Genomic DNA, 60,948 nt, shown 5'->3' with positions numbered 1-60,948 from the left:
TATGTCACCAGTGACTTTTCCTTTTTCTTTTAATATATTTTATAAAAAAAGCCTTTTTGCTGAACACAAGGTACGTATGTGCTCACACAGGGTCAAGGACACCTTTTGCAATGAATACTTTGAGTATAAATGAAAAAAAAATCAGTTTGCAGTGCTAAACATTATAAATTGATAAATATGTTTAATCTGCCGCAAAGCAAATTCATTTTAGAGTTTGGTGCACCGCAATGACAAATAAACACACAACAACAAATGCATGACTGTTAACAACTGCTTTGGGGTTTATTTTACAATTGAGAAAGAAATGAAACAAACTAATCGGTGCTAAAAAGTTTTTTTTTTTTACAATATTGTCGATAAAACATTGAAATGTATAGTCATTGTGCATCGCTTATTTATTTTCCACACCATTTTCATGCATCAAATTGGATGCAAGTATAATTAAAATCATTTCTGTAAACCAAGCCAAAGAAGCTAAATTTGTATTTTTCTTTAAAAAAGGACATTTTTGTAGCTCTACAGCATATATCTATATACACCATCTGTTTTTATTTTTTATCATTTTTATATATAAAATGACAATATAAAAGTTAGAGAATGCACACACCTTAAGATACAAAGAATGTTGAGCCGTTTTCAAATGGTAAGATATGTCTTATGGAGTACTGACATTTCACTGGTAATCATTTACATGTAACGGACTTTTCTCTTTACAGTTGAATAAAGCGACACAATTTAGAAAGAGAATGTTGTAACAAACCATACAACTGGAAAATTGCTATAGGGTGATACTTCACAACAAGGAAAAGTTTTTTGAGCAATCTTGCATACTGATGGCCATTCATTTTTCACTGATTGACTCGTAACCAGAAGCAGCATTTCAGTTTTTCCAAATGTTCACATGATCTTTTTCTAATACACTGACAGATTTATGAGCAGGCCATTCATCATCAGAAACATTGCAGTGACAGGAACCAAAAAGGAGAGCGGAAGGAAATGATAATCCTTGATCTTTTTAAAATCAATCAGATTTTGACAAATGCAAGATATTTCAAAACATGTTCTCTTTACAAATTCAAATTTCAACTTTCTAAGGTGCTACTTCAGTCTTTCCGGGTATTCTTTCATTCTTTTGGTGTATACATTTAATTTTCACCTTCTTCATATCAAGTATTATACAGTTTTCTCTTCCACAAAATCTTTCTCACCACTTTTACAATTGAAGCAGTAGTTGTATTTTTGCCATGAAAAGATTAAAATCTTGTGTTTAACCTTGATTCACTAAAATACATGCACAGATCAGACAAATAGCATATAAATATATTACAAAATAAGTGTAAAAAAGCTTGGCAAAACAAAAACAAATCAACATGAAAAGACATGGTCCAGTCAGGCAGTTATCACAACAACAAAAAATTATAAGATCGATATCTTTCTGGCGGCTCAGTTCGGCCCAGTGCAGTAACTGTGAACAAAGTCATTTTAGTGCAATGAAATTCTAGTCAGTTCCACAGCTGTCAGTCTCTACTGCTCTCAGCACAAGACCCCGCTTAAACCTTCTCCATCTTGTCTAGCTTCTCCAAAGCAGTGACAAACACCAGGTGGTCCTCTGGAGACTTGCCATGGGTCTTGCTGAGATGCAGTTTGACTGCGTGTTTGCTGACGAATGTCCGATTGCAAAGTCTGCACTGGTACACAGAGCCTGTGTCGTCCTCTGCCGTGGTCAAGGCTGACAGGGGCCTGCCGAATGTCATTTTGTCTGTGATCACCTTTGAGGCAGCCTGCTGCTCCCGAAGGTGCTCTGTTGACAGTTTGGACAGGTCCTTCAAGCTGAAGCCCAGGTGAGACTCCAGGTGGTTGATGTAGGAGGAGGGAGTCCTGAACTGGGAGGCACAGTCACCACAGAGGAACACAGGCTGGCATGAGTCCATGTTCTTGAGAAACTTGGTGCCCCCAGTCCGTCTCAGCTGGTACTTGACGTTAGCCAGCCAGTGGGATATGGTGGTCATGGAGAGGCCTGTGAACTTACAGATATGGACCCTTTCCTGGGGGCCTAGGTCAGTCATGGCGAAGCGGCCCTCTGAGGTCTCCCTCAGGCTGGACACAAACTGTGCCTGGAGGATGAGGAGGTGCTGGGGATTCCAGTTGGATTGCCTCCCTTTCCTCTTCTGCACTGGGGAGAGGTCCTCTAGGGCATCCTCAAAAGCACTACCGTCTGCATCTGACTTCTCTGAGATGGACGAAGGGGTTGAAGATTTGGGCGTCAGTCTCCCAGTAAGGTTCTTTACCATGTCGGAAATGTCCATCAGAGCATTCTCTCTCAATGGAGAGGAGACTGAGTCAGGGAGGGAAATTAGGGGTTTGTTACCATTTACACTAATGTTGGACAAGAGCCCGCTGCTGCTATTGTTATTGTTATTGTTGCTGTTAATGGTGGCCTTACTTTTACTGAGGTCAATGGGCTGGTCACTGCTCTCATACAGCGGATAGTGGTTTATGGGCTCAGTGGGTTTGCCCTGAGGAGTTGGTTTGAATGCTGGCTTATCCATCATGCTGTTGCTGATTTTGTAAAGCATAGATAGTGGGTCTGCAGCTGGGCTTACTGGTTTGGAGGCCTTACCCAGGTGTGTGTTCATGATTGACTGGAGTGCACTGAGAGGGTTGATGAACGGACTTTCCGGTGAGTGATCAGTGATGATGCCAAGACTGTTGCCATTAGTTACTGGGGATTGGCATGCCTCAGAGCCGTTCTTTGAATGGTTGTTGTGGCTGTTGACAAGGCTCTCTTTGGGCTCCTTCTTGCAGATGAGCTCTGAGTCTACACTGCCTGGGCTGCTACTTCTCATACCCGATGTTTTACCTACAGAAAGGTCATTTGGAGATGTTAATTGTTCTCTCTGCTCTCTGAGTGCAGGAGAGGGGGATTTTACTAACGATGGGGGCCGGCATCGTTCAATGCTCACCATCTTCTCCTCCTTTTCCTTTTTCACATTGGAAGCTTTCCCTGTCACCTTTTCCACAAGCTCCTCCATGGCACTGACATTGCTCCTGAGGGGGGTAGGGGAGGAAGGGCTCCGAGGCGAGTGGATGACTGAGTTTGGGTCAGTCACAAGGCCTCGTAACCCACTGTTAAACATTGGCTGCATCTGGATACTCTGTACCATTGGGGGTAGAATGCTACCAGAGTTCTTCATGGCACCGTGCAGCTGGTATGCTGCATGAATGCTAGGGTAGCCCCCCCATGTGGGCGTGCCTGTCTGGGCCTTGCTGATGGCACTGGATACTGTGTTCTCAAGGGATTTAAGAATATCTAAACCCCCTTTTGGCGCCTCCTCCAGATCTTCTTCTCTAAGGTATTTATAAGACGTGCCGTCATTTTCAGATTTCTCACCCGAGTCATCTCTCTCCTCCTTGATTTTTCTCTCCATTGGCTCAACACCTTCAGACCTTTCATCCTCGCCTCCTTCTCTCTTTTCCTCTGAGCATGTAGAGAGGGCAGGGGACACTGGCTGGGACTTTACACCACTGGGAACAGGGAGTCTGGTGGTGGTCGGTGGCAGTGGAATCGACTGAATCTTCTCTTCTACCACTGGATCGAAAACCAGCTGTTTGCCTTTCTTGGATGCAGAGTTTGTAACCTTCAAAAAGTGACCAGTAACCATCATGTGGGCAGTCAGCTGTTGGAGTGTATCATGAGAGCTTCCGCACTCCATGCATTTGAGGATCTGGGCTTTACGAGCTTCGAACTGCCATGTGTAGCTGGCACCATTCTGGTAACCGTAGCGGTTGTTTGGTGTAACGTAGGGGTTAGCTGCGGATTTCGTGTCTTTGCCGACATCCCCAAGGGATACACTACCACCACCAACACTAATAGCATGGATAGAGTCTGGCGAGCATGGGGACACTATGGCATCATGGATAGCTCGTTTTTTAGCTGAAGACATCAGCTTTGTGGCCAAGGCTGGCACTGGTTCTTTGAGAGGCACTTTCTGGTAATGCTTGGTCTTGATCATATGAACACTGAGATCTTGAAGAGACTCAAACGAGTGGCCACAGTACATGCACTTCAGGACCTTTTGGGCATCTTCTTTTCCCTCCATCTCCATCAGGGATCGCTTACGTGGTTTGGACCAGCGCTTTCCCTGATCCTCCTCTTTGTCCTTGTTGTCATCTCGATAGTGGCCCGTCTCATTCATGTGGACTGTTAAACCCACCAGTGTGTCATAGGCAGCGCTGCAGTCTTTGCAGCGGAACTTGCTTGCACCAGTGAAAACAGAACCATACAGCTTGTTGTTTTGCCGGTAGAGCTGCACTGTGCTGAAGAGGCTGGGCTCTGGCAATAGGTGGTAGGGGTTCTGCTGAAAAGTTTTGGCAAGCGCTGCCTGGTGCCAATCATAGGCCACACCGCTACCATTGCTTGCCCCACCACCGTTGTTCCCACTAGTTGCACTGTTGCTGCTAACAGAGCTAGATGCTGTGCCATTAGTATTGCCACTTGCGCTGCCTGTGTGGTTGACAGTGGCGTTGGAGCTCCTGCCGTTATGGTGACTGCTAGCCATGTTGACCCCGCTGCTCTTGTTTGTGGTCGTGGTTATGGAGACAGAAGCAGTAGGGGCAGGTTCCGGAGTAGTGATGGCACTATTGACACTGCCGGCTGCAGCGGGCTTAGATTTCATTAAGTCCATTGTGATACTAGACCAAGAGGCATCTGAGATGAGGTTTGCATAGACGGCTTTCATCTGTGCCAGGCTATCCTGGAAAGACAGGCCGTTGTTGGGGCGGAAGGGCAAAGCCGAGCCTTCCCTCTCCTGACCTTCCCTGGAAGAGGTGCTCTTGAAGTCCGTCAGCCGGTCACTGGCGTCGCTGAGTGGGGACCCGTATCCAGCATCAGGGTTAGTGCCATTGCTTAGCGGAGAGTCTCTGTAGCTAGGTGGCTGGCCTCCATCCACGTCTTCCTCTTCCTCGTTGCACAGAAACTCATTGTCCTGGCCATCTAATGAGAGGCCGTCATCCTGCAGGTGCTCTTCTTCATTGTGTTCGCCTGGCTTAAGCTCATCTTCGGGCATGTACGCTGGAGTGAAAACAGAAAAGACAGAAAGAGGAGAGAAAAGAAGAGAGGAAAAAAAAGAGGTCAGTTCAATGAAATAAAAGATTTACAGCACACTAACAGGACCACTGTCAAACTAACACGGGATAAGAGAGGAAATGTAGGTTTTTACTCTCATTCAATGTTAGTGTGTGTATGCATGCATGCATGAATTTGTGTGTATTTCACACACATGTAGCTCTGAAAGCCAGTGGTGAAAAAAGCCTCCAAGGGAAAAATAAATCACTGAGCTTCTGACAGTTGTCCTTTTCCTTCTCAACTCCCTATTCCTCCACACATGCCTCATGTTCCCCAGGAAATGACTGGCTGTTTGGCCTTGTTAGCCAGCTGCATGCTTGCATGTTCAACTCCCCCATTTCTCTTTCTTTCTCTCTTCCCAAAGCTTTATTGCCTTTCACTCAACTAGTCAGTGGAGTTCAGCTCCTCACAATATCACGTTACGCAACAGATCGGAGAGGGAAAGAAACAAAACACTCATTTGGAGATATCCCAGCCTTTTTCTATCTCACTGTGATGAACTGAAGGTCATTTTCATTTGAGCTGATAAGCAGGAACTAGCAAAACAATGGTACTTAGATTCTGAATGCAACAATGATTGCTGAACAAAGTAGTCTGAGGTGTTTTGAAAAATACTACAAATGCTTTACAAAAAGACAGATTAAAAGAGGAAAGGGAACTAAAGAAGGCTGAGATGTAACAGGTTTACCAGCAAAATAGACAAATAAGATAGAAGGCTACACCATGTGTATGTATGTGTGTTTGCATGCTAGCGAAGGCACAGCAAGCATCAGTAAGTAGGAGAGACAGGAGGTGGTTAGGGGGGAGAACAAGTGAATGAAAAGAAGATGTGGGGGAGAAAGAAAAAGTGAGCAGGAGGTGTTGGGTTTGGTGGGCGGGGAGAGGGGATTTGAAGAGAAAAGGGAGAAAGACGAGAGAGAGGGTGAGGGAGGCAGGGAGACAGGAAAGACGGCCCCCTAGCTTCTTCCTTTATCTCCTTCCTGCATGGTGAGATGTGTGTCCTAGATGCCAGTATGAGTCTCTCCTGATGAAACAGATGTGCTGTCAGCTTCAAACGGCACGCTAACCTGTCATATCATAATCTAAGTGGACATAATACCTGATATATATACACTGGCAACATTTACTGCTGCCTGAGAGGAGATGGGTGGAGGAGGTGGGGGAGGTGAGCAGCTGCACCATCGACTGTGACTGCGTGGTGATGTGCGTGAGAGTGCCTATTTTGCGGATGCGTGTTTGCCCGCACGCTCACCTCCCCATTCCTATGTACTGCACTGCTCATACATGTTTGCTCTTACAGTGCGAAAAACCTGAACCCACAGACCATAATATTGCCGATAAGTCTGCTGTGTGCTACTGATATACCCCTTCTCCAAATGAGCAACACACTCCCCTAACACCTGACAGGATTTCAGTGAAATGAGAGCACTACAGGAGAACCTGGCTGCGCTTCAATCCCACTGACAGACGGAGACCGAGACAGTTTTCTAAAACTCCTGAAAATCCCTAACACAGCAGATTAGCATTATGTGCTGTACTCTCTACAACACATCTGCAGAGTGGCTTCTGTTACAGTGCCTTCCCCCCCTCGATAACCCGCTTCCAGAACAGGAGGCTATCAATATATATCAGCCATTTAATATACAAAGCATCCTGCAGAACGGCTATCCATTCTTCACAAGCCCACATGAACAGTGCAAACATACAGTAGGAATTACCTCTGTGATTCAGTCACAACAGCTGCAGCCAAAAAATAGCTAAACCCTGATAGTTGGCAGTGCTTAGTGCACAAACACACATTCGCACACATACACACACAGGGAGACAGCAGGAATGAGAAGCAGCAGATCAGAAATATAAATGCGTGAGTGACAAAACACAGACTGCAGCAGGGAGGGGCTTCGAACAATGAGCAGGTCGCCAGGGAACCCTTTGACGATCCCTGTCAATCAATGCCTGTCCTGCCATGTTGTCATGGAAACAACAAAGAGGGAGATATCAAAAGCACACAGACAAAAGACTGGCAGAGACAGACATCTGTAAAAATCACAGGCACCAAGTGGACGTTTTCGCAAACCATAAATGTAAAACGTTAGTGATGAAACGTGAGTCTGAAATAAATTATCATCTCGTTTGAGATGCCGCATCTATACTGACATGATGCTAAAATCTGAAACACTAGGAAGGGAAAAATATTTGGTTCAATCAGTGCAACTTGAAGATGTGTGATTCTGACTGGCGGCCAGATTAAGCCCCTTCTCCCATCCTGGACGCGCATATGCGGAGCAACACCAGCAGCAAGGGGCGGGATCGGGGAAGGGGCAGGGCTGGCGCGCCGTCCCTGGCGGTTTGGTTTGCCGAGCGGGTGATGGCTGTGAGCAGGGCCATCTGCACGGGCGCCAAAGCGCCTGTCACTTTTGCTCGGGGACGTGCCGCCATCAAGGAGACAGGCGGCAGCGTGGCCAGGATAGCACTGCAGACTCTCTGTCAGAAACAGCAGCGATCAAGCCCGCCACCAGCCACGCCAGATCACCAACAACACACACAGAAATTAGCATCCAACTGTATCACTGATCTCCCAATGCCTACACATATGGTTACAATGCTAACAAATAGGGAACTCAAATATGTTAAGTCGGAGAAGGGTTTTTCTAGGATTCCCTTTGGATGTGTTGAAAAGTGTTTTAAAACATGCATTATGCAAAAATATATTGACATTTACATACACATTTTATGGTGCTATGAAAGGATTTGCTACCAATATATATTTGTTTTTGTTAGAGATTAGAGTTCAAGTGAGTATATTTTCTCATCTGTTTTTTCCTAAATAAATGTCCCTGATGGACTTGCAGTAAGTGCACATGAAGCATCCTTGATTCTGATTTGTACCTTTTTATCTAAAGATTAAAGAATGCTACAGATTACTATTACTCTGTCATTACAGATTTCAATCAGGTTTGTTGAGTACTCGGAGATCCTGCCATGGCTAAATGAGTCCAATTGCACGACCCTTTGATATAATATTTTTCTGATGAAAAGCCTGTGGTGAACGCCCAGCCTCAACACAACACTGGGCCTCACTTTGGGACAACATGATCGACCCTAAGCACATATCATCTCGAAAACATTCTCCCTCACTGACACGAGGCTCGACTTTGCGTATGACTTGATTCTTGTAAACGGTACCAAATGAAACACGACCGTCGGACACGTCAGCCTTTGGCAAGGATCGAAGCAGAAACATATCACTCCATTTCAAAACTTTGCTATCTGTCTCCGCCCTGCCAATTTTTGTTTTGTGTTTTTGCCTTCTCCTTTTGCTTAGCTGAGAGTCTGCTGGTTGTTAAATCAATAAAACTCTCTGTCAGGCTCGCGGAGCCTCACCATTTGGCCGATGTTAAAGCCAAACAAACCAGATAAGAAAGGCAGAGAGGCGATGAAACAAGAGAGAGGGGGAAAAGAAGGGGATGAGACCAGTCAGCTTGCCCCCCAAGACCAGCCCCATTTCTCCAACACCCCTCCTTCTATTTATTTACACACATTTCTTTATTTATTTGATGTGAGTTTGGGAAGAGGGGGCAATCACGGCAGTCATTTGCGGCACTAATGTCCAATCATGGGCCCCTTCACTCATGTGATTTAGGTAGTGTAGGAGTGTGTTCGCAGCAGAGAATGGTGGGGTGTGTGTGCTGGTGGTGCGGGGGGGGCAGAGGCCGTTTAGGCCGGCCCCTAATAGGAAACTGGCAGTCTTATTCCTTCCCCAGATTCTGTTTGTCACCCCGCTCTCCATTACGTGCCTCTCAACCCTGATGGCTTTGGACAGGAGCTGATCAAAAAGCCATCGCTTGACCTACACGCCATGGCAGAACGAGACTCGCGCCCTGCACAGGCAGAGTGGGAGAGAGGGAGATGAGATAGACGAGATGGGGGGGGGGGGGGGGGGGATGAGGGAGGGGTGTATGTCAGCATTATGTGCGGAGAGGAGAAAGAGTGCGGTGGCAGAAGGGAGGGGAGGATAGAGGATGGAGGAGGAGGGAAAAAGAGGGGAAGGAGGGGGGGTGATAGCTCTCGGACCGGGACAAGAGGGCTGTAAATAAAATGACATTATTATTTCCTCTGTCCCGTCATGTAGAAAAGCCAATTATGGTAATGCTGCTGCCGGCGTGTCAGAGGGAATGCTGGGATGTGCTTCCCGTGAAGCGGCTAACATGAGAGCAATGCCCTGATCAGGAACACAGGCCTCAGTTTGACAAGAGATGGAACAGATAGGGAGAAGAGGAGAGGGGGAAATGAAAGAGAAAGAGATACGAGGCAAATAACAAAGCTGCATCTGGGCCTTGTTTTCTTAACAGATATTAAGCCATCTGCAGAAGTTTTTGATAAATATACGATAACAGCTTAAGTGTTATTTTCACTATTTACCTGATATCAACCTGATCCTAATTTCTCCACACTGCCACAGTCAGATATTAAAATAAGTTGCATTAAGTTGTGGAAATCTGTCTTAATTTAGTGAATAATCATCGAAACAAAAGATGAGGTGTGACGTAAATAATCTACTCTAGCCCCGAAATGATTGAGGAGGCCTAACCTATAAAGAAAAAGCGATCAACCTGAAAAGTTCAGGAGTTCATGAATTATACTCCGTCACACATCAAAACTTGACGAGATGAATTATGCAAAGACGAAGGCGGTGAGAGAGCCGGATATTGAGGGTGAAGGCGATCATTTACTTTAGGAGCTAATTCGTTCTCATCTCGTCTAAGGCTTCTCCAGGTATCCCGTTCTTAAAATTCCTCCTACGCTTGATAGGAGGGGGGCTCTCCTTAAAATAATTCCTCAGCTATTACTTTCTCCCTTCACTTCCCTCCATCACCCCCCCCCCACCACCACCACTCTTTTTCTTTTTCTCCCACCCTCCTCTTCCTCTCTCCAGCCCTTGCTCATGTGCCCACATGAGCCCCTCCCAAGCGGAATAATGGGAGCATATGGCCTAGGCAGCACCTACAGGGCCTTAAATAACTGCTGCAGCATTCCAGCTCACTGTACCAATTTATCTCTCACCCCCTTCCCCTCCCCCACCCACCATTTTCAAAACATTTTCTAGCCTGAGTTGAGCTCGGCAGACAGCGGCGGATGGGACATGTTGTTCTTGAGACACATAGCTACATAATGGACTGACGTGGAGAAGTGGTGTGAATGTGAATAAGTGCTGTGCAAACAGGATTAGTGGTGAATTTCAAGTCAACCAGCAGCTTTCCCGGTGATCGTTTGCGCTTGTGGCTCCATGCAAACACTTCAAGTCATGGTGAGTTACAGTTGGCCAGTAGCATTATGTAAAGTCAAAGCACTGGAGAGTAGTTTGTTAGTGTGTTTTGCTTTGCTAGCAGGATGGCCTTACATTCTGTGATCCATATTGCGACAACTACGGAAAGAGATGGGACAAAATCTTCCCAAACTTTAATAGACTGTGCTGAAGGCCTGTCAGGATAGCAACCTTTTTTTGGACAGTATTGTCTTTGAAATATTTGCTTGAAATCTATATTATTGTCATTTAAGGCCATTTCATCAATCATCAGTCAATCAATCAAAATAACTTATTAATCCCGGGGGCAAATTAGGTTCTGTAACAATTGAACCATATTAGAATACAACACATGTTTATAGAAACATAAGTTGAAGAAAAAAAGGGGAAATAAAAGACCTTGTAGCCACAGGGACACCGCACCTTAGGATATAGAGGATATTTGTATTTTCGCATCGTGGGTGTTAAAATGTTGATGTCGTTCTAATGTAAAAAGGCATGCATGTCAACAAAATGGGCAATATCCTGGTAAGCAATAACACTCAAGATCATTTCCATATAATGTACTATAAGTCCATGCCATAAAAATCATGAAAATCCCCAAATATCATACAATAGGTCTAAAAATGTAATTATTATAACAGGTCTACTGTCACCAAAGTGGTTCAAATTCTATGTATTTTTTTGCAAATGCTGTTTTATGTCCTTTTTTGGGAAACATATTGATCATCTTCTTGCTTCAGTGCAAGGCCCTTTAAATAAAAGAATCAGATGTAGCCCAAAATGTGCACAGTATGGATTGATGTGCATCAACATCGTTCTCGGGTGAGGGGTCAGGCAGGTAACCGGTGCTCAGCTACAGTAGTTCAGGTCACTCTCTCATGTACAAATGTCAATGTCCCAAAGACATCCTTACATCTGACCTCTATCTGATTCTATGGATTGATGGGAGGCCTATGTGGAAGTATTTGAGCATGTGATTGTGTACAGGTTTGGTTTGTGGTTGTCTGTGTAGGTGGGGGGGTAAGTGAAAGAGAGTGTGAAAGGTGCTGCTGCTTTATTTATAGACCAAGCGCTATTTATACCATACTCAAAGATCAGTTCGGAGGAGCAGCTAGTGGGCCACAGCCAAGATCACTCTCCATTACTGTGCATGCAAAAAAAAGAAGTCACACACACACACACACACACACACACACACACACACACACACACACACACACACACACACACACACACACACACACACACACACACACACACACACACACACACACACACACACACACACACACACACACACACTTTACTGAAGCTGGGGCTGCAAGTGAAATCGTATCTGATTTTTACACATGCATGCAGTAACAACACTGGGAGACATTTACTGTATATCCAGCCGTGTGGTAGTTGTTGAAAGAGTGGGTGAGGATGGGGGGAGGTCCACGCTGACTGAGTGTTCTTCATGGAGTACAGCAGGGTTTAACATGCTGGGGGATCAATACGGTGAACCAGCGCCAATCGATTGCAATTCATCTGGCTTTTCTTATGTTTTTTTTTTCAAATTTCATTCTCACCCACTCACACCGCGTACTGGGCCTCTCCTGCGAGGCAATACATAAATAAACATACACACATATGCATACACCCAACCACGCACACACACACCTGAGTGGCTGGAACGATTGCACCCTGTGTGCAAACGCGGGGTTCAATAAACCTGTATGGAATTTATTTATTTATTTTTATTGAGCATATCATCCCATCGTGGTCTTCTCTCTGCATAACAAGGCCTGTATAATTAAACCATAAATTTCAGCGCGCTCCTTTAATTACCACAGACAATGTCAGGAGGCAGCAGAGTAAACAAATGGCTTTGAAGTGAGCAAGAAGAAGAAAAAATGCTTCGACACAGCAGTGGAGAAGCTGTTCATTTTGGTTGGGGATGTTGCACTTGAAAAGGATGAAATGTTCAAAAGAGTGTACGTGCTTGGGGAGTACAGTGTGTTTTTTTTTCCAAGAATGCTTTAGAGGGATGCAGCAGTGTGAATGGAGGAGAGCAAAGTGTATCGCTGCGAGCATGACGATGTGCCGATGTGTATATTTGGATTGCGACGACTAATAAAGTTAGGAAGTGTTTGCATTTGTTTTTCCTGAAGATACAGAATATCATTTATTGGAAGTTTGTGTCCCTCTTGACCATGTCTGGAGACATCTGTGTGTCCTATACAGTATATATGTTTGTGTGTGTACTTTAGGTCAATGTCACCACACAGACCTGCTTCCCAGCAGCTTAGCTAATTACACAAGAGCCCCGAAGGCCACTTAGAACAGGTTAGCTAATTAACAAACAGGCTGATTGCAGATTAATTGAGAGGTGTTCCTAATCTTCACCCCTAAACGCAATGACAAACGCTAACTGGTGCTAATTAGCCGGTATGGAGAGCCGAGAGTGGAGGTTGTATTTACAGTTACCGTCGCTCATATAGACGTGTGGCTTATATCCAGCTGCCTTTTTGTTTACGGATGTGCCAAGCCAATAAAACTTCTGTGAAACTACTTGGATGCAAACACGGGAAAGAGACTCTTTCATTGGCCGCCTTTTTAAGCTGTTCGCAATCCAAAACGGTGTAATTTTTAATTGGTTTGTGAATAAGCTCTTTGGTTTTATTCCATTTTTGTATTATTATCATCAAGTTTGGCAGAAAACAGAAGTGAATAAGGGTGTTTATTGGTGGTAATTTGATCTATTTAGGCTATGGTATTAGTTTACTTTTGCATTACTTGTGTCAATATAAAAACTATAATGTTTTCTTGTACATTGTAATTCACAAGACAATCCTCCCTAGCATGTGATGATAATGTTCTGCACTTTCTTTAGAACCTCCCTCACATATGTTCCCTTAATGGAGTGTTAAGACTATAATGTTTGCAGTTGACCTTTCTGTGTGTGTGTGTGTGTGTGTGTGTGTGTGTGTGTGTGTGTGTGTGTGTGTGTGTGTGTGTGTGTGTGTGTGTGTGTGTGTGTGTGTGTGTGTGTGTGTGTGTGTGTGTGTGTGTGTGTGTGAGTAGGATTTGTCAAGTCTGCTCAGACATGAATGGCGTGCGTAGATCATGAAACCAGAGAAGGCTTCAACACAATGGGTCATGATGGATTACAAACGGCAAAATGAGGACAAGTAGGCCCCTCAGCGGGGATCTGAACCTGCACCCATCTGTTTGACCATCACCTGCCAATAGAAAATACACCCCCCCACTCCTTTCTCCACACCCTCAGACTTGCAATTTTCACAGCCACTAAAAGTACTCCCCAAGGCCCGACTTCTCCCAACTTCCATCTGCACGGATGCATTTATCATACCGCTTCTCCTGTCTATCACACACACCTGTGCCTTTTAAGCTACCCACCCCCTCAAACACACACACTCTCAAATTCCACCTGGCCTTTTGCAACCTCTGACCCCCCCCCTCACCCCCCTTCCCTCCTATAATCCTTCCCTCCATCCTTCTCTGCCTTCTGTCTCGCACGCCACCTGCGCTTTTTAAATCCCCACATCAGGATGGACCACTTTACCTGAACACACACTGCCAGTGAATACACACATGCATCACCTAAATCCCAGGGAACACACACACAAACACACACAAGTATGTACACACACATGCACTGTCCCTGACAACATGACAACAGCCAGCAGCAGCTGCTTCCATCGCCTAGCAACGGCCAGCCTGATAGATGACCCAACGATGGATAATTACCGTAAATCACCGCGGCTCACACGCTAAAGGAGAGTAGGGAGTGAAAGGGATCAGAAATGGATGGCTGAGGCTGGTCATGTGTGTGCTGATTCACCTTGATGAGCTCAAACGCATCTGCTTTTAAAAAGGCACAAAAAAACAATGAAAGAAAAGCACAATGCACAATTCATACACTCCGGTACACAACATAAACCTGTGCAAATGCATGAACATCTGCATATGTACACAAATGCGCTTGTGCAGTTTGTCGTGTCCTCATACTGGCAGCTATGGGGCTGTAATGTGAAACTGCAGGCCCCACCTCCCTACAGAGGCACTTGTCCGTCACAGATTCACCTCTTTTCTACAAAGCCAATCAAAGGCCAAGCAGGGCAGAAGGGCGGGTCTAAATGCTTCTTGTGTGTAAGGAAAAAATAATTTAGCCAGAATGTTATTGATTTTTTTTGGTCAGTGATCTAAACCTGAAAATGCCCCTCAATTACTTTTTTAAAAAACTTTTATTCTATGATGAAAGTCTTTCAGAAAACATTGAGCGCTTGTCCGATTGACACACAGTCCGTATTATGTATTCTACATTAAGCAAACATGACAAACTACCTCCAGAAGTTTTACATAATTGCACTCCGGACGAAGTTTACTCCCAAATTATCATCAGATCTTCGATATGCACACACAGCTGCTCCATTTACTTCCCCTTCATTTTCTGCTCTCCCAGACATGCAATCTGTCCCTCTCCTTCCCTTCTTTCTCTCCTACCTCCCTCCCTCCTTCCCTTCCTCCCTCCCTGTGCGAGTCCTGGCTGCTGCAGACATTTGATCTGGCTGCCTTGTGATAGATTGACAGGTAATGAGGAGGTTGAAGGGGTGTTGGAGACAGGAGCAGGTGTTCAGCACAGTCTTTTTGGCCAGCGCTAAGCTGCCATGTCCTTCACTGCTGCACTCCGCTTCCTCCCTCTCTCTCTCACTCATTCTTTCCCTCCTTCTCTCCCTTCCTTCCTTCTTTCCACCATCCCCCCTCTTCTCTTTCCTGAGAGAAGAGGACTATGCAATCCATCAAGCGGTGACACGGTCGGACATGGACTGTCTTTATATGGGGAAAAACGCACAGGCTGTGGAAATAAATAGAGGAACGAACATCGGGTCCCATGCTGGTAGCAGCAAACTAGGCCTCGGACTGATCAGTCAAACTGAGTCGAGGAGAGACTGATTTGGAGCATCCTTTTGGAGAAGAAACAATATGGGTGTTTAAGAAGCTGATACTAGCACTGACGTGAGTCCCACAACTCTTCAAGTTTTAGTTTTGATTTATTCCACTGCTTGGTTGAATACTCGATTCTGATTGGTCAAGATAGATATTTTACAGGTTGTTAATACTGGCTAATGCACTGCTGCTGAGGATAACAGGAATATTGGAACTATCATGGCACAGAAAGTAAGCTTTGGATTCATGATGGCCAAACTGTCCCCATTAAACAAAAGAAAAATAAAGAGGGACACCAGAGTGCTGGACGCAAGATGAATGAACATATGATGAAAGACAGGAAGTAAACACATTAAAAAGGAACACGGTATGGGCTCTGGCAGCGTTTAAAAAAACCGTAAGTGAAAAGAAAATACAAACAGACTTGGACAGTTAAATAAAACGCCAATCAGTGATTCCGCCAATTTAAGTTGCATTGTTTTCGCAGGTCAAGCAGTTGGTACACCGTGTAACAGACTAGTAAAGGAAGCAATACAATCACTTTTTAGTCAATGAAATATTTTTTATCTATATTGTGAATCAAGTCGCTGGTTTATTTAGTATGTGGACGGTAATATATCTCTTATATGCATCCCCCAAAATGTTAAGCTAGAAAACTTTCTGCAGCAACATTTCAACCACTTCCAAAGCCAAACTAATAACATTCCTTTAGATCCAGCAGCTCAGCAAGGTAGGGAATGCTGGTTTCATTGCAGGATTTACACACTTTAGTTGGTGAGTACATCCTCCCACACCACACTGAGGTGCATTTTCTGGTCAGCTGCCTGAAACAAAAACATTACTAACAGAGTCTTATTCACCCGCTGCAGTCAGGGAGAAGTGGTAACTACCGCACATACCGATACTAGGAAACACAGTATGTATCGGTCTGATGCTATCTGAGTCACTCTACACTCTGACCTGCTTCAATCCTGCTGACAGAGCGTAGCACCGCTGTGCATCATACCTCACAAACGAATGAGGAAAGAGCAGAGAGGAGGAGGAACAGTGGGAAGAAGAAGCAGAATTTGGAGGATGAGGAGAAGTAAGGAAGAGTCAAAAATGCTGCGAGTTGATATAACTGTTTTTAGAATATGCAGTAAAAGTTACTCGCTTGGGTTCAAGGTGAGGTCGAATTGGGGCTTTGCTTCATTTATGTGTCGTTTTGGTTGCCATGAAAATGTCAAGCACAGCTAAAATTGTCGACAGAAACCCCAATTAAATCTGAGTGCTTTATTGTCAGGAATTCTTTGCAGGACACACATTTGTTGTGAAGTTGAACTAATCTTTAAAGCAACAGTTCGCCACAATATCAAACATACAAAATGTAGGGTTAGGGTTTTCTCAAGTTTTATTCATCACAATCGTTGTTGATGTGAGTTTTTTCTACTAAACTACACCCACCAACAAGTGAGCTAGAGCCATTGCTCCATCATTAGAGGAACACTTTCTGTGCTAGAAAGAAAATAGTTCCTACATGCAGCTGCTCAAAACAAGATCTGCGGATTACCTTTAGTTGCAGGTCCTAAATTCTGAAAAGACACACTGCTGCTGATATTTACAAATGTGAAGCACACATCTTGTTCAATTCATTTTAGAAAAGGAAACACCTCTACTGACAATATCCCCAACAATCATCGACTCACACCAAATTAATCTACATTTAAATAAAGCCAAACAGGTAAGAGTATCCTTTGACAACACGAACAAACAAAATTACTACAGCTGGCCACAGGTGGCTTAGTGGTATATAAAACTGATTCCCAGCGCACTGGGAAACCTTATTCTTGAATTTCTGTGGGACGTATGGCACATAAGGCCTGAGGTGGTAACCAACGGCTCTCCTGAAGCCTTAAATGCAATGAAGGCGGGGCTTGCACTGTCGTTATAGCAGACAGTGGGGGGAAAACAAGGCTTGAGCCTGTAAATCCACCCCTCCAGTTTATTACCCAACATTAAAGGACATGTCACCCTCCTAAATCAGAGGGCCGAGGGGAGACAGCGGGGCTAAAACAGGGAGCATCTGCATGTTCCCTGAAACATTCCTGAGAGGTGAGCAAACTGCTCGGCCACCTACTGCCATCAAAATCCAATTTAAAACAATTTGTTGATGACTATTCATTATGGATGCCATGGCAGACCTTTCTGTGTCAAAATGAGGATTCCAAAACAATGAGAATCTCATGTGTGCGGTTATATCGGTTTTGTTCTTATCAGAATCTACTCCAAACGGACTCCGGCACATGGTCAGACGCCTGACAAGCTTTCCTTACTATTTACAGCTGGAAAAACAGCTTCACCTGGACAGTCATACAGACAGTTTAATTATTTCAACTAAAGCCAGATAAGAGTGTGTAGAATTAAAGAGGAAGCCACAGAGCTTAAAATTAGCCTTTCCCAATTGTCACCCTACTCAAAGAGAACCTGTTTTCTGGAAATAAAAAAAAAAACGTCATTGACGTGCAATCACATTCAAACACACTCGCCTGTCAGTTTATAACTCTCCTACTCACACACACCGCAACACACTCACGCTCGCACACACGGACCAAAACGGTGTCCAACACACAAACAGACACCCACACATGCACACTTTTTAAGCCCTCGCCTGGCATCAGCTGTCACACAACCTGTCTCTGAGAACTAAGCGGAGACAGACGCTGTCAACTTAGAGTGCCTCAAATGCCCACATCCAGCCAGGCAGAGGAGAAATCAAGCCTGTCTCCCAGTATAATTTGCGCTAATCCTTCATGGGAGATAGTAAAGTCTATGGCATATCTGCCTAATAGCATCAGTCAGCGGCAGGTTCTAATCGCATATTTAGACCCATTTCCATCACGGGCTCACGACAAAAGCACCAGCACAAAGTGTGATTACCTTCTTATTTTTTTCACATTTCTGCATGACTTGACTCCTGATAATGGCGGTGGTGATGGTTGGTGGGGGTTTATAAAACACGAGAAAAAACTTTGAGGTTCTTTTTTAGTGGAGGAAGAAGAAAGTCATTTCAGGCAAAGACAGGTAAGAAGAAAAAAAACAGGGAGTAAAGTGAGTGTATTGGGAGGGAAAAAGTGGAGGTAAAGAGAGTGAAAACCATTCAGTCAGCACACACTCACTTCGCATTCACATTTACAAATCCTCACACACACACACCCTTACACACTCTGCTTTTCAAAGCGTTTACAACCTGTGGTGTTTGTCCTGCTCTGCTGGCTGCTTTACCACGTGCATTTGAATGCCGACTGGAGTGCATCCCTCTCTTTCAGACAGCGCCATAAAAGAAGACACACACAATGAGGGCTCTTTTCAGCCGAGTGGGGCTGCCTGGGGGTAGGGAAGCACCTCGGAAAAACCGCTACGGCACTTCAACTCTCAGGGCATACAATGAGGTGCTGGGCCTTGATGAATAATAACACAAGATTATTCATAAAGATGACAAACAGAACAGAAACAAGCCATACAACGTGCATGGGGATGAAAAGTCCTTTGGTTGTTTCTCCACAGAGTGTGTGTTGTCTGAGTGTGCGTCGGAGAGTGACCTGGCGAAAGCAGGGAGACAAAAAGAAGGGGAGGGGTGGCGCAAAGGATCCTAATGAAGCCGTAAATCAGAGTCCGATGAGAACAGGCTCTGAAGCAGGATCACATCACTGGAGATCAATGCAGACAGCTCCCCACACACACACACACACACACACACACACACACACACACACACACACACACACACACACACACACACACACACACACACACACACACACACACACACACACACACACACACACACACACACACACACACACACACACACACACACACACACACACACACACACACACACACACACAGTGATGGGAATAAAGGCGAGAATGCAGTCCCAAGTGACGCCGACTTATGAAGCTAAAAGCAAACACATGAGCATACATGCATTCATTCTACACAAAGTGACACACACTCTCATCTACAATCTATTAAAGCCCCCCCCCCCAATCAGAACCCACCCATGGGCTCAGGAGTCCCACCTCCTTGTTCAATCCCACTCGTCTGAATAATATCGGCCGTGATGAATTGCGCCATAACTCTGATATCCACAATCAATCTCTGCTTTAAAGACACATCCATCTTCTGTAATGCTGACGGTTGATAGGGAGGGTGGGGGTGTGGAGGTGGCGGGGTGTTCGCCTGACCTCCTGGCGGGAGGGGAGAGAGAGGGGCTCAAGGGTGCCGAGGGAAGGCAGAGGAAGGGGTTGTACTGAGTGATGTCTGTCAGCTCACATCTGGCTGCAAAAATAAATGAGGCTTATGAAGACAAATTAAAAGAGGGCCGTCCTCCAGGTACCCCCCCCCACCCAGACACACAGAGAGGCTAGAGAAGGTAGGTGAAAAGACAAAGAGAGAGATGAAGAAGCCGAATAGGAGCGGTAAGAAAAAAAAGCCTGCTTCTCAAAGCTACACTCGGTCTTGATCTCCTTAGAAACACTGTTGAATGCACATTGAGAGAGTCGAGTTGTCCGTATGTGCCAACACGTGCTTCAGAACTGAATAAGATTGTTTTCTTCTGCTAAACCGTGCTGCGCGTTGCAATCAATGAAAAGCTTTCAGTGCTCAAGAGTGTTTTCTCCACAAGAAAAAAAATGAAAACAAAGATATCAAAATGGCCACTGTGGGAGAGAAACTCTCCTCCCTGAACTCCTACCTATGGCTGTGTGTACGGGGGGGGCGGGGGTGGGGGGGAGAAACTATTTACTGGGCTGGGGAAGAGGGGGAAATAGTGAACTATCCATGACCTGTAAGAAGGGTCACCCCTCAGTGACACAGCCACTGAATATTCCTCTTAATGATGTACCATGTCTTTTAACCCCCGCAGACAAAGCAACTCAACATTATATTGTCAGGGGGGCCCCCCCACAACACTTTTTTTTTTACCTCATTCCCTCTCACTGTCCACTTGCTTCTTAGTACTGCCATGAGTTATATTTGTAATTATTAAAAAGAGAGTTTCACTCAGTGTTTCTTAGCCGGGTTGAATGCCAGAAGTAGAAATGCAATCTTTTGAATATAGTATCAGAAATCAAAGGTGAGTGAGAGGGCACAGGTTTAAAAGAAGAAACATGCTTTGTTAATATGTTAAGCATTGGAAATTTCTAGAATGCCTTGAGGAAGAAAAAAAAAACATCTAGAAGATAGTCCTAACCTATGGAAAAAGAACACCTTATAGGAAATTAAGTTCTGGCTACTAAATGGTATTATTGATCTGGAATTATAGGATTTATTTAGATATATTAAACACAAGTAGGTTTTGTTTTAATTGGGTTTACAATAATGATCCCGACCTTAGTGAAGTGCCGTTTCAGTTCTGATGAATTCAAGCTGACCTCTTCCAATTTGGTACACACAATGCAATACAGCCTTCTTAACTGCGGTCTTGAGGCAGATACAGTGTTTTTAAATTCTAATCTTGCCGTGGTGGAGAAAGGGAAGGGCACCAAGGTGAGATAGTTTATTGATTCTGCAAGTGCCTGGTATGGTGTTAACCCTAGCCGGTGCCGATGATGGGGGTGCACAAGGGCTGGGGATGAAAGGTGAGCCAATGATGGATGAGAGGAAGCTGGGAATGGAGTGCGTGCGGTGAGGTAAGACATTAACACACAAAAAAAGTTGTAAGCAGGCATGCTATGAGTGGACTGACACAGCTTGCAATTGTAACTGACACGTCGGTAACAACAGGCGTTTCTATGTACAAGCTGCTGCCGCGATGTAATGCGTTCTTAAACAGGCCTCAAGCGTTAGGCGCTGTGACCCCGCAGACCTCCGACTGGGGCCCGAGCAGACGGCAGAGCTGTAATCTCTCTGTCAAACATCTCTTCAGTAGCAGGTATGGAGAGAGCTGTGTGTGTGTATTTAAATGTTTCCAGGCCAAAATGAGATAAAATGAACAAAAAGGACAGCAAAGTAAGTAAAGATTGATATACGCAGCTATGCTCCAATAAGGCTACAATAACAACAATCAGATCAGTGTTTAGCGCAATCAGCAGCAAGACAAACAACCACACACACACACACACACACACACACACACACACACACACACACACACACACACACACACACACACACACACACACACACACACACACACACACACACACACACACACACACACACACACACACACACACACACACACACACACACACGGGCTGTGTATGAGTACAAGGAAGACAGAAAACATTACAAAGCCCTTTTTTTGGCACCAGGCAAAGTGAACAGGGAGGGTGGAGGTGGTCAGAGAGGGTGAAGAGGAGAGAAAACGAGGAGGAGAGTGAACGGCGGGGGCGGGCTAAGGGAGTAGAGATGAGGGGAGGGAGGGAGGGAGGGAGGGAGGGAGGGAGGGAGGGTTGAGCGTTGGAATGAACTCTCTCAGGCTTTGTGGTGCACGTTTCCCAAGGCCCCCGCCTGGCCCCTTTGATAAATGACACATGTCATTCTGTCAGCTTGTGACACTGCAGCTGGGAGGCCCTGTGATGTATGGCTCTGCTGAAAAAGGAAATCAACTTTTTTCCCTTCTCTCTCCCCCGGTTTCTGTCTCCCTCTCTCTTCCCCTTCTCTCTCCCTCCCTCCTCTGCCTCGGCCCAGGCTGAGAGCATGGCCTTTTTATATGAGGATTTAGGTTTCCTCTGGTCCAGTAAGCCCCCCTCCTCCTCCTTACAGCGACAGACAGGCATGCATGCAGCCAGGTTTTGGCTGGTTTGTTCTCCCGTACACACACGTACACACACACACACACACACACACACACACACACACACACACACACACACACACACACACACACACACACACACACACACACACACACACACACACACACACACACACACACACACACACACACACACACACACACACACACGCAGCTATTATGATCGTGTACAAAGCCGTAACCCGAGGAAAAGGGGGCAACGCCACCTTGGAGGTGGATCCAGGATTTATGGCTAAAAGCCGAGGAAGTAAACAAAGTATGCACTTTTTTTTTGTTTTAGGCAAAGAGGGGAGGGGGGGGCGCAGGTGGAGACAGGGGGGGTGGGGGGGTGAGCAAGATTCCGGTTGGGCAGGATGGCTGCTGTCTCCCACTGGGTCATCTGTCATCCATGTGTCTGACTGGAGGACGTGCACACACAGCAAACAACACATACACACACTCCTGCTCCCACAGGAACTGGGATGAACTAAGAAAAAGTATGCCACACACACACACACACACACACACACACACACACACACTTACACAGGCACATACTGTACAGATGCAGGCAGATAAATATTCACACTCTAAAAGAGATTTCGGAGCAAATACCTGCACTATCAATCTTCAAATGGTGATATAAAAGAAATGAAAACAAAGACGCGATGAGATTTTGTTACACAGGGCACAATGAGTGTAGCCAATGAGCTGCTCCCGAGAGGCCTGCCCTAACCCTCCCTTCCTGGCAGATTAGCCTATCACGGCATCCCATTGACCTCTCCACTCCATGCGCCGCCCACACAAACGGGTGAGCCAGCATTAAAGAAGACCAATCTCTCCCTTTCCATTTTTGTTTTCTGCATGCACACTTTCTTACTCTCTCTCCTTAATCATATCTTGGCTCTTTTTCTTCCTCACCCTTCCCTTCCCTTTTTCTCTTTCTCTCCACCCCTCCTTCTCTTTACTCTCTCAACGGCTGACCTGTTATCAGCGCTCTGGAGATTTAACGGCCGAAAAAAAAGCTGAGCGTGAGTCAGGCGTGACGGAGGGACATTTCCCAGTGTCGCCTCTCAATCTTCATGTGATCACACACACACACACACACACACACACACACACACACACACACACACACACACACACACATACACACACACACACACACACACACACACACACACACACACACACACACACACACACACACACGGATTGAGGAATATATTCCTCAATCCGGTCTGTAGAAAGGAACAAAAACAATGAGGACATGGATGTGTTGGTATGAAATCACAGGAATGAGGAAACAGGATTCCAGGCCATTCAGCGGTGCTGCATACGCACTAATGAGTAAAGAGTTCACCATGTGTTGCTATGGGGACCAGGGCTACTTTGACTAAAGGAGAGCAAAAGAGCGAGACACACGGAAAGACACAGGGAGCAAAGAAGAAAAAAAAAAGGAAAACAGCATGGAAAAGGAAGGGGAAGTTGGTGAGGATCCAAGAAACACAGGACAAAGGGTCGGACATATTTTTTCACCATAATGTATTATTTATCAAAAGTTGACCAATTAAGATGGATATATTTCATCACGTTTATTGTGTACTGTAATGTGCAGCGTTGTCTGAGGCGTACTGTATTTAATAATGATGCAGCACTCTGATTGGATGACAATATTTGTAGTGTTTTTCTTATTAGTTTTATATAATTATGGGAATACTGGCTTAGAGCCTTTTGGTATCATTTACCTCAGGTTAAATCTGAAATCATTTGGAATTTGGTGGCATGAAATGTGTCAAATTAATGCCAAGCATCATTATAAATATCACATTTCTAGCATAGAAAAAGTACATGGCTTTTTTTAACTTTAATGGAATATAATGTCAGGCATAGAGGGGAGAGAAAGAGACGTCAAACCAAAACAAGTGAAGAGGTGAAACAATCGTTGGCCACCTAGGGGTCACGACCTGCCTTCGACCCCTTTAGATGTGCGCTCCCGCCAGGGTGGGGGTTGGGGATCGGGGGGGGTGGTAAAACAAGGCATCATTAGAGCTGAGTGATGAGCGGTGGCCGTGTCGGACGACTGCAGGGTACAGCTCTGCTGCAGGACCGACACTGCATTTATAAATGCCAGAAGGCCTTCACAATGCTGTCAACAGCAGCACTGCAACAACTGTGTGTGTGTGTGTGTGGTTAGAGGAGGGGGGTTAAACCACCATTGGTATGAGGCCCCCCCCCCCCCCCGTTAACAAGCTGCCTCTGTGACCCACAGGATATTGCTATACACATGTAGACAACAAACACATTGAGAACACACAGCGCCACTGGAAAAGCATTCCCACCACTAAAGTTCATCTCCTCGAATAGTGCAGCCACTGTGGCCATTTTGGTTTTGTTTAGTCTCCTTTTTTTGACCCCCAAAACTTTGGTTTGATTTTCTCCTTTAATCACAGCTAGCGCAAAGGAAGAAAGAGGAAATGAAGGGAGTGATATGACAAGCAGGGTAGTGTGTGTGTGTGTGTGTGTGTGTGTGTGTGTGTAAGAAGGCAGCAGTGTTGGGACTCCAAGGTCAGCCTCGATAAACACCACATTCACAAGAGGAAGGTGAAGAACCTGCAGTAAAACCTCCCGTTTTACCCCCAATTCCTCCAATCATTGGCCGAGCATTCGCCGCAATTAATCACCGGAATTGTTACACCATGGTAATACCAAAAACAATCTCCATGATCACACGCACAAACAAAATTTCAAATTGCTATCATCCATCTCACCTGCCCCCTGTTAAAGGCATGGGGAATGATAAGGGGAGGGGCAGTGGGTGAGCCATTCACCGGCCTCCCTCTCTCTCTCTTCTCAAAAGGCCTGGCCAGTGAGATGATGGTGAAAAATTAACGGCAAGCAGCCAAACAAGTAAAGGTGCTGGGGCGAGGGGATCAATGTGCGGCATCCGCGGCGGGAGCAGCTATGTAAAACACTTGCCTTAAGTCAGCCGCATCCGGTTAATATTTAATCCCTCCATCCATCTCCACAAAGAGCGTTTCCCTTTTAGCTTTAGCTGCCGTTTACTTTGATTACACACAACCGTTTGGGGTGGGGCGGTGGGGGTTAAAAGCAGGGAACGATAAGAGAGCATGGTGGGTGATTTGCATGGGGATGGAAAATATTCTCAGGTTTGATAATCGCTCGGAGCAGTGTAGTGCCGGTGTGAGACAGAAGAGAGGCCTGAAGTAAGAATTAAATAGAGAAAAAGGGATAGAAGTATTTAAAAAAAAAAAGGTGATGCAGAATGAAGCTCTGACAAACAATCTGAATTTCACTCCGAGGGGTAGCCTTATTTAAAACAAGAGATATGCAAATAAAGCGAAATCCAAAACTGTAACTCCCAAGTGAACATGCAAATCCATCTGTGTATTCCTGGGGAGCCTTCTGCGCTCGCTCTCATGTTGCTTATTTTCGCGTTGCTGTTTTCGCTTCCTTCTTCCTACCGATTGAAGCTTCTCATGTTTATTTTGCGCCGGCACTGAAAACTGCATTTATTACAGAAAAAACAAGTTATAACTACACAGTGTCAACAGCCTCACATATGACCGTAGAGTAACTTTAAAATTGATTGAACATGTGTGCATGTAAGGGTAAATTATTACACACACACACACACACACACACACACACACACACACACACACACACACACACACACACACACACACACACACACACACACACACACACACACACACACACACACACACACACACACACACACACACACACACACACACACATGTTAATACTTTGGCCAATTCCATGGTGCTTAAACACACGATTCTTTTACATTTAAATTAAAGAGGTATTAAAGTGCATTTAAATTAAAGGGGTATTAAAGTTCATGCCACTGCGCTGATTTAAATCCTTTAAAATTGGGAAAATTGAGAACACTGGACACACTGGAATTTTTTTCCCCTTCCGACTTTGCAATGTGTTTGTCAGCTAGCAGCCGGTTTACTGGAAGGGAGCCTTCAGGATGGGCAATGGCAACTGTTCATTTTCTCACTCATTGACCCCAACTCCCCACTTTACAATAAGGATATAAAAGCGGCTCTGTGTTACCCAAGCAGCAAAGAATCAAGGCAACCAGAATTTTTAGATTATTCTGCAGCCACTGCTTTTGAATAAGGTAAACACACCATGCACTGTGTGTACAAATGCACCCACACACAGATGCGATGACCTGTTGTTTTATAACCTGTAGAATTGAGTTAAATAGCATACTGCAGCCTTTAGAAATGAGGATTTTAAAAAAGTTGGATCTAATAGAAAGGTCTTATAAGGAAGGTAAATCATCACTTCTTGACGCACGCATTGACGCACATTTTTGGTAATGTCTAGTAAGCTGATTGGAGAGTAAGATTAAAACAATAGATGAGAGTTTGAACATCTAAAAATGTACTTAACTGGACCCCTACCCCTATCTGTCCACCCATCAACCAACCGACACCATGACCGTTTAATACGCCGGGCTATTGATCACCTTCTATCGCTGAACGCCGTTCAAAGGGGGTAAAAAGCCTGTGACAACACTGACAAGGGTAAAGTGTTATTCCACTTGCACGCCGACAGCTGGACATAAGGGTGGGAGGGTTAGATAGAGCGTGCGTGAGTGGTTGGGGTTGTGGGGGTGTGGGTTTGTGGGGGGGGGGGGGGGGCATTCGGCCGGCCGGGCAGTAATTCTTAATTGACACCTGTCAGGATAATGGTGGCAGCCACAGCTGTTGCGGGAGAATTTGTCCATCGTCCCGTTCATCTGTCAGCTCTAATACCCGTCCTAAAAGCTGCCCCCCCCCCGCCACCACCCTGCTTCCTCCAACACCATCCCACCACCTTGCCATCCATCCGCCCACAAAGACCCCCGACCACTGACACCATCTTCTTTGAGGCTGCTGTTGGACTAAACATTGGGTCACACCGCCATTATCGAACATCCTATCTTCCATGAAAAACAGAACTATTTCATTATCGCTCTGCACTTACAAACCAAGTATTTGGCAAAAAAATGAATGCTCCATATCTCCTTTCTTTATTTGCTTCCTTAACAGCTTTTCATTTCCCTGAAGATCTCCAACTAACTTTGTCTGATGAGGAACAACCAACAAGAGAAAGAAAGGCGAACAGTTTGAAAAATAAAATCATACTCTTTTTTTGTATTCACACTTTCCTCTCCTTGTTCCCTTACTCTTCTTTTTCTTTGCGTTTTGAGTGGCAAACAAGTATTTCTCCCAAGAAAGAGAGGGGGATGTGAGAAGAGAAACGTGCCAGAGTGAGAAATGAAGGGAGAAGGAGTGCCGGGAAATGAGAGGAGAGATGAGATGTACGTGAAAGAGTCGGAGCGAGGGAGAGGTAGAGAGGAAAAAAGAGACGGAGGAGAGCGGGGAGTGTTCAGGGGTTGGGTGTCCCTGGATGGGGCTTTTGCTCTTCTGTAGTGGGCCCATCTCGTTTGTCTTGTTTGTTTGTTGGCATCAAAGAGCTGCCTCTCACTCCCCCTGCTAACTGATGTAATGAGTGGGTAAGCTACATGTTTTTTCCCTGCGCTGAGGAATTCAAATACTTATTAGACAAAATATTCTGTAATTGCTCATCTTTTATTGATACAAGTAACATGTTAAATTTGGATCTAGCAGACTCTCCCATAGCCTCTTGAGGAGGCACGGCCCTGATCAAGAGAGCAAATTTACCCTCGGCAAATGTAATACTTTACTTAAGAAAATTTGAGATGTCAATTTTTCTGCTTTAAATCTTGAATGACTATTTCTCTTGAACGCTTCCCCTCTTATCTTCCTCATGTCTCAGATTATGTTTGGTAGAAGAAGAAAAAAAAACACACGAACAGTTTTTCATTAATGAGCTCTAAAGCCTTACACCCCCTAAAGTGGGGCCTTAACAAAATGTAATTACTCAGCACAACACAAATATTACATAGTAATTAAGCACACTTAACAACGAGCTGATAACAGCTACACCAAGCCGTTTGTCAAAGCTTTGAGTCCAATCTGGATTTCACGAAAGTTAAAAAAGCCAGTTTGTCATGCTGCTGTAACACTGAAAAATGAGAACAAATATTCTTTATTTGGGGGAAATTGTTTTTCTATGGCAGTCAGGAGTAAGACTGCTTGTCAGCCCAGTCCCAGAGGGCTGCTCTCTATCTGTTTCAGACTTGATTTTCTCAGACTTGGATTTTTTTATTGGATCCCATGACTTGATGCTGTTTTAACGTGCTGCAAGGCAGGCAACAAAGCACATCTGGCTGCTTTAATGATATGATTTCCCATCATACTAAGCCACCTCCATTATGACCTCCCACAGAGACATGCTGGCTGCACTTAAGCATTAGGTGTAGGTGCGTGTGTTTCAGTCTGACTGTCTGTGTTTACGGTTGATGGGGTGTGTAGAGTGTGTGTGTGTGTGTGTGTGTGTGTGTGTGTGTGTGTGTGTGTGTGTGTGTGTGTGTGTGTGTGTGTGTGTGTGTGTGTGTGTGTGTGTGTGTGTGTGTGTGTGTGTGTGTGTGTGTGTGTGTAGCGAGGGCAACACACTGGTGGTGATGGTAGCAGTGTGCCCTGAGGGCAGCTTTTTGTTCAGAATGCCCCGGAAAGAATCAGAAAGAAAGACAGAGAAAGAAACAAGGAGGGGTGTTATTGCTATTGTGTGAAATATATCCTTATCTATGTGAGGAGAAAACAAATGCTGCTTGCTAATACCTTCTATTTGATTATATTTCTTATTCACTGATGATCAATACTAAATAAAACATTTCATGCTAGTCTTGAAGCTGTAAAACATTTGTGCAAAAGGATTGCATTTGCAGGGATATAGCTAATGCGTGTAGCTAAGAAACTAACACTGCACACACACACAAAAACACAGGGGCACTTGTGGTGACTTGAGGAATTAGAAGGGCGAGCTGAGGATGTTTGACCTTTGACTGCCTGAAATCCCTGATGTAAATTTAACTAATAGTTTGGGAAGGAGGTGCAGGAGCAAAAGTGGCTATCGACGAGGTCGATCGATGCCACCTGCTAACGACACCACTGCTCCAATTAGCGTAACCTCTAGCCGAGTCCAACACACACATGCGTGCTAAAGGGGAATGCCCAGGAAACATACAGCACGACTGAAGGGGTAAAACAGGTTGTGTGGATCAATATGTGTTCCTGCACCGTCTGATATCTCTTGCTTTGATCAGGAATAGTGAGCAGATATGACAGGCAGGAGTGAGAAATATGTGGCGCTACTGGTGGAGGTTGTTTTCGTGCTCTTGGGGGAACAAGGGGGGGTGGGTGTCTGAAGGCAAGACCCTGCTAAAGAGGATGACTAACATGGCGTGGTTAGCGTTACACTCGTTCAAGTTATTCATTCCAGGAAAACTAACACCGGTCAGTGCTAAGCTACAAACACACACACGCTCTCTTCGCCGCTGTCTCACCCCCCCTCTTCTCTAACTCTAACACACACACACACACACGGACTTCTAACATAAAGTTCTTATTTCTCAGAAACTGCAAAGCCTTAAAGCCATCGGAAGTAATAAACCGGTCCAACTTTGAGGGCGAAGACACTGGTTCCTTTGCTGAAAATCTAGTTTTTTTATCAAACAGATCTGGCAACATTAAGAGGGAAGAAAACACACCTCGAGGCTACACACTCCTCAGGACGTCGGTGTAGACAGAAGGGTGGGGTGGTGGGGGTAAGGGGGGTGGGCACATAAATCTCAGCATGCTGATTATTTTGAGGGGAGAATATCACATAACAGAACCGTCAAGTAAAAGCACAAAGGTTGCTGTGTAATCTTAGCCACCCCGGGCATGCAAAATCATTAATCCCCGGGCACAGTGATTCTTCAGCTCGGAAATAAACTGGAGGCCTTCAGGGAGGCGGCTACAGCACCGAGTTGGGAGGACGATCATCAGCCAAAAAGTACGAGGAGACCCTGTTATGATGTGCTGCTGATTTACTAGCAGGGCTGCAACACATTGCAAAAGTGTAAAAACTTCACTTTTTTTTTTAAGAAATACGGTGCCTGGGATTACTTTGGATTGCTGACACATCAAGGGGTTAAAACATGCCTGAGCTGTGTCATTAATATAAAAAATAAATCTTGCAACAATTCCAAACTTTGAAGGGAAAACTTTAAGAAATTACGCCGCTTCTCTAAAACTGAAATTTAGCTTGGGAATTAAAAGGGATTGACATGAAAACAAAGTGAGATTAAAAAAAAGGGAAAGGTGCTGGTATGGCTCACCTAATGCAAGGTTATAAGAGTGGTGGATGTGGAAGTGTGTGTGGGGGGGGGGGGGGGGCTCACCGAGGTCATTAACTGGCATTGTCTCCTGACGTGATTAGTCAGGTAGCAAAGTCCATTTGTCACCTGCACAGGCAAATTGAGTTGGTGCTGCACTAGGGGCTATGGGGACTGTATAATATCAACTTGATTACATCAAGGCAGCTGCGGACTTGACACCTTACTGAATTTGTCAGCATTAATCGTTAGGGCCTGTCACAAATCCATCAGCCCCACAGATAATTAGGGCTCTCTCTAATGAAGCCAACGGGAAGCAACCTAACCCTCAACCCCCCCTATACACACACACACCCTATACCCACATACACACACTCACACGGTCTTTCTTATAATTAACCATCGTGCTCCGCAGAAATAAGAGCGACTATCTTATCTGCTCTTCCTCCTCCTTACTCGTCTTCTTCCTCCTCTAAGACTATCTAAGCCTGCCTGGGATGAAAGACGGCATCACTCCGTTATGTCTTTTTTATTGCTCCTGTCTTACTTCCTGCACCCCACCCCCCCAACCCCCACCCTTAAATCGAGTCATTTAATGATGAGGTGAGGCTACAAGTGTATTAACACACACAGTGACGTGCATAATAAAATACACACTGGGAAGAAGAATATACATTTACACACTCAGTTTTACAAGTTTCTTACCATCTTATTTTTACTAGTAGGGTTTCTGAACAGAGGTTCTTAAATTAAAACTATAAAAATATATAAGATCAGATAAGACGTACCTTTATTAATCCCTGTAGGGAATTTCAGTAGTTAAATTGCATATTGTAATTGTATATTATTGTAAGTGTAATAAGAGATACATGTGGCCTGTATAAAAATGTGACACACACACACACACACACACACACACACACACACACACACACACACACACACACACACACACACACACACACACACACACACACACACACACACACACACACACACACACACACACACACACACACACACACACACACCTCAAAAGTAGTAAACATTTTTAGATAATTATAGTTTGATAGAATAAATGCATTAATGTGGCCCAACAGTAAGTAATTCTCCTTTAAAAATGTTTGCATTTTTTATGACATTTGAAAAATTAAGGAAAACTAAAAAATGTATTTGTTGCTACAAGACCATGAAACATATATCATAATAAGCTTCCTGCAATATGGATAAATAAAATGTGTACAACTCAAAGAATTTCAGAATTATGACTTTCGCTATTTCGGGTGTTTCAGGGCAAATTTGGCATTGACAGACTACAGTAAACATTGCGTCACAAATATTATATTCAACCAAAAAAGGTACGAGGGGAAAATAAAAAAGAAACCTGTCGAGACAAGTCGGCTATTGTTGTTTTAATTGTCTGAGCTCTGATTTCCATTCAATCTTACCATGAACAATTTCCTCTCAGAGCAGCAGCACATAGAGGAAGCCACAGGTCAGTACCAGCTCCCAGTGGAGCACCAGGCAACCCAGTGAGTGTGTGTATGTGTGTGTATGTGTATGTGTATGTGTATGTGTATGTGTATGTGTATGTGTGTGTACATTTTTTTGTTGCTATTGGGATCGGGTGCAGGGTGTTATATCTGACCGACTGTCATGTTCATGGAAGAATGGAAAACATCCCATTTGCCAAGCTGTGATTGACCATTACACCCCATGATGTGCATGGCACTCAGTGGACAGTGTGATGGATCAATGATGTGTGTGTGAGAAAAGAGTGTGTGTTTGCTGAGTGTAAAGGAGAGGTCACAGCCATGTCATGTCTGCATGCCTCCATCTACATGCAGAAACCTAAACAATGGACAACCTTTTCCTGGAGGCTAATTCGCCAAACCGACAACGCACATTTTGAAAACTAAAATCTCTAAATATGAAGAATTTCCTTGAAAGTAGAGACCTGAAATCATGTGAAAGGGTGGTTTGCTATAAAGGCAAGTTAAAAAGAAAGCAGTCGACAGCGAGCACTGGTTGAATGCTCTCCATCCTACACTCTCGTCTCATCCTCCTCCTCATCCTCACCACCACCACCAGCTCACTGCTTAAAATGATAAAACCTGCTGAGTTCAAAGTCTTCGATGGCTGGCCCTCCTGTTCGACCCGCTTTGCACCTCATATTTCAAAATCTCTTTAAAATTCTGTAACTGTCTTTTGTTCACTCCAGTTGTTAATGCCTAACTTCAAAGGCTCGGCCTCATTAGCACAGAGGTAGAAACCCCTGTCACTCATTTACATTTGTTTAAAGGCTGCAGGGGGAGACGAGAGGGGAAAAAGGAGGGAGTCCAAATCCAAACCACTAGAAGTCAACCTTGTCGGTCGTCTGCCAAGACCTGGTTTTATCAGTTGGTCACATTGCAAACTCCCCTCCAGCAATGGATATTGATTTCATTACTGGGCTGATTCTTACAGTGAATGTGGGCTGAATTTGGATGGGAACAACATGTATCTCTATGAAGAGAAAAAAGCAGATGAAAAAAAGTGTTAGGGTTGATTTTTCCTGTGATCTACTGAACACACCACCCTTTCATCTGCTTTTGAGTTCCATCCCTGAAATAAAAAAAAGCTGATTTAGCATCAAAATTCGCTAACTTTTTACGCTTTATAGTTTCGCGTTGAGACAACAGAAGGGGTTGTGTGTACGAGTGGCTAAACCTTACCAGAGCCATGGTTGTCTTCATGGAAGGATTTATTGATGTTTATCAGGGATGAATAGATCAAAGACTGCCACATGACAGGCGATCAATCACGCATCAAATCAAGGATGGCAATCCTCTAATAAAACTGAAAGAAAGGGAAGGAAAAAAACCGGCTCTCACCAGATTTTCTCCCCCTTCTTTCCCAGTCAATTATTCATCATTACTCACTCTTGAACCTCATAGCTGCCTTTTATCCCCATAACATGCCATTTAGTGTATCTCATCATTCTTAAGAGAACTTTTACGGTAAAAAAGGATAAAACAATCATCTCAAAGTGGCACATATTTGCGCAGTAAAGACACATTTTAAACACAGCTGTTGGTCAGGGGTTGAGTTGCGCTACGTGTTAATAACACAACACATTTAAACAGCTGTAAAATAAATCAGTTTCATTTGACACTTGTAAATGAAAACTAGTTGGTAACTGTGATGAGAAGAAATGAAAGGCGGGGTATACCTGCTGCTCGCCGCGGCTCTTGCTGCTTTCTCCTCGGCATAGTGACCGTCACTTTCCACGGTGCTTCTCATGCAGGAATTACAAGCAAATCAAGTCAGTCAGTTCTGGAAAAGCATCCCGTTTTTCAGGGGTAGAGGATCTGATCTCTGGGTTGACTTCTTCTTCTCAAAATGTTTGCTCTTTTTTGGAAATAAAAGCTGTGTTGTCTCGGACTGTAAGCACACAAATTACGAAGGGGTTCGGCCAGCTCCTGACACCTTCATGTCCATCAAAGATCATCTTCCTTCATGTCTCTCATGGCAAGAACATTTTTTAAAAAACAGCTGCAGTAGTGAGACCCTAAAACCCCAAGTTTTCTGCTCACTCCCCCCTGGAAAAATGACTAATCTCCAGTGTTGTTTAGAAGGGGGCGATACTTTGCTGCGCCTTTTTCACGCAACTAAAAAATAAATAAACTCTGGCGGTAGCAAAACAAATAAGTCCCGTGTGAGCGCAGCGCAAAGCTCTGATAAGTAATGTATCCTCGTGTTTCCTTGTCTTATCGAGCCAGAGACCTGCAAGACAGAAAGGGGGAGAGGAGAAAATAGACAGACAGGCATTAGATGGGTTAATGTCAGTCCCGTCACCACCACGCCACCTCAGCCCGGATCCAGCCTCCCTAGTCCGGCGGACACTTTTTCCTCCCTCCCCTCATTCCCCCTTTTCTCCCATTGAAACAAAAATAAATGGCACAATGTGGAATTCTGTCTTACTCACCGTTTTTTTTAACAGTAGCGGAAATAATTCCCACCGCTCATCTCATCGCATCTTGGACGGGTTTTTTTTTTTTGGCTGATGCGGTGGAGAGGACTTGAGAGAGAGGGGCAACAAACAAGACGCATCCAAAGCTTCGCCAACAACAGATCAGGTCGACATGGACTACAATGTGTGTCTTTACAAAAAGCAACACATATAATAAGAGAGGGGGGAAAAACTCCAAGAGTCTGATCCGAGGTCTTCCAAAAGAGAAAAAATGGAAACGCGGTGGATCCAGAAGCTGTTTCAGACAGTCTCAACTGATAGACAGACGCATCGAGTGGCTTTTCCTGCTACATTTTTACTCCTCCCCTCTCCACAAGCGTCACCCCTGACAGAGGAGCCTACCTGTCAATCTTTTTAATTGTCTTGTTTTCCCCCATCTCCCTCTCTTTCCTTCTCCATTTGCTTTTAAAAGCTCCGACAAAAGGGGAAGGAATCTTTCGGAACTCAACCACTAAAACTTATGAACATGTGATCGCAAACCACAACAAGTAATGCGACTGTTTAACAACTTAAATGTCATCTTTAGCTTTACAACAGCGTGGCACTGACACTGCACGAGTTCGTATCCCACCGAGGGGGTGGGACGAGGGTTCAATGGTCCAATATGTTGTAGTAATAGTTACATGGGTTTGACAGCGAGATGGTAGCATCTAAATGAAACGTGCAGGAACACACGCTGCTGATAAGACACACGCTTTGGTTACAGGTGTATGTGGGAACAAACGCCAAAAATATAATAAAAAATGCAAAATATAATATATGATAAACCGCAGCGAAATTGCACAACTCGTAATATTTAGCAGATTTGTGGATTCTTTAAAAAGATATCGGCAGAATTGGTTTCGTGGGAGGAAAACGTTTGAGGATATGTTCGGATACGAGGATTGATTTGTTTCACCTTACTAGGAAGTGAGTGTTGTGTCCGGGAAGGGGAGGGACTCCGACAACAAGTCTGTGGCAATGCTGTGCTGCTGCTGCTGCTGCTGCTGCTGCTTACAGTGCTGCACCAGAGCAACCATTTAATCCGAAATACTGCATTTAGTGATTATTGTTTTTGAATCTTGACGCTACAAAGAATCGCGTTATTAATTTTTGTCCTCAAACCGCGTTTTGCACCGCTTTGCTTGGCCCGGCCTGCAACACACAGAGAGGGGAACAGCCCACAGCGCAGGCTAATGGCAGTGGGGTTTATTGCTGCTGTTAAAATCTAGTTGTCCGTGAACTTTGTCACATTTCGGAGCCATGTCCACCATGCTGCTGGCTAGGAACGGCAGAACAGCTGTTTCGCTAACCGGCTTGGGTCTCAGAGGCACCGACTCACTTTCAGGAGTTCACCCCGTGGCGCGGCGCTCCATCATAGATATGTCCTACTCCGCACACTTCATGGATTTTAAAGGATCCTCCATACCGAGCAGCATGAAAAAGCTGGTCGTAAACAAGCTAAATCATAATTTTAGAGAGGCCGTTTCTACGCAAACCGTCGCGATTCCGACACCTGGGGACGCGGAGTTGCTCGTCAGAAATCGGTAAGTTGTGTTTTTTAGGGGGGCAGATTGTCCTCCCCCTGCTCGTTCGGAATAGCAATAAGTGACCCAAAGCGAGTATATTAGTGGATCATTACGTGACGCCGATCTATCACATGGATGTTATTGAGAAGTTGTATAAAGCTTACCTTGATTTACCCATGTCCGGCACCTGCGATCATCATCATCATCACAAGATGGCAAAATACGTGAGGAATAAGCGGTGTACTGTAATTCCAAGTTCCGCCCTCTCTGCATTTGTCTATCAATCCATCTCGGCATCTCTCCCTCCCTCACTCCCTCCCTCTCCCTCTCTTTCTCCCTCTCTCTCTGTCCTCCTGTCTTTTTACGTCACCAAACTGCAAACAGAAAGTCACGGAGGGGGGGCTCAGACTGGCATCAGGAGATGGAAATGATGGAGAAGGGGATGCAGTGTTACATGGTGCGGGAATTGCAGCATAATTTCTCTCATTCGCAGCTGCAGCGGTGTACTCACCGTTAGGGGAGAGTAAAGCCACCTGGAGTCAGGATCAATGCTTCTTTCAGACACACTAACACACTGAATGATCATCGTATATAATTGATAAATAGTATTAAAGTACGCTTAAGGTGGAAAAAGGCATGAATTAATTCAAAAAGCAGGATTTCTGATTCCAGCTGGAGGTAATATCTAACCCTAATTTTGATTTACTACTATTTTATGTATGCCTGATCTGATTTTGAATTTTATTCTAGCCTTACATAAATGCACCTCAGGGTTTATTATGGTATTCACTGCCAATACAATTAACATTTCCTATAAGATTTAGATTCAGATTTAGTCTTATTTACTCACAAGACAGATATTAGTGAAGACCTTTGACCGTTACGTTTTCTGTATGTGTATGTGAAGACAGTAATCGGATCCGTTAAGAGGTTTTTATTAACAGAAAATAAATATTTCTGTTATTGGATTAGTGCTAATTCAGAACTGCTCCTAATTAAAAATTGCAAAGAGAAGTCTTTAGCGACAACTTTCAGAGTGAGAAACAGATCATTTTGAAAGGATCATTACTGCAGTGAAAGTGGTAGATATATTTACATGTACAAGATTCAAATAATTGACTTTATTTTAAAGTGTTTTATATAATATCATCAAAGCAGGTCTTTTAAATATACATTAATTTCTGAAGTCCCCATTCTCGTCAGCTCTGCACCTCTGTGTACGCTTTTTGAGTACAACTTGTATGTAGTCTCAGAAATATATACAAGTACATGCCCTGCGTATAAGCCAGAGGTAGCATCAAACTGCATGATGTGCTTTTATGACGTTATTCAAAGTGGAGTGTCATAATTCTACATTCTCTGTTACTTTTTTTGATAAAGAGTGCAGTCCAAATGATACATTTGCATCCATTTAGTTGTCAATTTTGCTATGAATAGAACGTTTAGGCCTTGAAATGTTAATATTGTCTTTTGTTTTCTTTCAGAATTTAGCATATGTGCATCAATAACAGCAATAATGTTATTAAAATGTTACTGTAACAAGTGTTGGTGTGTTTAAGTTACCTGTACATAATGTAATTTGCCATCTTGTTGCTCTTAGATTTATTCAAAGGTTGGTGGGAACATTGCCACCATTTCAGCAGTTTTAATCTCTTACAATTTCAAATTGTGTATACCTTTTGAGGATATCTCCATGTGAAGAAACTAATTGTATAGATGTAAACTAGTCAAATCTAGGTGTTTTGTTATATCACCGTGACCCATCTTTAAAACCACAGAAGCATTATCTAAAAGCTCAAAGTACACATGTGACACGCACAGTAATGAGGCACAGCATGCGTCCCGCTCTAAAAGACATAAATGATTTATTTATACCTTACCACTTTCTCACTTATTTGTTCCCAACAAGTAAGATGAGTAGGGCCATCTTTGAGTCGAGAAGCAAAAAGCAACTATCTAAGAAGTGTGGTTTTGTTGATGGTGTCTCTGAAGACAATGAATCATGACATCATGCAATGTGTTTTGTGATACAAGCCTCTCCCTGTCAGTGCAGGACCGTGCTCTTCTAGAGAAAACTGAATCATTGCCAAAACAAACTAGAGTGTTTGTGCCCCGTGCAGACATGTCTGGAGAAGGAAGCTGAAATCTTGACCTTCAGACAGTAATCTGGGAAAATGCGCTCGCACTAATGACCAGAGAAAGCTTTTGTTTTGTGAATGTATGCCTATCGTTCACAACTTCATCATGTATTTGTTTTATTTCTCTCACATTTCATAATAATGTTTTTTTCTCTCTTTTTCAGTTATGCTGGAGTGAACGCCTCTGATATTAATTACTCAGCAGGCCGTTATGACCCCTCGGTAAAGCCCCCCTTCGATGCCGGTTTCGAGGGTATCGGTGAGGTGGTTGGCCTTGGCCTTAGCGCCAGCTCCAGTTACACCGTCGGGGACACCGTGGCCTACTTCGGCAGCGGTGCCTTTGCAGAGTACACAGTGGTGCCAGCCAAGGAGAGTGTCCCCGTCCCTGCGGTGAAGCCAGAGTTCCTCACCCTGCTGGTCAGCGGTGCCACGGCCTACATCGCCCTGAAACGCCTTGGTGACCTAACCAAAGGTGAGACGGTTCTAGTCACAGCGGCTGCAGGAGGAACCGGACAGTTCGCCGTGCAGTTTGCCAAGCAGGCTGGTTGCCACGTGATCGGGACGTGTTCATCCAACGAGAAAGCCGGCTTCCTGAAGTCCATCGGCTGCGACCGTCCGATCAACTACACCCAAGAAGACCTGGCGAAGACGCTGAGGAAAGAGTACCCACAAGGCGTAGATGTGGTGTACGAGTCCGTTGGAGGCAGCGTCTTAGAACTGGCAGTGAACAGTTTGGCAACCAAGGGCAGGCTTATAGTGATCGGCTTCATCTCGGGGTACCAGACGGCATCAGGGATCCCGCACTTCAGAGGGGGAACGCTTCCGGTCAAGCTGCTCCAGAAGTCGGCCAGCATTCGAGGTTTCTTCCTGCCCCACTTCCTCAGCGATTACAAAGAGGCTCTGGGAAGCATGATGCAGATGTTTGCCAAAGGGAAGCTGGTGTGTGAGGTGGATTGTGGGGATATGTCAGAGGAGGGGAGGTTCGCAGGGTTGGAGTCAGTGTTCCGAGCCGTGGACTACATGTATGCAGGGAAAAACCTGGGCAAGGTTGTGGTAGAAGTGGTACCACCCCCTGTTAGCAATAGCAAGCTATGATTAAAACTAATCATTCATGTACTAAAAAATTATACTTGAAAGAAAACGATTGTTGAAGTAAAAAAGCGGGAAAATGTAGGGCTTTATTTGTGTTCAATAGAGAATATTATATTTATTTTTGTTATATGATTGCTATATATAAATCTACAAAATGCTTTCACCAAAAAAAATAGCAACTTTATTTTCTGCAATCATTGTTTTGAAAGATTTTTATGCAGTATTTGAACCTGATTACGGTATTAAACAAACATTTTAACTGATAACTCATACTGATAACTGATGATCATATTGTATAATTATTCTGATAAAAAATCTGAAAAGGTAGCCTCATTTTTTAAAGCATTTCTCAATCTTCTGAGCCCACCTTCTGGTTCAAGTCCACCTCTGAAATTAATTTAGACCAGCTGCCATAATGTGCTCGCTTTTACTCACTCTCAGGTACTTTATCTACCATAAATGTTTTATGATAGACTTCATTGTTTTTCTAATAGGGGCTTACAATGGTATGCGCTTGTCAAAAGTGAGTGCTGCTCCAGGTGTGCTTGGTATTTCATCGCCTGTTTGTGGCTGACAGAAACGGCATTCGCACAATCAATCTTTTCATTCACATGCCCCGAAGCTGCACATAATATAAAAAAAATTAGTCCAGATAAACCAGGAGTTGGACTTGAAAATGCCATTACTTTTTTCCCACTGCAAGTGAAAAAAAACACATATAGTGAATGTATTGTGGAATGCCCTTTGACATATTTTTCCATTTTTTGTATTTAATTTTGTTTTCGAAACAAGAAACAAAGCAGCACAACAGATGTTAGTAAGTTTAGTCACATGGCAGATCATTCCTACATGAACTCAAAGACCTTCACTCATTGTGAAAAGATAACACTTGGAAGATAAGTGTTTTTGCAACTTTAAGAGTACAATAGGTGTCTAAGGTTCCCTTAAAAAGCAAGAATAGTGTATGTTAAAGCAGGCTGTGCTGTGTTTATGTGCAGTATGTGGTGTAAAACAAACACCTGTTCCTACCTGGCAGGGATGGCTGTAGTGTCCATTCACTGTGAACATGTTATTTCCTCATCCAGGTGGCCACTCAAAATATAACCCAGTGTGAAATGCGTTACAGGTGTGACCCCAGCATGCAAAGCTGCTCCTTCACGGGACGGCGTAGGAAATCAGAAACACACCAGGCTGATGCCGTTTTACATTCGTAATGCAGGAGTCCAGAAAAACTCGGATGGTCTTTGAACAGACATCTGTCACTTTCAGATTTACGTGCAGTGATTCCCGATGTTTTGAGGACTTTTAAATGTATATTTTCTTTTTTTCTTTCAATTAGGTGTAGATATAAAATAGATTACTTTAACACATATACAGTACAACAAAATAATGAATTTCTGAACCTATAGACATTACTTTTCCTCAACTTTTTAATATTTTTTATTTTGTTTTCTTTTCAAAGAAGCCTGCTTTCGTTAACTAAATGTCTTCTTAGAAAAAAATGTTAGTTTTATTTTATACTGTTATTTTCTAGCAATACACTATGGAGGAGTATTAGGAAAGGGAGGGGGAAGAATATATTTTTCCTTTTTTTTTCAATTCTAGACAATGCATCCCAATTCAGAGAATAAACCGGCATAGACCAAATTTAACCAGGGAAGACATTTTCCTTTTTTGCATTTTAAGAATACAGTAGAAATGTCCTTTTTTTGTGGCAGGCATCAGTCAAAATGTCAAGAATAAACCCCAAATAGCAAGCTGTTTGAGCATTTGAAAATGAATCAAACTGCTGGCTTTAGTGCATTTACTGATAGTTCAACATAATTCAACATTTTGACTTTAGTCTGGAAATGCAAAATCAAAGAATAAAAAATGTTCCTCCTAAAATATTTTCCCCTAGGCCTGGCCCTGATACACTGGGTTTTGTTTCTACCAAGAGGTCACGTTTCTATTGTAAATTAGGCTTTCTTTGTCTTTACTAAAGCTACATCATGCACACACCCACACACCTTTAGCCAGAATTAAATTAATAGCATTACATACAGAAGAGATTAAACTAACACTGTGAAATGCATTAAGTCCATATCAACAGCAACTAATTGTTAAATTATTGCCATCACCTCTGCAGCACCGCTGTTTGGTCAGGCGTTATGATGCGAAAGCAAGCTCGTACACGCAAGGTGAGAGAGGTGACGATGCACGTGTGTGTTTAGATGAAGTTGCTCGAGCGCCGTGTGCATCCATGTTTGCACGGCGAGAAGGAGGCCAGGTTTAGCATCTCTTCAATTAACAGGAGAGGCCTCGTCTGGGCGTCCTCCAGGGCCTACCTGTACCTCCGCTGATTAGTGAGCAGTCACAGCCCCAATTAGAGAACACAGGAACCTGGAGAGACAACACTCTTTATTTAATTGGATTGTGTTGCAGGTGGAGGCTGCTAACTGGCAACGTATTGAAGCAACGTGGAAATGTGAAGCGTAAACAAGACATTAAAGATACAGTAGCGTTCATAGACTTCTTTTGTGTGATGGAGAAACTTTGGGAACATTTGAGGAATTATGCTAAGTGTCTGTTTTATTTTAGTCAAGGGTTACATAAGTACCTCTCCTCATAAAGGGTCATCAACACAGCAGTTTAATTTAAATTTGTCTGTAAGTGGAAGAAATGGAGGGTAAAGTAAGTGTTCATTTTTAACCTGTGAGTGTATGAGTAAAAAGGTAATACGAAGTTAAGAAAAATGATGGATGTGTTGGTTTTGATATTATGTGTAACTCTTTTTTTCTGCTTTAATGTAATGTATATGAACTAGTGATGGTTTGATGCAGCGGTGTTTGATTCATAAGAATCAAATCACAACCTTGATTACCGTTAAATGTTATTTTCGACACATAGGGTTTTGCTACTTCAGTACTAATTGGATTAGTATAGTCCCATTATACCAGTAGCTTATTCTGGCTACTTTGAGACTATAAATAGGTACTGCTGTATAGATGACTTTGCCCAGTGAGGGTAAGGGTTAGGGTTTCTATGTGTTACTCTTTGTGGTTTAAGTTATGCATCTTTAAATTATAATATGAAATAGATTGTACAACAATACGATAATTTCGGATATCACAAGGTCTGCCACGATATGATTTTGATTCTATTCAGGGCCCTTTTATTGACATGAAACAATATCATATGCCTTATTGGTGACACAGACGTGCCATGAGTTCTAAAAGATGTGCATAAATGTTGTACCTTAGCATTGATGATAAATATCAGGATCCTTGAATAAATGCATATGAAGAGTAACAGTTATACTACGTTTAGCATTTATGCCATAATTGTCACTGGCCAGAAGGGACATTGCTCAGTATAGGCTATAGACATCCTACAACCTCTCGAAATCACAACATTTTGTAGCCTCCACTCAATTTTCTGAGCTGTTTTTTTTATTGCAAATTCATTGTAATGAAATTCTCAAATGTCTCTCTTGTTTTTTTTCGCACTGAACCCTCTTTTTTCCCACAGTTTCCCATCACCGGAAACATGTGGCACATAACAGAGACATCACCCTCACATTGTGCAATAGTAGTCTACCTCCAGGCGCCTAAGGGACATTGGCTGACTGCTTGGTGCTGCCAGGATCCAGACAGTCCAGTTTCTCTCCGTGTAAAGTCAGTCAGACCCCCTTCAACTCCCCAACTCCCCAAGCCGCCGTCACTCCTACCTCCCGCCTAATTACCAAACCTAAAACCCCACTCGACTAATTAGCCACAGCAGACCCAGGAACTGTGAGTAAAGGTAAAGAGATGGCTTCATTCAGTGTGTGTGTGTGTGTGTGTGTGTGTGTGTGTGTGTGTGTGTGTGTGTGTTAGTTAAAGAGTGAAAGAAAGAAGACAAGAAGAAAGGGAAATGGAATATTCAAACCTCCTTTAGCCAGCACATCTCTACAGCCAATTAAAGTCATTTATTAAACTATTTGCGAAACCTGAGATGTGCATGACAGAATGATAGGGGAATGTGTTTGTTTGTGGCCGTGCATGTGTGTCTGGATGTGTGTGTTGTTTTCGCACGCACACACACGTCCACATGTGTCTCAGTATGGCTGGCAATCTGTCGGCTTCTCTGTCTATCAGTGGCGCGAGAGCTCAGTGGGACATAAATTACAATATGCAAGCAGAGCCACTTGTGTAAGTCTCAATGAAGGGGAGGAATAACTTTCTTAATCAAGTTCCCCTGATTAATTGTAATAAAGGTGTCATCCGTAAATGTGTCCTCCTGATTGAGTAATTCAGGGCCGGAGACAGTAAGCACATCCCTGGGTGATGGTGGGGGGGGGAGGTGTGTGGAGGACATAGTGAGACACAAATAGCTCCTGGGCACACTGGCAGCCTTCGCACAACTGACAGTTATGAAATACAATTATCGGTGTGATCTGCTTAAGTATTCATCAGCGGCTTCAGCGGCCAGTAAAGACGTTCATAGAGATGGGGGGAAGGGGTGGGGGGGGGGCCACAAGAGGAGAGGAGGCCTCCCTGATTAAATGAGATTTTTATTTTGTCCAGCAGACTGTCCGCATGACGTTTCACTGTTTGTTATGAGAGGATTATCTTTTTCTCACTGTCAGAACACAGTTGGTTAATGTTATCCTTCCTAGGTACAGTAACTGCTAAAACAGGTCTTTATGATTTGTTGCAGAGCCTCAGTGATTTGAATGCAGGTCAAAAAGGTGAAGTTAAGGAGCTCAGAGGAAGCTGAATTTGGTATAAATTTAGTCCTGAAATTAGAAACTACATGGCCCTTCAAAAAAATCGAACACTGTCTAATAATTTTGATCAGACTCTAAAGTTTTCTTAAGGAATAATTCCATTAACAACATCTTGAGATAACCCGAAGGGATTGAATTACCTATATTCTGTAATAATTGTTATAATTGACAGTTTTACTGTACAAGCATCTACTTGGGAAGACAGTTAGCACAAGAACAATAGTAAGTAGACCTTGAGGAAAAGTTTGTTGCTCTTTGTCAAAAACAATTTTGAGCAGATGTTTTTTCATTTCTTAATTTACAAAAATAAAATAATCCTATGACCCCCCTATCCAATTTACTGTTGGTTCAGTCTTGGAACTGCTGGTCTTGGTTTCTCATTACAGATTTTTCAATGAATTCCATTTTTAAAATAATTTTAAATACAAGGACACTCAGAGAGCACAGTCCTTACCCAAGGCCATTTCCAAATAATATGTCCAGGAATCTTGCTGAAAAAGAAAAATACAAAAACAAACAACCTCCTTAGTGGAGTTTAAAAATGTAGTAATTTAGCTACTATGAATACAATGGTTATGTATAACCTAGACAGTCTGACTTATCAACAAAGTGTGACCTGGTTAAACCACAGAACCACTGTAGCAGAACACATAAAAGGTATGTAGATCATCCATTCTAACTGCCTATATGACATGATTATTTGCAGGTACATGTTGCCAACTTTAAGAACAACACAATTTCGAAAGCACGATTTACCAGCCTCCTAAAAAGAGATAAAATAATATTATAACATCTTGTATTCACCACGTTCAACACAGTACAATAAAACTTTATTCTCGCTCGCTGCACTGCCCGCGAACGTATTGAATAAAAGATCAAGACAAGCACTGCCGTTTCTATTTGACAGATAAAATCACACTCGACAACATTCATCATCTCTCTGTACCTACATTAACCCTCTGGGGCACCTTGTGTAGCCTCTGGAGGGGGCCGAGGGTCCCTCACTGTGTCTGTTCAGATGTAGATATATATTCAGGTGAAAGGCAAGGGCGCTGTTCACCACCTCAGGATTAATGACAACATCATCGCCATTGCCATGCTGACCAGACCCATATTTCCATTGGCTGGATAAAGAGAGGAAGAGAAGGGGTGGGGGGGTGTATGAGCATCCTGTCGGTGGGATGACGGACAGGTCCTCAGTCCTGCTCCCCCAGGTCCCCCCCTGTCCTCATTCTTTACCGGCCTGAGCTGGCTGGCGAGGCAGTGTCTCTGCGGCCAAGGACACGGGGGTGTCAGCAACGCGTCTGGGTAACATCGTTCATCAGGCCGCATCGGTAATGGGTAGCTCTCTGTGACAGTGGTCATCAGGACACAAAAGCAAAAGGGCCCATAAACATCGCATGACAGATGGCTGGGAGGACAGCTTCGGACAGGGAGGGAGGGATGGAGAGCGGGAGATAAAGTGAGACGGAGGGAGAGGGAGAAGGACAGAGGTGGAAGAGAGATCTCAGGCTGGATTGTTAAGTCTTGTGAAAAGTCTCGAGCACGGGATGGTTTATGAATGCTCACGTTCATTGTCAGATGGGGAGGGAAGTGCTTGAAATCACAGGTGAAGTGGTTTGTAACAAGACCCTAATTTAAGGCAAAATAACTCCAGTTAATCACTTCATGTTGAATATAAACATTTTGCGAAAAAAGGGACTCTAGCGTTTTCATTGCATTAAATAAACACATTTTAAAAATGTGTTTGGTTATGCTTTGTGGGGTTTCCCTTTCCTATGGTTTTCGTGCATGCAGATGATCTGTAAAAGCTAAAATCCCAAAGTTCATTCCAGAGAAGTTTCTCACCCATCCTGCCTGAAATGCCTCTATTGGACTACCTTGATTACTTCCGCAACATAGTGACGTCACTACGTCACACTAACACTTCTATTAGCTAGCGCTCCAACACATTGCACAAAATATGCTAAGGGGCGGGATATCTTTAAGCAGTTACCAACCACAACAGAGTCATCCAGCTAACCAATCAGAGCAGACTTTGATCTGGTTTCAGACAGAGGGTGAGAAGAGGTGCTTCAGCACAGGCAGTATGAGAACAATAAAGACCTTTTGAACATTAAAGTCTGTAAACATGGCACATTAGAGACACAAAATATACATTTTGATTAATAAATTAGATGACCACCTAATGCGTACCGAAGGTTGGTGAAGATATTTCTTCATTTGAATGTGTTCGGCACATTAGCAGAATGTTTCTCCTATCGAAAGTTAGATTGTTTGTCTTCATGTCACTGATGACTTTGGTCAATTAGTGGGGTGAAAACATTTAACCTTTAGTGTGGCACAAACAGTTAAAGGGAATCTGAAAGATTGCTTCAAAGCCAAATGTAGAAAGAAAGTTCTAGAAAGAAAGGTTTAGAAATTGCAGAGGAGGCACCTTCAGTCATTCAAGCCTGCAGCGCTGATATGTCAGAAGATTCCATCAAAATCACGTTTGGCACAACTCTGACTTTGAAGAGTTTGACAGATACGATTGCCGTCAGAAAACTTGGCCTGAGGAGGAGGAGGAGGAGGAGGAGGAGGAGGAGGAGGAAGAGGATGTTTTTTCAGTAAATTACAGTCTAAGCAGTCTTAGGCTGGGTGAAAGTTAAGGAATAATTACGGAGGTGATAGCAGTGACAGAACGCGCGAAACAGGTTGTGTGAAAATGAGGTGAGGTGAAGGTGTCGAGGGCTGTCATATAAGTCACTGCGGAACCTGTCGTAGGTCCCCACTGACGGGAAAACAATTGTTGTGTTAGCAACACCTTTTGTCACCTCAGGATGTATACTTTGTCTTCACGTGTTTACAGAGAAGTCAAGTCCCAAATGTGAGGTATGATCTGCAAAAACACAGTGCCTCCATACCCTCCAAAGTGATGCCGCAGGCCACGCTGCGTCTTCTTTGTTTTTGTGGAAACAGCCTTGCCCGTCCATTAATCGTCATCCATCCATCCTGTGCACCTGTATATAAAAGGGAAATTAGAATATCCATCACTCGAGCACAACGTCAGCGTGATTGATGGCTTAGTCACAGGATCCCCTCCGTTTCCTACCCAAGTCTGTGTAGCAGGAGTGAGAAGTGAACATTATCTAGCACCATGATCAGATTTAGTCTGGGCATTTCCATCTAGGAGAGCGTTTTGAGTGTATGATACACAATCCCAGCCAGCAGAAGGTTTATGGAAATCTAATATCATAAGGCCTTTTGGTTTGTTAGACGTGTTATTCGCAGAGTGGGCTGGCGACACTTCTGATGCAAGAATATAAGACAATGTAACGAGACGGAATCTCATTTTGTTGAAGTGTTTCTGTCAAACTGTGGTCTGAGGGATGATTGGGAAAATCTGTGCAAACAGGTTTTGAGTGGGGTGTGCTAAGACTAAAATACCAACTGTTCTCAGAGAAAAGCCTTTGGTAAATAACAGGAAACGTCTTTTGAGAAGGCGATGTGAATGCCAGGGAGCGCAGGATGCACGCTCGCCTTTTAAGTTTTAAGCAGGCAGTGTTTAAACAAAAGGCATAAATAGAGTCGAAGCAAACAGACGATGAGAATTAATTACCCGTATCAGACCCATGATGGGCTTTTATTAATTGTATTTAATATAATGTGATGGTGTAAATGTGCCTTGAATAATTTCATTGAGGTGGAAAACGCTCAATCTTTGCTTTTATTTTGGTATAATCGACTGAATATATATTTTAATATATCGGTCAAACGTATGTCTCTCCTTCTCTGTCATCTCTCCCCCTTTGTGTTTGTGTGTGTTGGTATGTGTGTGTGCTTTGATGAGGTGGAGACAGGAGCCCTAACGCTGCAGGATGGAGAAAGGTGAACAGGAAACAGAAGGTGCCCATGGAGGAGGTATATGACATCTGTCAGGACCCAGGGAGGGTGGAGGATTCAGTGCCCCCCCTCTGCCGGCCGAGGGTCACCCATCGCACCACAGTCGCTATAGTTGTCACGACACCATGACACTTCCTTGGCAACGGTGGCGCAGAGCCGGACAGCCTCGGACGCTCAAGACACACACATTTTTGAGTAAATTTGTCTGAGGGGGATTGGGGGGGGGGGTGCATTTTGTATGTGCTGTTTGTTCTTCCTCTGTACAGAAATGTCAGCGTCCTTCTCATAGTTTTTTTTCCCTCCACCTTCCCCTCGCTTCAAGGGTCCTGGATGGAGGAAGGTCAGCTGACATGGGAAGGTCGACAAACAAACAAACAAACAGAAGGAATTAAAATGGAGAAAAACAGCAGATGAAAACTGGCGGTGTGTTTTTATCGCTGTGGGGACGATTGCATGTAGCAGCCATTACTCTCCGAAGTGTCCTCTGCCCCCCATTGGCTCCGACAACACCGCCTGGAAGGGCTGCCACTGTCACGTCAGCTCAGACTTCTGTTAGCTACATGCACAAAAAAGGCCACTTCACACCAAATCGCTTCTGTTTCATACTTCTCAGGTAACTTTGTTTGTGGATGGCGGCCAAGGTCATCGCATGTTTTGTTTAAAAAATCTTCTTTTCATTAAAAATCTGTTTTATCACCTTTGGGAAGGGTAGGAGTAAAAGAAAATCCAAAAAAGTATCCACCATAGACCTTTGACTTATAGCTGCATCTCTAATTTGTATTTTCTTTATTACACCACATTGGCAATTCAGTCTGATTGTTTGGCTAATTGGAACATCCCCAATGTTCTCTCTAATTTGGTGATGTTTGGTGACCTTTTTCTTAATTTATCACATAAACCAAATAATAACATATTGTCTGCAGTTCAGGAATTAATTTTGTTTGCAGAAATGTTGGTGTGATATCCCTAATAATCAGGAAATTAGGAGAAAATACGACTCTGAACTTTAACAAAAACCAGTGAAAGTATTAATAAGGTGGGAAACATATTTCATATATAATTGTACCCCCAATATGTTTACATAGATCTATAATATTGTTTCAGGAATCCCAGATTTCTGATGAACTATTCATTTTGCAAATATGATGCTGAGTTTCTTGTTTTAAAGTAGGTTCATTGGTAAAGTCAGCAGGATTGGTTGGACTCAACTTCAGTTGAAAAAGGTACATTACAATGTTGACAATTAACAAAATAATCAGTATATTGTTATTTTCTTGCTGTAATATCGTAGTAGGATACTAAAGTATCTTGAAGCCTGTGGTGTTTCCAATGCCTACTATCTGAAAATATATAAATTCCTTTATCTCTTTCCGGTTAATTGGACGTATTTTGGAGGTCTTATTTCTTTTAACATTTTTACATTATATTTTACATAATTGTGTATTGAGGGTGATAATCTTCTCAAAAGAGTCAGGAATTATGTTGTACATCAACATGATAATTGATTATCAATGTAAAGATTATTTTAGGTTTTATTTATTGCACTATGTAATCGTTCTCCAACAAAATGATGTAGCAAATTGAGACCCAAGTGTCTGTGATAAAATATACTATTATTGAGCTTGATTAAACTGATAACTCCCACTTATATTTAGGCAAGCATATTATAATAGCTTTATTATAAGAATTCATCTGAATATCCAGCAGAGCCCCATTTGTCATGACTTTGAAGAGGCTCTGCAGGTGAAGCCAGGCCTCACCCTCACAGATCTGTATGCAGAGTGTGCCTTTAAAAAAGCATGTTTCTTTTGTTTATTCTTTGCGTTGTCTTTCCCTTTCTGTGTGGAGTTTTGACATTGGAGATGACAGGTGTCTGTGGGGTGGAGGAGTCAGAGGGGGAGGAGGAAGAGACGCTGGTAAGAAAACAATCTTTGACTGCCTGTGGGTGAAGGCAGGCTCCTCTAGGCAAGGCGGCCTTCAGCGTTTAGCTGGGGGCGCAGTATCAAAATCACAGCCACTGCTGTACCCCTAAGGCGCTAATCTCAACCAGTTACCGTCAAGTGCTGCTTCTTCTTTATATAATCCTTCATGCCCCCCTTTCCCTCTGTTCCCTCCATCTCCGCCATTCCTCTACTGCTTCAGACCCAACCCACAGAGGTGAGAGGATAAATGACAGTTTGAGAAGGTGCAGGGGATGCCAGGCATCTTGAATCCAGCATTGTTTCTTTGTCAGTAAAAACAAATCCAAACGGCAGCGCTTTCACAACACGCATTACTGGAATTGTAATATCATAATTAGCAGGGCTTTTAGCACCAAACCAGGCATCTCACCAGATGCTGAGGAGACCTCCCCCGTCATTCAGACGGAGAGATGGAAAAGGGTTGTTGTTTGATCACTGGATGACTGCTAATTTAATAAGTGTTAACTATGGTGCAGCCAAGCGAGGGGAAGAGGGAAAAACGAGTGAAATGTAGGAGTAAAAAGCATTAAGATTAACTGATGACATGTTCAACTGTGCGCATAATATGAGGCTTAGTTAAGTACGCACATGCTGTTTGTCAATTATTTAAAAACCCCAGGAAATTAAGTCCAGGTAATCTCATAAGGTGTAAATAACATTCCCTTTTTGTGGCAGCTTAATTTAATTAATTTTACTCGATTTAGAAATAGCAGAATTAGATTTGGTTTCACACGTAGTCACAGAGTCAAGAGGCGTTTTTTGGTAAAAGGTGTAAGCAAGGAGGAATTACATTTATAATTCACAGAGATCTGAATGGATCATAAATTGGAATAACTGAAAATGCATAAGACTTTTGTGCCTTCCTTTAAAGCTCTGACTCCTGAACTAAGCACAATAACTGAACTCATTCATTCAAAATAAAAATGTAATGCCTTGAATGCAAAAATGTATACAGATTTTTTTTAATATACATTGTTAATGCAACACTTCAACCATCAAATGACCATGTGTTTATCAATTACTCATCCCTTCCTTTGAATTCTTGAGGAAAACTGTATATATATGCTTCTACAATGAATAAAACAATTTAAAATAAAGTGTGCCTGTTAAAGTAATTATCTTTAAAGATATATGAATATAGGAGTTGACACAATTAAAAAAAAAGTTTTCTAAACTATTGTAATCTCTGTAATAAATAGCTCTTGCACATTGTTAATATACATATATAAAACATGTATGCTTGCAATTTTAATGATTGATAGTTATTCTACTGGAAGTCCCACAATGTTAAAACAACTTCATAAAACCTGAGTATCAGTAAATCTGCCGCCATTGCAGACTGAAGTAAATATGTTGGACAGTGGCTGGTAAAGACCAGGAAACACCATGCAGATACAAAGACAGTGGCCTCAGGCGTTTCTGAATTGGACACACACACACACACACACACACACACACACACACACACACACACACACACACACACACACACACACACACACACACACACACACACACTCTGAGTAAACTGAGTCTTGATGCAGACTGTAGGTGAAGGCCGGTGTATGTCTGTCTTGTCTTGTGAGTGAGCAAGCCTGGAGACGGAGGTGGGGGAGACAGATTGGAGGGACGGAGAGGAAGAGGGGAAAAGGAGGGATTAGATGAAACCTTTCAGTGCGTGTCATCATCCCTGACATTCTGTAGGGCTTGACCTTAACAGAGCAGCATTGTGTCAGAGACAGGGTCTCATCACTGCCTGGGAACACACACATACACAAACACAAACACACACACAGACAACCCATCAGAAATCCCTACAAGCTCAAAATCAACACACATTCTCATGCGAACACAAACATTACAGAAATGTAAAGGTAAGTGGGACCCCACCAAGACTTCAAGTATCAACAATTATCGGAAATAATGTATGTGATTTTGACAAAATCATCACCTACTGTATATAACACGTTCTACCTCAACTCTTGTCCAATTTATATAGACCTGAAATAAACAGCCTTGTTGCTTGTCCAATTGGTGCTCACATAATTGTTTACAAATGAAAAATTATGTTAACCAATAGAAAACTGTTTTTTCCCCGGCATCACCAGAACAGGAATTCACATGACACATCTTTTACTTTGTGGGGTAGCAAAAAAGTTTGAAAATAAGCCTAACCCTAACCCTTACCTAACACCCATTCTAAATGTTATCAGCTCATTAATGGCAGTTTTCAGTTGTTATGACTTCCTATCAATGGTTAAAAATGGGCCAACTACACCGTCTAACATGTCAAAGATGTGAAACTGAACTACACTAGTTTTAAAGACATGCTCAACATTCTGAATTATACAAAACACCTTGTGGTTCACGCAACAAAACTACTCAGTTGGGTTTATTAAAACAACCCTGTTTAGGTCAGGGTTAAACTAACTGCTCCTGTAGCCATGATGGCAGCTGTAAAGCAAAAGTTTCAAAATTTCACTTCAATGCATTAAAACCTATATGTACCGGCCTGTAAATATACTTCTTGGTCAGCTTCTCAGACTTAGAGTCACCTAGACTGAGGCTGACAAATACTACTGCTTCCACACGTCCTCACTTAAAAGAAATGTACTTAAAGCCAGCCTATAAAACGTACGCTGTATAAAGTGCATTACAAGACCCATCATTCTATCTTGCCCACCTATAAAGATGCATATATTAGATTTTAATTTCCACAGTTTTACATTGGTAGCTCTTCATATTGTGAGAGAGATTTAGATTTGGCAATTGGGCTGCTATTTTAAAAATATGGTTGACCTTTGAGGACCAAGGATGGTTTGGAGCGGGATAGTTCCTCCCCGGTGCTGTTTGGACAGCACCTGTCCTCTCTCTCTCATTAACATATGTCAGTCTCCCAAAATGTACTCAGTCACTTTATAAAAAAATAGTATCATTTTTATTATGCCCATAAAGGAAGCACTGGCTGGCATTCGTTTTTTCATGTACAGTGAAATTATGGAGCGAACAGCAATGGATTACAAAATTATTTCCAGGTTTCTACCAAGCAAGCACAATATATTCCAAAGTTCTGCTCTTTTGGTTTCTTTGGCTTTGTTTTAACCATGTTATCCATCCATCCATCCTACCAACCTACCTACCTCCCTTAAAGTGCAGTTAAACTCAGCTATTTCATCTGGCCATATTTTCTTTATCTCTGCCGTAAGCAAGTTTAAAATAATTTTCAAAATTTTTCCCATTACACTACATCATAAGTCAGAGAAGTAGCTGGATAAAAACACATTTTGATGCACGTGTTTGTCAGTAAGAGCGCTGCTAGGAGTTTTTGCAGAAGCGCTGCCGTGGTAGCAGTGTGTTTCTGACCCCATCATGCTATCTGTTCTAATGATGCTCAGGCCTCCATCAAAGTAGGGACCCCCCGTGGCTCCTGGGGGCCCCTGGGCTCAGGCGCAGTTGCTCCGGTTTGGTTTTTTCCCCTCACTGCTTGAGGCTCGGCACAGTAATGAGAACCAGAATTTAAAGAAAAGCCAAACAAAACAACAAAAAAACCCTCCATCTTCCACTGACATCCAGTCTGTGTTCCGTCAGCTCGCCCTTTTTCTCCTCCTCTGTATCAAAAACAAAGATTGTTTTAATGGAGCAGTTCAAACACACTGGGCAGCTTTTTTTCCAATGCAACATTTTTCTCTTCCCTAGCACGCATGCACGCACACACAAACAGGGGGGATTAGTGTAGACTGTGCGCGTATGGATTGATATGTTACAGCTTACTGGACCGATGCAAGACAGAGGGAAAAAGTATTGATTCTTTGCCAATATGACTCCGTGTTGATCCTGGGGCCATGTTCATTTTCATCACTCAGATACAGGGTGTGGAGGGGGGAAAAGCAGAGAAGTGTCACACTTGTTTTGCCAGTCTCCATGACAACAATGATCATCCAAGTCAGAGGAGGTCAGGCCGCTGGTGAGGGGCGAATGTGGGTTCACTGAAATCATCCATGAAATCCTTCAGTCTCTGTTCCTGTCCATCACCTCTGTCTCCACTTCCAAGAACATCACTCTTTTGCAACAATGTCCTGTTGCAGCCTGGTTCAAATTCCCACATCATCTCTGTATACTTTTGATAGTTCTTTTGAGGAAGGCTTTGAACTGCCAGCTGCTCCCATGTTACTACCCAGCAGCCACCGGTAAAACATTGTTGACTTTTCCCTGGATGAATGAAGTTTAAACACAGTCATTTCTCTCATGTCCCTCCATTCTGCGGTCTGCAGCTCTCTGTCCTTGCTTCAACGCTCATTCTCTTGTGTAGAGTTTATTACCGCGGTCCCAGATTTGTTGTCACTGCGTATTTGGGTTGTAATGTGTTTCCTGGCGTCTCATCCAATTTGCTGGCGGCTGATGGGCAGCTGATTCTGGGAGAGGCGTGAGAACAGAGAAGGGTGGCTGCTAACCGACTCAGACTCTGCTCAGGTGATAATTGGCTGCTGATGCAACATCCAAACCTTCGTAATTAATCTCTGCGGTTTCAGAGAATGTGTGTGTGTGTGTGTGTGTGTGTGTGTGTGTGTGTGTGTGTGTGTGTGTGTGTGTGTGTGTGTGTGTGTGTGTGTGTGTGTGTGTGTGTGTGTGTGTGCATCACAAACAGCACATGCTTTACAGTGCAAAATAAAGGACAAATCAGTTGGTATTGACGGGGGTTAGAACCAAAATAGATTTACTGATGAAAGTCAAAATCTGTCTTCACACTACATTTCCCCCCTGTATTTTTGTATATAATATATAGTACATAATAAGTTAACTTGCTGAATTTTACTTTTAGCATTCATCTATCATAACTGTAAAAATCAATAGGTCCTTTGTCAAAAATGTAAGAAGAAAGTCACCATTTGGTTATGCTGAAATAATGCACTTCAATGGGGTGTTATATTAGAAACTGGAGTCCGTGCCATTCATTATCGACCAATATCTGCACAGTTTGAAGTGCATTATTGCTTGAATATAATTTAATTTGCTCATTACCACATTATCAGCTAATCTAAACACATTTTAAGTATGTTTATAAAGCATTTTCAACATGGGTGTCATAGAAAGTGTTACTATTTCTAAGCGAACAGTTATGTTTCATTTTTCTAATCATCTAATAAAGTCTGTTTTGATGTTGGTATTTAGATTTTGACATGGTTAATTGTTACTTCTATGGCAATCACTGGAACATCAGTGTATGGGATCTTTATGAAAAAAATGAAAACATAATTAGTTCATAGAAATAACAGCAAAGAGAAGCCTTCAAAGTTAATTAGAATCCATGTTTGGAAAACATCATAACTTTCCACATAATGCACATCAGGTAGTCCATGTTATTACATTGCAGTTGGTGATAAGCCATGAAAATAACCTGACAGAGTACAAGGCAGAGATAAGAGGCAGATAGAATGAGCATCTATCTTACTGTGTTAATTAAAGATAATCAGTCCTTAAAGACATCCAGCCCTTTAAATTACCACAAGATGGTGAGGCCTGCACCTCAAAGCAAAAGACAAAGAACAGAGAGATATAAACACTGATAGAGACCCGAGCTGTTTCTATCCCAACCGTCAAGCAAATTTAATGCAAAGTTTGAAATGTCACCAAAAATAAAATTGTAATTATGTGTGTGTCTACGCTGAGTTGAAGCAGCATTATGCACTTTTTGAATATAGAACAGAGCTATACAAATAAGTGCCAGAAACACTATCTCAAGAATTGATCATTGAGAAAGATTATATTATTCTAGATGATTTTGGGCATAATTCATGTTGTCACAAAAGAAATCTGTATCATAATCTATCGATAAGGTTATCAACTTTATCCTCACATATATCTATAGACTAACTTTATATTCTAATCCCACAGAATATTAAACGCTGTTAAAGTTTCAGCTTTTTAATGGTAAGGTGGTGACCTTTTGACAAAATTATTGGAACCTAAAGGAGGGACTCATAACTTTACAGTTTAAAGACTATTTTTAGTATATTTATGGTAATTTAAATAATAAATGTATAAACAACAAATTCATATTTTATAACAGGTTCCCCAGAATATTTTAATGGCAGTTGATTGTATGAAATATGCCAATATGCAAACTAATGTATTGGCCAAGAGTTAGTGAAATAGCCTAAACACTTTGTAGAAAAACTCAATTACATATCCTCCCCTGGTATCAACAAAGCCTTTTCTGAAACAATCTCTAATTTGCTTACGAAGCTGTGGACTGACGTACTAACAATAAATGACAGATTTTTCAGAGATGTTGTCAGTTTATCATCTATGTCTTCAGATAAACCGCAGGAGTTAACCAAAGGCCCGTCCGGGCGTCTTTGCTTCCCCCCCCCCCCCCAATGATTCCTATGGTGGGCAACAGTAAGAATCTGAGCTTCCTCGCCAGGCTTTGTTCTCCGTGACTCCCCTACGGTAGCTTTCATTTGACTCCCAGTGTGAGTTCCATGTTAATTAGGTAAATGAATACGTGTGTACAGACGGGGCCGCCCCACACTAATAGCGACACCAGCACAATCGCAACAAAAGGGCCCCACCAGCTAAGGCTAAGTTTGTGATTAAAGGAAAGGCCTCTATGGTGAGGTGTAACAAAACGGCATACAGCGGGCTTTGAAGCTTATTTATGGCGCTTTATCTAATCCCTACCACCCGTGGCTATGGAAGAGATATGGATGTATTATTCATGATAATGTATGGTGGTGACTCTTATGCAGATTCACAACAAAGGAAAACTTTCTTTTTGTGCCTCTAAACGGCCAATTATTTTTTTTTTCTTTTAGACTGATGCGGAACGGATCAAATGATGAAAAAATAGCTGTGTGTCTGACGTTTGGTCGACCAGTTTACTGTATGTTTCGTCTGTCTTGTGAGGCTCTGAGCCCTCAAGCTACGGGCTCCCTTGGCAGAACTTCTGACTACAAATCAGTTTTATTCTTCTCACCTAGGGGATGCCAGAGATCCTCCATAGTCCTAGCAGTAAAATTTGAACTCAGTCCAAATCCACATCATGAACACACAGGTCGCAAAATAAAGAGGGATCTTCAAAGTAAAATATCAAGCTGAAACATCTGAAAATAATTGGCAGTGCACCTTGCACTTCTGGGTGCTTTGTATTGCTTGGTGGTCTTTTTTCCCCCTCTTTTGTTCTTTTTCATGATTAACAAAGTGATGTTGAAAATATGATGCAGTAAGTAACACTTGCATCTTTTACAAAAAAAACCTCCCTATTTCCCTCTCAGGGAAATCAGGAGTCAATATCTGTTGACCTAATACATTTAAAAAATGTAAACTTTAGAATATTTCTTTCTTATTCCAAAAAATAAACTGGGAGTCAAAAACTCTAAAAATATAGTAGACTTCATATCATGGCTTGTAGAATGAGAAATCAATTAGTGTTTGACCCCTTCATATGAGCTTAATTTCACAGGTTAATCTGTAAACATTGCCTTAAATCTTCAGCAGTGGTTCTATACACATAGCTTCTAATCAAAAATGAACCTTACTAACATTAGCCCACATCATAACGAATGATTACAATATCATTAGGTAAAGTGTTCACCCCTAGTACAGACACCTGTTCCCCAAAACTAAGCAATGTCCAACTTATGTTCAATCTATGATGAGGGTCATAAACAAAATTGTTTCATTTATGAATGAAAACGTTTAAAATAATTTGGGGCTTTTACTAAGCATACTTGAATGAATGTTTCTTCCATTTCCTCATTATTCCCGAGAAGAAAGTAATGAGTAACATTTTTTTCTTTTTTTTTTAGGCATCATATGAAAAACATATAGCATTGTATAGCATTGGCCAAAAAGCAAAACATAAAGTATTGGCTGAATCTGAATTGAGGGGCAGACACACAACATTTTTTATTTGAAGAAATGGCCAATGGCAAATCTCTTATCCTGGTTGTATTCCTAATACAAACACTTTTTCCCCCATCTTTTTCAAGAGGGCTGCTCTTTCTCTAATTTTCATTCCATGTTGATGCTACATTCCTGGGTGGGATTTTATATTCCCAAATATTGTGACAATATGTGGTGTTTTGTATCTCCATGCTGGTGTACAACTGTGCTGGTGATTTTAAAACCTTCTGAGGCCCATAATGACTGTTGCCCAGTTGTTTTTACATCGCTAGTGACAGAGTGCTTGAAGTCCATCCCTATAGGTCCCTTTGGCTTTGCGTATCAGCTTATAAAGAAGCAGATGATATTCTGGCCATGTTACCCCTGGTCCATACTCAACTTGAGGGCCTTGGATTTTTCACATTTTTATGACCATGCTCCACATCTCGACTTATCAGCACACATCTGAGCTCTATCTAGTCTAATCATTTCACCTGCGGAACTTGAGAAGCATATGAGGGAGTTCTTACTTTTTGTTGAACAAAACTTCAATATGCAATGTGTAATCCATCAAAGTTAGGCAGGATACAAGAGTATTTTATCCCATCCATGCATCCATCTTCTCCCGCTTATCCCTCAGGGTCGCGGAGGTAACAGCTCCAGCAGAGAGCCCCAAACTTCTCTTTCCCTGGCCACATCAACCAGCTCTGACTGGGGGATTCCAAGGCGCTACCAGGCCAGTGAAGAGATATAATCCTTCCTCCTGGTCCTAGGTCTACCTCTCAGTCTCTTCCCAGCTGGACGTGCCTGGAACACCAGTCCTCCCTAGGGAGGCGCCCAGGTGGCATCCTCACTAGGTGCCCGAACCACCTCAACTGGCTCCTTTCAACGCGAAGGAGCAGCGGTTCTACTCCGAGTCCCTCCCGGATGACTGAACTTCTCACCTTATCCCTAAGGGAGATGCCAGCCACCCTGCAGAGAAATCCCATTTCGGCCGCTTGTATCTGCGATCTCGTTCTTTCGGTCATGACCCATCCTTCATGACCATAGGTGAGGGTAGGAACGAAAATGGCCCGGTAGACAGAGAGCTCTGCCTTCTGGCTCAGCTCTCTTTTCGTCACAACGGTGCAGTAAAGCGACTGCAGTACCGCACCCACTGCTCCGATTCTCCAGCCCATCTCACGCTCCATTGTTCCCTCACTCGAGAACAAGACCCCGAGATACTTGAACTCCTTCACTTGGGGTTAGGCCTCATTCCCTACCTAGAGTGGACAGTCCATAAGTTTTCTGCTGAGAACCTCAGATTTGGAGGTGCTGATCCTCATCCCAGCCGCTTCACACTAGGCCGCAAACCGATCCAGTGAGTGCTGAAGGTCACAGACCGATGAAGCCATTAGGACCACATCATCTGCAAAAAGCAGTGGTGCAATCCTTAGCCCACTGAACTGCAGACCCCCTCCCCCACAACTACGCTTTGAAATCCTGTCCATGAATATCACAAACAGGATTGGTGACAAAGCGCAGCCATGGTGGAGGACAACCCTCACCGGAAGTTGGTCCGACGTGCTACCGAGGACCCGGACACAGCTCTCGCTTTGGGAGTACAGAGATTGGATGGCTCTGGTTCAATGTCCCCAGCCTCCACAGGGATGCCTGAAAAGCTCCGCCAGAGGTGTGAGTTGAAGGCCTTCTGGACTTGGGACTCCTCCAGACGTTCCCAGTTCACCCGCACTACACGTTTGGGCTTACCAGGTCTGTCCAGAGGCTGCCACTCGACCCATCTTACCACCAGATGGTGATCAGTTGACCACTCCGCCCCTCTCTTCACCCGAGTGTCCAAAACATGCGGCCTCAGGTCCAATGATATGATAACAAAATCGATCATGGACCTTCTGCCTAGGGTGCTCTGGTACCACGTACACTTATGAGCATCCTTATGTTCGAACATGGTGTTTGTTAAGGCCAATCCATGACTAGCACACAAGTCCAGTAACAAACCACCACTCCGGTTCAGATCGGGGGGGGCGTTCCTCCCAATCACGCCCCTCCAAGTGTCTCCATCATTGCCCCTTCGGGAGCCCCATACAGGACTATTTTCAGGTCTCCAATAAGGTCGGACACTCTGAACTGCTGTTTGGTGCATAAGCACACACAACAGTCAGAGTTCCCCCCCCCCATAACCCGCAGGTGTAGGGAGGCGACCCCCTCGTCCACTGGGGTAAACTCCAACAAAGCGGCACTCAACCGGGGGTTTGTGAGTATCCCCACACCCGCTCGGTGCCTCACACCTTGGGCAACTCCGGAGAAGAATAGAGTCCAACCCCTATCCAGAAGTAAGTCTCCAGAGCCGACGCTGTGCATAGAGGTGAGCCCCACCAGATCCAACTGGTAACGCTCCACCTCCTGCACAAGCTCTGGCTCCTTCCCCCCCAGAGAGGTGACGTTCCACGTCCCCAAAGCCAGCTTCTGCCGCCCGGGTCTGGTCCGTCGAGACCCTCTGCTTTCACTGCCACCCTTCTGGCAGCGCACCCGACCCCATCGCTGTTTCCCGTAGGTGATGGGCCCGCGGGACGGGGAAGCAGAGGTGTTGCCCACGTTGTTTTGTTGGGCTGTGCCCGGCCGGGCTCCGTAGCAAGCCCGGCCACAAGACGCTCACAGACGAGTCCTCCTTCTGGGCCTGGCTCCAGAAGGGGACCCCGGGCTTTCTCCGGGCCGGGTATCCTCACTTCCATGTGTGTTTGTCATGAGGTCTTTTGAACCAATCTTAGTCTGGCCCCTTACCTGAGACCAATTTGCCATGGGAGACCCTACCAGGAACACAAGGTTCCAGACAACACAGCCCCCAGGTTCATCGGGGCACACATACCTCTCCACCACGATAACGTACTGGTTCTCGGAAAGGCAATTTCATCCCTGTTTTGGTATATTCAATCGAGTCATTCATGATTGAGTCAGATTCAATGGTTTCTATTATGAGATAGGAGAGGACACATTTGGGGTCTATAAGCTGAGTGCAACAAGTTTTCAACACCTTTTTTCAGAAATGAATTGAGGCTTTCAGATAAAGTAGGAATTCTTTCATGAGAGTATCCTAAAAGGTTTCCTAAAACAGTCATTTTCAAGGATGGGGTTGAATTGCCACAGGATGGATGGATTAGTCAATGCCAAACAACCACCATAGAGTGACCTGTGCTAAATGAAAGACTGTCATTAATTCAAAAGCAGTTAATAATGGATGAGGGGAGACATCACCGAAAGCTA

At 43.5% G+C, this 60,948-nt stretch overlaps 2 protein-coding genes across 3 annotated transcripts; one reads left to right on the top strand and one right to left on the bottom strand.

Annotated features, from left to right (window-relative positions):
- Positions 1-257: 257 nt before the first annotated feature.
- Positions 258-36,271, bottom strand: LOC134861806 (teashirt homolog 1-like). 2 transcript variants are annotated; one of them, XM_063879288.1, is made up of 3 exons: positions 36,142-36,271; positions 33,669-34,222; positions 258-5,071 (listed from the first exon to the last, which is right to left on the bottom strand). In XM_063879288.1, the coding sequence occupies exons 2-3, from the start codon at positions 33,706-33,708 to the stop codon at positions 1,551-1,553; spliced, it is 3,561 nt and encodes a 1,186-aa protein (XP_063735358.1). In that variant the 5' UTR covers positions 33,709-34,222; positions 36,142-36,271; the 3' UTR covers positions 258-1,550. The 2 variants fall into 2 exon arrangements, with proteins under 2 accessions (XP_063735358.1, XP_063735357.1); XM_063879287.1 differs by lacking the exon at positions 36,142-36,271 and adding an exon at positions 34,425-35,262.
- On the top strand, positions 35,380-39,534 carry LOC134861807 (prostaglandin reductase 3-like). The gene is made up of 2 exons (XM_063879289.1): positions 35,380-35,995; positions 38,280-39,534. The coding sequence occupies exons 1-2, from the start codon at positions 35,712-35,714 to the stop codon at positions 39,208-39,210; spliced, it is 1,215 nt and encodes a 404-aa protein (XP_063735359.1). The 5' UTR covers positions 35,380-35,711; the 3' UTR covers positions 39,211-39,534.
- Positions 39,535-60,948: the final 21,414 nt, after the last annotated feature.

The sequence above is a fragment of the Eleginops maclovinus genome, chromosome 3 (assembly GCF_036324505.1).
Source record: "Eleginops maclovinus isolate JMC-PN-2008 ecotype Puerto Natales chromosome 3, JC_Emac_rtc_rv5, whole genome shotgun sequence".
Taxonomy (NCBI): Eukaryota; Metazoa; Chordata; class Actinopteri; order Perciformes; family Eleginopidae; genus Eleginops; species Eleginops maclovinus.
Note: the sequence above shows the minus strand (reverse complement) of the source record. Positions and strands in the feature narration are given on the sequence as shown.

Excerpts from the sequence above, each read along its gene's own strand:
- LOC134861806 (XM_063879288.1), bottom strand. The coding sequence starts at position 33,708 with ATGCCGAGGAGAAAGCAGCAAGAGCCGCGGCGAGCAGCAG. Across the intron at positions 5,072-33,668 it reads AGAGCCGCGGCGAGCAGCAG|CGTACATGCCCGAAGATGAG; the intron begins GTATACCCCGCC and ends TTTTCACTCCAG.
- LOC134861807 (XM_063879289.1), top strand. The coding sequence starts at position 35,712 with ATGTCCACCATGCTGCTGGCTAGGAACGGCAGAACAGCTGTTTCGCTA. Across the intron at positions 35,996-38,279 it reads GAGTTGCTCGTCAGAAATCG|TTATGCTGGAGTGAACGCCT; the intron begins GTAAGTTGTGTT and ends TCTCTTTTTCAG.